Source organism: Lissotriton vulgaris, chromosome 1_1 (assembly GCF_964263255.1).
Source record: "Lissotriton vulgaris chromosome 1_1, aLisVul1.2, whole genome shotgun sequence".
Lineage (NCBI taxonomy): Eukaryota > Metazoa > Chordata > Amphibia > Caudata > Salamandridae > Lissotriton > Lissotriton vulgaris.
Genome location: NC_141685.1, coordinates 1,044,157,334 through 1,044,229,422, shown reverse-complemented (window position 1 = coordinate 1,044,229,422; position 72,089 = coordinate 1,044,157,334). Strand labels below are relative to the sequence as shown.

General features: G+C 44.4%; 1 protein-coding gene across 1 annotated transcript; it reads right to left on the bottom strand.

The window, feature by feature from the left end:
- Nucleotides 1-12,229: 12,229 nt before the first annotated feature.
- On the bottom strand, nt 12,230-62,164 carry ACP5 (acid phosphatase 5, tartrate resistant). The gene is made up of 5 exons (XM_086962545.1): nt 61,724-62,164; nt 47,914-48,186; nt 44,450-44,577; nt 16,423-16,768; nt 12,230-14,288 (listed from the first exon to the last, which is right to left on the bottom strand). Exons 2-5 carry the CDS (start codon nt 48,184-48,186, stop codon nt 14,043-14,045), a joined length of 993 nt encoding a protein of 330 aa, XP_086818671.1. The 5' UTR covers nt 61,724-62,164; the 3' UTR covers nt 12,230-14,042.
- Between the last annotated feature and the right edge of the window lie 9,925 nt (nt 62,165-72,089).

Sequence of the window (72,089 nt, the reverse complement as noted above, 5' to 3'; positions counted from 1 at the left end):
TAAGTTGCTTTGGGAACAGGTAGTTTAGTTACGACAAGAACTACAAAAAGCTCAATGAATTTATATATTGAGTCATCAATGTGATGGCGTTCACGTTGCAGGGAATTCATTGGCTGATGAAGCCGTGAAGGCAGCTGTGCAAACGGCTTCCGTAGCTGCAATCACTCGTTCAAAAAAGAAAATAGACGACGAAATAATGCAAGCTGTTAATGCTTCAAGCAAAGACAGTGGTAAGACACTACCAAAAGGCTTTCCACTCAAATACTCATACATAACTGATGCAAATAATGTTCCTTTTGCTCGAATCCCTGGAGTGAGGGATAGAGTAATTCCAAACATGGAACATAGATTAGGAATAATCTTAGCAGCACATGAAGGGCTCGCTTCTGCACACGCAGGTGTTTCAGCTACAGTATCATTATTAAAACAGAGATACTGGTGGCTGCGCATGAGGAAACAGACCAGAAACTATGTTTTGGAATGTGAAATCTGCCAAAAGATGAAAGTCTCTACAGTGAAATGTCCGGCGCAGAAGCCCCTGTTAATTTCAGATAAACCATTAGCTTGTTTACCTAGATCACTGCGGTCCCTTACAGAGGGATGGTAAATATAAATATATCATGGTTGCAGTGGATTCATGCCCAAGATTCATTTGGATGTGGCCCCTGCGCTCAGCTGACGCCCGAACGGTTATAAAAGATTTGCGAGTCTTTATCGGCACAAACGCAGTTGGCACGCTACATTCTGACCAGGGTCCTGCGTTTAGCTCAAAAGCTTACAAGGAGGACATGACCAATCTGGGCGTTGCATTGGGGTATTCTAGTCCATTCCATCCTGAGGGAAATTCGGTTGTGGAGAGAAAAAAACAGGACATAAAGCAATCGATAACAGCTAGGGTATTAGGCTTGGGTGACAGTTGGGTCCAACATCTAATAAGTGTCCAACGTAGTCTTAACAATCTGCCAAGAAGTTCTCTAGGGGGAATCACTACATATTAAATCTTTTTTGGAACTAGAATGACTGTCCAGGACCTTGATCATCACACTTCAGTGGTAGAACAAACACTTTTGATATCGAAGACCGTTTGGCTGTTTTGCAGGACTTAAATGAAATAAGAAAAAGTCAAAGCAACGTATTCCTGAAGCCAACGACCACTGAAGAGAAACCACCCATCCAAGCAAGGCCTGTCTGGATTCCAAAGACTGGGGATCTAGTCAGAGAAAAGATTGCAGACAAGAAGGAATTTGGGCCTTCCTACAGACAACCAGTACCTGTCCTAGCCATCCACGGATCAAGAACAGTATTACTGCTGGCCCTTGCTGGAAGAAAGGAGAACAGGTTCGTATCCATCGACCTGGTCAAACCACATCATGTGGCCAATCATAAGTAGTAGGCCAAGTGGACTCCAAAGATGTAGTAGACGCCCAAATCTGGCTACAATCCAAGAGGTTCAAACTGAGAGACTCATCACCTTCGAAGACTGCAGTACAGAATAAAGGACTATGCAACAAAGCCATGGAACTTGTGCCTCTTGAGACCCAAATAACAGTTCATCAAGAAACGCCTGTCTACAATGAATTAGCATCTGACTATATTAATATGAAAAGTGATCAAGTGGTTCCAGCGATTTCATTGAATTCTGAAGCAATCCCTACAATTGACAGAACTGCCTCTGGCTATTTCATTAACTTTGATACGTTTTCCGAGGATCCCAGTGAACCTGAAACAACGCCAGCTAAAAGAACTTTTAAAGAACATGCAACAGAACTTTTTCATCAACTGGAAAAGACATAACTGGTTTCACCATGGATGGAAGTATGGATTGTGTTGGGTGTACTTTTTCTTCTACTTTGGTTGACTCTGGTATTTACCTTGGGAATGCTGATCAATGGGAGATATAGTACAAAGGACACAGCAAATAAGAACATCAACTTACTCCTCAAGCCACACAAATCATTCCATTGTGAACAAAGAGACTTGTCATCAGTGGACGTCACAGCCGTTCCTATACCTGGTAGTATAGCTTGTGACAGAACTGATTATGACATCTTTGGTCCTGCAGAGCGGTTGAAGAATCCACATTAATTCAAGATTTCCTTGAGTGACTTTGTTTCATCTAGTACCTTTTCTGATGATTGGGACTTCGAGACTGTTAATAATATGATGTCAGACTTAGAAATGTCTGCAAAATTTACAAATCATGAATACTTAGAAGGTTCATCAGATTATGAACACATGTATTGTTATAATCACTATGGTCATCATTTCTTGCATAAATCTGCAAATCCTAGATATGTATTGAAATATAACCAATGGGAACATTGTCCTACGCCACCAAAGGGTAGCTCAAAAACATTTTATGACAAATGTCCATACTTTTCAGGTTTTAATGTTTCAAATCCAGAAACGTTTTACTTTAAAAATATAAATAAGATAGGTATGAAAAGTATGCTGACTAATACTAAGCACATTTATTCTGCAGCCTTTTATGCTCAGCTGCCTACTTTAGGATTTGACTTTTGGAAAGACAACATTGAGACAAAAACTGTCTGGGGCACAAAAGACTGGCAGGTACAAGGATTAGAAGCTTTCTTTAGGGCCTGCATTATCCCAGAACAAATATTGTATTTGAATGACACTGTTCAACAGACATCTTGTCTTGGATTAGCTAAGATAAAAGATTTAAACAAACCGTCCATACCTACACCGGATAGTAACAACACTACAGAAGGGGTGGTCGACGTACACACTATTTTTCTTCACAACAGAACAGATCCTGATTGGAAAAAATGGTTAATCTGGCCCACAGACACAAACATCTGTCAAGTTAGATTCCTGAATAAGACACAAGGGTTCACATTCACTAGGCCATATCCAAGATATGTCCAGAGACAACATCCAGGGATAGTAACATCATACAGTGTGGGAAGACTCTACACTAAAGGAAGTAAAACAACACTTATCTTTACTTAAAGATGGCGTTGATCTGAGGGACTTCTTAAAAGGACCTACTAAACTGCGTCATAAACGTTTTATATACGCCGGTATCTATGCCTTTTATAATGAAGCATGGAAAACTACGCAAGCAGAGACTGCAGAACGAATACGAGAAATTGATTGAATTAATTTAGAGAAATTTCTCTCTGTAGTTGACAATGGGTTAACGACTGTCATCCAGAATATATTCTTTGGACAGCATAGTATCCTCTGCCATAGACATAATGGAACAGGACTTGGTCGTGTTACAACATGGTCAGTCACAATTGCGTTCTATAATGCTTTTGGGCTGGACGTTACAAAACCTTCATTCCGGCTATGTGCCTTGGTGTCTAATCAACACAACGTCATTGTTTTCTGAACTTAACCTTACAGATAAACAAATCACACTGGCACAGAGTGGAGCAGACTATACGATGCTGAGCATTGAAAAACTGGAAAGATTACCACTAACTGTTTCTGAGAAACCAGCAACAGAATGGATAATACACGGTACAATCACTCTGCCAGTTACAATTTTCCATTTTCAGTATTGTTTAAAACATATACCAGCAGGCGTATATGAAAGGTTGGGCAAAGAATATATCAAGACATCCTGGGATTTACCTTACACACACAAATGTTGGAGTGGGTGAAAAGAAGTGTTTCTTAGTGGTACAAATTGCGGAAATGCACTAAGCGGTTCACTCCTATGTTAGGGTATTAATTTACACTGGGTCTTCGATGGTTCTTTGAACAACTTATTCTGCCACCTTCAAGGTTCTCCAGCTGCAGTGATTGCTCAAAGTTTTAGGCAGCTTTCTAATGGAAGTTACATTATGTTGAATGATCACAGCTGCTGTGGCATGTTGCCAGGAACCCGATATCTCGTAACTGTGTTAGCCAGGGTCACTTGCTGTATGCAAGTATTGTTTCCTAAAACTAAGACAGACAGGGAGTCACCATTATGGCCTTCACTGAACATCTCTTCCATACGAATCGATACTTTAAGCAGAATGAAAGCCATTCTTTTACCAAAAACTGTGCCACTGACCTCGGCCAAAGAGACATATGATCTGCAAGTTGCAAGAACTTCTGTAGAGATACATGCGCTTTGATCAACAAACTGCCCTATACATTTCTCAGAAATGTTAGGTCATATCTTAAACATGTCTAGTACCAGGGGCATTGTACATATATTCAAGACGATTTCTTCAGGACTGGTAGCACCTTTTGAAGCAGCCCTAGGCATATTTCCAAACTACGTGCACTCTGTGTTTGGCGGCCTGCCTCTCACTTTGGAACTCGTAGCAGGGATACTATTTTTGCTCCTTCTGCTCCGATATGACAAGCCAAGTCACCATCGACACCCAGATCACCTTGGAAAACACTCTCCTGGCAATGAAGTATTGTGAGCAAATGATACAAATACTGGGATTGACTCGTTTAAGAGATTTGAATACCACGTGGTTTCTATCATTCCGACCAATCTGCCAGGATTGCATCTTACCTGTTCTACGATGCCTGCTATGTAGAGAAGAATGTGTGCTAGACATCTGTCGGACACTCCCATCAGTCCTGCCAACGGAAGTTGATACTTAGCTTGAACCAGTAACAGCTCATGCACTGTGTTGTCCCCATCGGCTACCAATTCTGATGACGGCATTCGTTGAGATCTCACAAATGCAAAATGTAGATGGTGAGATACGTGAAGCAACAGGCGCACAGGTACCATCTACTTTGAATATTGCTATTGCGACTGACGCTGACGGCGATGCTTCTCATCTATGTGCGATTAATCTGCTTAAAGAGGCAGTCCAACTTTCACCTACAATAGTAGACAAATTCTTTACAAGCTTAGAAGATTTGATGTTTTCTCCAATGACACTGACTTTTGAAATTAGCACACAGTGTTCTTGAAGACTCTGAATTCGACCTTCACTTCCCAAAACAAGCTTCTAACTTTGGAACGCTATTTTTTTCTGTGATCAGACTTTTTCCAAATTTGTACTTTTTTGGGGGGGCAAAAATGAATCTGCTTAAAGTAGAACTATTCCTAGAGAACTAGAATTCTTTGAAAACTACCATGAGACACTATTTGACCTTGTCTACACTCAAACAGTTTATATATTCTGCCATAGAATGGTCTTGACTTTTTCTTCTGTATTTAAGAGCCATTTCATAAATGTATTTTCATGATTCTTTCGGATATGCGTACAGCACAAATGCTCTTTTTGTGTACAAACAATTCCAATGCATTTTTATTTATTTTCGGTAGGGTTTTAACACATCATGTTTAGATATGTTTTATGTGTTTAGAACTTAATAATGTCGTACATAATAAAGTGGAGTGGGTGTTGTGTGGCGTTTTAGGCTCCGAGTGAATTTTCACGATTCATGCCCTTATCTAGGTACAATTCACATTGCCCTAATATAGGCATAGAAATCAAGCCCTTATTTAGACAGAGCCCATGCAGACCAAATACAGGCATGGCTACTTCCACCCGTACCAAACGTCACAACGATTTTTTGGAAAATCGGCTTAAGCAGTTAGGGACCTTCCCTTGCTTGAATATTGATTTGTCCAAGAACTCATGTACTTTGCAAAGAACGACTGTTCACTAGGGGTTCTTTCCTGACGTTAATATGCCCGACTTTACGTCAAACTATGGCATTCCTAGACACCTTCAAGGTATAAATATACCTTCACTTGCTCTAGGAAGACGCGGTGGTTCGGAGCAGTTCGACTATCTACTTGCCCGACACAGCTCACTACAGCAAGTGCCGAAGGAAGCCGACCCTGCAGCTGACACACTGATCAAGAGGCTGCCTTTCTCTTGCCGAGATTCCAGCTCCAATATTTCCAAGCTCCCTTTGTGGGGTGTTGGGAAATCGAGTCCCGAGACAGAGATACCAGACCTCCTTCATTCTAAACCAAGGTATGGAGCCGATTAGAACCTAGGGAAATCTTGGATAGATTCTTGGCAAAGAAAACTAAACCTATGCTACACAATACTTACTTCTTCCCGCGTACTAGACTTAGGTTAGGTACATTGGGGTAGGCATATTTTAGAAGCACCTGTTGAGTATTTTTAGTCATTGTTTAGAAACCATACAATGCTCTTACAGTATTATTTTATATTGTTCTCGCTGTACGCATTATACTTTGCAGTCTGCATTACGATTGTAGCAGGTCACTTTTTTTGCATGAGAAAGAAGACTGTTCAATAAACCTTTTATTGAAGACACCCCTCTCTCTATTTCTCTGCAACTCTGTAGAAACGAAGCATGCACGATTGACTGAGTGAAATACTTATCTATTGTTTCTGCGACTCTAGAGATATATTTCTTATTCTTGGGAAACAAAGTTGTCATGTTTATGCGGTTGTCAGAAACAAATCCCTTCTTGTGAATTCAAGAAAGTTTCTAGTGACCTCTGAGCTAGCTGGCACTCACTATTACTTTTAGTATATTCAATAGAGACCTAGTCGACCTCAGTCCTACGTCTAATCTATAGGATATATTATTCCAATGCGCAGAGCCTGTTGGGAATATAGGAACTACACTACAACATGATCCAGGTTGAAGGGGCCAATAGAAAGTTTAGTCATTGTACCTGTTTCCATCTATATAAACAATGTTTCACATCATGACACATTAAACCATGTATATACCAACAAAAAGAGAGATAGGGAGAGTTATGGAACACTCTTATTCCCCGGTTAAGTCTGTCAAACAAGAAAAGAGTGTCCTATGGTATTGATAAGACCACAAAAAGGAGCAACGGAGACTGGCCTCACGTAGGTCAGTTAAGAAAGCCCTCACTCACCACCTGGTGGTGACATGCTTCATCATTGGGTCCCACTAAAGAGGCCGAGTGCCTCTTAAGTGTGCTTCGACGCCAGGTATACTGCGGAGCAGGTATTGTGAGTTCAGACGTGCAGTGAAAATAAATTATATAGTGGTGAAAGAATTAAAAATGTTTTCAGTGTGTCCCAAAAATATTTATTGTTTGACCACTAGGACATATATTTAAAAGTAAGTGTAGGAAAGTAGTCCACAAATAATTGTGTGGTTATTTCCAAAATTAATTATTTGTCAGTCAACATGATACTGCCTACAAAACGGTGTAAATTACCAGGCATTCGTCAGGACTAGAGAAGTGTACTGAACCCTGGCGGTATGAGCACGCTAAGGCCCACCCTGACCTAGGGACGTGAATAGTGAAAAAGTGAAAAAAGTGCGAAGAGGTTTCTCTTCCCGGTTACTCCTGGTTTAGGAGGCTTACAAAATTAGGTTTCTGCACTTATATGGTGTGTTCACTTTTATAGTTGCGTTGTCATTTGTGTTTCAGACACTGCAAGGGCAACTTTGTGGCTTTCGGTACTGTTAAGTCTGTAAGTACCCACCCGTTTTCTACGATTACTATTTGACCTAGTCAGATCCTGATTTGAGCCCTGGGCTTATATACGTGTTCATGTTATTTTATTCAGAACTACAATTGAGGCAGAAGGTAAGAACATTTTATTCTTCATGGTCGGTTAAATACATCGATTTAATAATATTAGGATTTAACGACCCACTACATCGGTTTGTTTTATAGAATTGGTGACTAGAATAAGTCGCAATGAGTATTGCAAAGAATACTTGTATGTTGTTACAGTATTACAATTGCTTCACTCAGTGGGTGCATGACACTGTGGGGCATGACCACTGAATACACGTATCAATGTGTTACATTGCTGTGGGAGAGAGTCTTTGGGTTTATTGACACTATTGGTGTGGTGATGGTTTATAGTTTTGTATATAGCTTTGAGTACTGGCTTTTGGCACCGGTTTAAATGGGGCAGACGGTCTATATTATGTTCTCAAGAGATTGTAGATATATCATTGATTATACTTATATTGTTTTAGATTCATGGTGCAACGCATGTCCTGATGATGGTCTCGTGGAATGACTATATGAGACCGAAACGTCGACGCTATTGACGCTTTTTTGTATATATTGCCATCACTGAATGAATGTCAAACAATGTATAAAGTTGTAAATTAATGTATATATGGTTGATTTGTAAATACTGCCCATATAACACCTAAACAGTGTCAAAAATGTACTGCACATGCTGAGAAAAACGCAGTACAATTTTTGTTGCCGTATATGAATGGATATGTGGAACAATATCTATACAATATAAAAAAGTATATGTTTTGAAAGAAAGAAATTGATATATAAAAAGAAAATATATTTTTTGATACAATTGTCTCCCGAGTATTGTGATTTCATGCTCACTATTGTGAAAAGTTACAAATTATAAGTAGTGTTAAATTATTCCTTCAGCAAAACTTGTATCAGCAGGAGCTGCCTGACGAGTTATGCTGGGAGCTTGTGATCCGCAGACCCCCTGCCTGTCACCTGTTCTGACAGCACCTGGAGGTGGCCAGGCTGACGGACACAAGGCTTCCTCTGGGGCCTGCCAGCACAACCGAGCACGCCTGATCCCCCCCCACACACACAGACAGTACTTGTGTGCACTGATGGACAAGCGTGGACATGTTACTGTCAGACGTCCTCTCCTGCGTTGGAGTAAATGGTTAACATTGTACGGTGCGCATAGTGGGCCATTGCTCGCCAGCCCTTGGAGTTCGGGAGATAGGATTCCTCAAAATGTTTAAATAGTCCACACAAACAACTAGGATGTCAGTAATGAGAGGGTATGTCTGGTAGAAACTGTCTCCATCCTCAGCAGGACTGGAGAAGAGGGAAACAGGCCCCCCCCCCCAACAGATGCCCCCACCCCAATGACCGCCTTATGCCCCTCCTGGCATGGGTGGGGTCTACGGGGCGAGACCTCTGACCCCTCAAAGTGCACCCACCAAGGCAGGAAGGATAGATGTGTTAAGAAGCAGAAACCGGTGGGACTAGGAGCCTCAAATTAGATCAATAATGCGCTTTTTATCGATTTACATTGATGGGGGAGGGAGCGAGGGAAAGCGGATTCAGAGAAGGGAGAGCAGGCAATGAGACAGGAGAGGGGCATGGGTAGAGGAGAGAAGCCAGGGGATGAGAGATGGGAATAAGGAGAGCGAGGAATGAGTGTGGAGGAGAGAGGGACACACACACACCACACACACACACACACACACACACAGAGTGGAACCGAGGGGAGAAGAAAGACGGAATAGCAGGAAAGACCCAGAAACAAAGAGTAGAAGGAGAGGCACAAAGAAACAATCGGAAAACTGGAAAAGAGTGGGCGATAGAGAGCAAGAATCAGAAGGAAAGAAAGAGGAAGAAACAGTGAAGAATGGCAGAGAGGGTCATGAGGCGGGGGAGGGGTCTGGGGGAGGCGGTTGTAGAGAGGCAGACAGAAGAAATCGAGTGAAAGCAGAAATATTGAGAATAAACGAGAGGGGGTGGGGGGAGAGGGATAAGAGAATGACACATGGACATGTGTGCAGTGAGATGGGGAAACAGTGCCTGTAAGGCTCCAGCAGAATGTGTATATAGATCAATAAAGCAGAACCACACTAAAGTGTATGAATCGAGATCATTTGTAAACAAGCCCGGCTTTGAAAGTGGTACGGCAGCAAAAGCACATATGTTTCAAATTAACGCAGGCGCGGCGGGGAAGGGGCAGAGGAGCGTTGAGAGAGCACTGAAAGTTGGCCACTGAAAGGAAAATGAAGCGGTCTATGAGGGAGTGGGAGAAGGGAGGGGGTAGGGGAGGAGATTCAAGCGCTATAAGGCTTAATGTGCCATTACAGAAAGCCAGATGGCAGCTGTGCGCGTAACCGCATGCTTGAGGTCAGCAAAAGCCTTTAGTAGCACTTTGAAAACCCAGTTACTAAATGTCTCACCAGAGCAACGCCTGTGCTGGCTCAGGCGAGACCTAAAAAGAATATTCGGGTTCCTACGAAGGACCAGAGGCCCATATGCGTTTCAAGCGCAAAAATCTTGAGCATGCTCTACTGTATGAACTGCAACAAATAAAGAGGTTTAAATACATATAGGTTAACATTTATCTAAGACTAGAACCATGTGGTTCAAACTCCGTGGGCCCGCAAAGCCTCTATAGCTTGCCAGTTTACTATATTGCCTTTGTTGAAGTGCCAAGTTTCTCTTCTTTGCATATAGCGCTTCCTTACATCACATCTTTGATCTATGGAACATTACCAACTGTCAGTTTTAAACAATGCTTGCAAGAGCGACCTGTCCTCACACTGATCAATTTATGTTTAGGCTTTTTATTTACCCATTGAGACTGAAACGTACTTCTGTTTAACCGGTTTCTAGAAAGATTTATACAAGCGTCTGAGTAATTTATTTTGATGTTGACCATAATTCAGCATTACCAAACAGGGTAGCAGTTTATTTTTGTTGTACATTTATTATACACAAAGCATTTTTCTTGTGTACTGTGTACACAACTGAAACTATGTCTCGATAACAGACTCTCATCCTGGATAATTGCCTGAATTGCGTGATCTTAGGCAAATCACCTCCTTTTGCTTCATTGTAATAGTTTGTAGCACCTACAAATTAGGGATTTAGATGCACTTCACAGAATATTTACACTCATATCATTTGATAGCTATACAGTTGCTACAAATATACAGTTGCTACAAATATAGGATTTTAATAACGGATTGTGTAGTGCACAGCACACTGAATTCTCCAACACTCATTGGGAAAGTTCTTAAATATTTTTCGTTTAGGTTTAGTTACTAATCTTCATAAACGTCATCCAGTGCAGTAAGCCGATATACTAAACAAAAAACACAACTGTTGCAAGCCATTTTTAATTATGAGAATTCTCATTTTAAATGTCCTTAGTAGCGTCACTCAAGTAATTCTTACAATGGCACAGTTCTAGGTTTGTCCTGCCACTAGGCCAAAACCACACCACTAGCTTATTGTCTGCTCGCCTCATAACTATTCTGGCTGCCCAACCCTAGGGCTCCACCGAGGGCTGTGAACAAGCTGTAGGATCTAAAGGCAATCTGTGGACTCAAAGAAGAGTGAGCGGAACTGTCAAGTAGGAGTAAAGAGCTGTCCCTCCCCCAGACCAGGAAGACCACTACAGGGCCCATATCTCACTGGAACATGATGAGGATGTCTCAAGCAACTGATCCGCCCAACAAACCACATACACCTTGCAACCCAGCCAACAATCAACCAAAAACTGGAAAGCGACCACAAGAGTAGTAGGGAGCTTCAGAAAACCTTCTAGGGCTGTGGAAATGGTGAGTCTTCATTGCCCCCGATATGCCCGCACTGCTATGGCCTGTGTGGTACCAGTTGTGTTTGTATATGTGGAAAGCTTACACGGTTACCACATTTGGAGTACTTTCTCTGTGGATTATAACTGTACTGGCTCACTGCATATAAAGCTCTTCCATCCCCCTGCTCTTAAAACAATCCCCTTTCACAAGCATCGAATTTAAAAAGGCATTGGCAAAGGCAAAATATTTCACCTATGGCAGAGCTATTGGCTTTGTCAATATCTTTTTTGCCATGTTGTACAGCAGTGTGGCTGGGAGGTGAGGGTGACTTTATGGCTCTCGGATGGGTCGAGGTAAAGGGAGGTGAGAGTAACTTTAGAGTTATGGGATGGGTAAAGGAAGATGAGGGTGGCTTGAGGGTTCAGGGGTTGGTAGAGATCAGGGTAGCTGAAGGTGACTTAAGGGGTGGGTAGAGGTAAAGGGAGGTGAGGGTGACTTGAGGGTTCAGGGCAGGGGTGGGCAGAGATTTAAAAAAAAGCGGCGGATGATTTGAGGGTTCATAGCAGGGGTGGGCAGAGGTAAAGAAAGGATAATGGCCACATGCCACATTATTAGTAGTTGCTTGCATTCAGCTCTTTGAAATATCAGCAAATGTAGCTTCAACTGTTGGTTTCAGGTTGTCTGGCTAGCAAAAACACAAAAAAGTAACAACCTGAGAGCATGCAGCACGAAACAAAAGAACATTAATCAAGAAATTAAACTGTCCTTGGGCCACGCTCCATGGAGGAAAAGAAGCACACAGAGACAAAGTAAAGCATGACAAGGAAGAAAATAAGATTGACAATAAAGCCAACCAATGGTAAATGTTGGGTGGACGGGCTAATTGCCCTTTTCAGAAGTAAAAAAAGAAACAATAGCTCCTCAAAGGCGACAGTACATGCACGCTGTCTCAGTGAGACATTAAAAACACACTGCTCAGCACTACTTATCAGTCAACAGTGGGGACCTCCAAATAAAGCACAAGAAACAGTTTATTTTCACATCATGTATTGATAGACAACACTAAATGTAAATAATCAAAAACAGTCATTCTTTCTCCCTGAGCACTGCAAGGGACAGCAAGACCTTGCACTATCAAGTTCTGAAGAGTTAGACCAACAAAGAAACATATTTTATAAATGTGTAAAAGAGCAAATTTAGTTAAAATCAAAATACATATAAAATTGGAGAACAAAGAAGACAGAGTGAAAACTCTGTTCAATTCAACAGGCAAAAGTGTGATGGCACGGTTAATTCTAAAAGCCAGATTAGCCATGCATTTATCTCAAAGTGTTGTCCTTTGACATGAATTCAGTCTCTGGGGCTACTGTTTTTCTGTTTTCACTCTTACTTTCTTCCAAATGCAGCTGTTTGTGTTTGATATTAAAATGCTTTTTGTTTCCATGGATTTGATCAGATAGGATAGACATTGACTACTAGGGTCATTTGGTCTCTGCAAGGACTACAGCAAGTCCCAACTCTGTATAAGCATAAATGTGTATTTTTTGTATTTTCTACATAGCGCCAGCTGTGCATAAAACTGAGTAAATACACACAATGAAGTACTGGAACCAGATGTCCTACCCGCCACTCAGAAGCTCCCTTGTAGGTCTGCAGTGGGATATGCCTTGCTGACAAACTAAAAAGCTATAAAAAAAAAAAAACATGCACACACACAAATGATGAAAAACAATACTAAAACGAGAGAAAATAAAAAACTATGGAAAGTGCATCTGTTAAAGTGAATTTAGGTTAGGACATCACAAATCCAGCACCACAGGCATTCTATGGACGTAGGGATCTCATGGCGATTCTCACAAGCATTACATAGCTTCAATAACTTTTCTAGGGAAAAATCAATAGGAAATCGCACAGTTTATAGGCGTTCAGAGAACATCATTGATCATGGGTAGAACAACAGTCTTGATTTGCCTGGATTACCTACCAACTACAAAAGCAATTAGCTATCTTGATAATTAAAAATCTACCATTTTTAAATCTATACCTTGTTTAAAAAACTTTGGGAGTGGTGATGTTGGGTCTGCTTTGATCGTAGACAAACTGCCTACACATATGGCCTCACAAGAACTGTGAACACGAAAACTGAGGGGGAAAAAAACCTTCAGAAAGATAACTCAAATATGACAATTTCCATTTCCCATTAATTAGAGGTATAGGGACATAATATCAGCTGGAAGACACTGTTGATAAAAAACACTGAATACAATGAATGGACAGTTCTTGAAATATGGGATGTCTGACACAACAAGTAGAATAAAAATATGCAAAATGTTCATAGAGAATAAATTCTGCTGTGGAGAGAAATCTCAATAAAAGCTGTCGTTTTTGGTAAATCACAAAAAAAATATCACACCTAAAAGGATGTAAGAAATGGCCTTCCAATTTCTACCCTCATATAGTTCTTCATTGCCGACATGCCCCCCTACTACCCCCAGTCAACTAATGGCTAGTAAAGACACCCCCACCCTCTTCCCAGCTCAAACAACTGATAGATGTTTTACTGGGGTGTCGAGACCAAGTGCAGTGAAACATAGGAAACAGAGGAGAGGCGGATAGTAAAAGAATAACATTGAACAGAGGAGGAAAAAAAGGAAAGTTCTCTCTTTAGAAAGCCAATAAAATATTAAAAGGCAAGAAAGAGAGGGGGATACAGAGAAATTGGCATAATTTCAAAGATAACCACTCATTTATCTTCTCAATCTAGCATGCATGGACAGCTTTCCCAAACCCCTCCCAAATGTGGGCTTCCTGTGAGCGAACTTTAAGACGTTTGTTGATGGTGCTCAGTGGAAGCTCTGCCGCCGTGGAAGCGTGGTGTGGAACAGGCTCTTGCCTCCTGCCATGATGTAGGTGACTTCCATCTGGTCAGGAAAAATCTCCACATAGACAAAGCCCCCCATGGAAGAGCCCTGGGCATAGTAAAAGCGCAGGAAGCCCTCAGGGACTTTGTTTTTATGCTTGAGGGAATGTTCCATAAAGTTGCCAGCGCCGCTCAACACGTGGCCAATACCAGCGTCATCCTGAATGTACTGTAAGAGGAAACAAGCATTGACCAAACGAAAATGGTTGACTTTCGTATATAGTACATGGACATAAAAAGTGTCTAACAGAGGAGAACATGCAGACAGAGACACGCACCTACAGGTACTCAGGCACCCATACAACTAACACTCGTACAGGTAACATAACAAGGAGTACATTTAATAAACGCACACATGAACAAAGACAAATAGCCAACTGGCTCAAACACGCACATCAACAGCACATACAGATACCAATGTACATAGACAAGCGAAGGCTCAGATATGCATGCAGAACACAGCAGCAAAAACATAGGTAGACATTCATGCATCTGTGCGGAAGTGGCTGATCAGTGGATACGAGGTGTCTGGCTTGCTGTGAAGTGTGTCATTCTGCTCTAACTGTACCAACCTTGCTGGAAGACTTAGCCAGTAAGGAAATTCTCCTACTACAGGCTTATGTTTTTAGGTGTGTCTACAGACACCTTTAGCTGAATGAAACTCTGTTATATCAGTTACTCAAAAAGTTATAATATGTAGAATCGACAGAGGGTGGGTTTGGGTCAACCCCTTCAGCCACTGGCTTTAATGTTCGTCATGCTCTGATATTAACTGGATTAGCTCTACATAAAGGCCATGGAATTATAAGGGAATCTACATTGTCCTAATATGTTGCCTTTACATTTTGTTTATGTTTTTTTTATTACAAAGTAAAGATGTGCGCACTAGTACAGCTATGCTCAATACTCCTGCACTATTGGCATGAATTTCCACAGAATGGGGATCTGAGAAACTGAGATATTCAGGCCGAGAGACCAGATGAACCAGAAAGTATACGTTAAGGAACTATTTAAAGGGAAGTATAAGGTTCAAAACTAAGGACACTTTCTGTTCTGGATTGTGGAGACAAGATCCACATATGGACATTTCAGTCTGAAGAATATTACCTCCATCACTGGACGGTGTACTTCCCACTCATGGCACTCTAGCGAGAATCAACAAAGAATCTGCTTTCGCCGACAAGAAAATTCCCTGTTGCTCTGTCCAGTGCCACAGGCAAATTGCCTCCTAAAGCATTGTTCATAAATCCACATTGTTAATGGACTTTGGCGGTTGAGTCCAACACAATATGGAAAGTGCTTCTCAAGATGGAAGGGAAAAATGCCTTTGTGGCATGACAGACTGCTCAAACCTCCAGTGTGTTTAAGTACATCTGCTTCTCTAACAAGGAGGAAGGTCCTCATGTAACCATGTTGCCTAGGGAGGCAAAGAAGAGTCCATGACACTGTAGCCGGTTCCCTTGAAGAGCTGAAAAGATGACCTACCAAAGGTTGGAGGCATCCATCCACCAGTACAGATCCTGATAAACTGACTGGAAAATCAGCCCCAGAGTCAAGTCCCTTAACATTGAAACCACTGTTTTCTAAGTTACCACTGAAGGGCACTCACCCACCTTTAGGGGTGGGCAACCAGAAGGATGCACAAGGCTATCCAGCTTAAAAGGCAAAGGATTGTTAAATAAGGATCTGAACTAAATTGAAAAATATGAGAATAACCAGAAAAATATCTGCAATCTTTTGAGCCAGTGTTGTCACCTTTCGCAGGTAGAGTCGCATTCCAAGGTGCTGGAGAGCTAATGCTGCAAATATGTTTTGCAGACACATTGGGTGCTTAGAAGGATGGTCATACAGGCGAGTTATCTGCAGGAAGATGCAGCCTTCAGAACTGCACATTTCTTTGCAATCTAAAATGTTAGCTGAAATGAGTGGACAGGTTTATCAATAATTGTGTAATATAAGGAGGCGCAAAGAAGTAAAATGGAAACTTGAGCAAAGAACTGAAAGAGCTCAAACCACTCTAGCATCCCCTATCCCAATTCATCAGAAATTACTATGGCATTTGCAATGACTGCTGCTGGGTGCACTATTGTGTAGCAGGACTCGCAGGGGATTTCTGGGCACCTCATGGTTAAAAGAAAGAAAAAATAATGTTTCTTAGGATTCCTAGAGTATAATGGCTAGAACCACAGGAATGAAGATAGAAGCACTCACATCGTTACTAGGCTGCATACGATAAACAGAGAGACAAGACATCTGTACAGAGATTCTGAGTGAAGGGCCAGCCATCAGGCCTTGTATCCTACCTGCAGATTATGGTCATGTCCGCAGAAGTAAGCTGTGGCATTGTACTTCCTCAGCAGTGGGTTGAGGTGCTTAACGAGGCAGTGGGTTGGCCCATGCTCAGCCACAGACCACACTGGGTAGTGACCTGCCACAAGAAGGTAGTCATCCTTGGACTCAGACATCTTCTCATTCAGCCACTCCAGCTGCTGGTTGGCCGCTTCCTCACTCTGTGGCTTCTCTGGTTGCTCGCTCTGGAAATCATCAGAATTGCCACACAGGGTAACTGTGTCGATCATCAGGATGCCCACGCTTACATTGGTACCAGGGATGGTAAACTTTAGGTCATAGTAGTAGTTGGGGAAGTTCCTGAAAATGGAAAGGACACCTAAATGTTAGTGCAAACAACTTTGCAGCCCTTGTGTGTTTATACACTGGCATCTTGGAAGGCACTCTAAAACCAGCATGACTAAAATGAGGTGAAAAATAGCTAGGAACAAATAATTGATAACATACATACCGGTCAGCCCATCCTATCAGTTTTACCTGCCCACTCTTTAAAAAAAAAAAATAGTTACTGCCTTTACCCCAGTACTAATTAGTCTGTGCAAGTCAAGTTTTTATTTTTTTTGGGCTCATGCAGCATCTTGCCTTATCTACTTCTTATAGGAGGTTTTTCCATCAAGTTTACTTCTTAGGATGATAGTTGGAGCCAAACCCCTGAGTCTCTGAATAGGTCGTGCCCTAAACAATGCTACACATGGTCATTCTCCGCACGCTTGGGCTGGATTCCACAGGAGTGGCTGCACCAAAATGTTCTTTTTACAATATTTTGACCCCAATGGGTATCCCTCTAGGACTACTCAACAAATGCAAGATGGTCAGGGTACACCTACCCCGCCACCTTGTACTTTTTATTTTGTTCTTATAAACTCAGGACAAGGGACGTAGTCCTCAAAATGACGAGTAACATTTTGGTTGCTGTTGAGGCCCATCAATCACATTGCTTGGCCACACCCAGATATCACTAACTTGTGAACCTTAATTTCCCAAAAACGGATTAACAGATTTACACCAGACCACAAAAAGCATGTTCCAAAGTAAAGAGCTAGCTTCCTGTGTAATTTGGCATCTGTTCATGAGTTTCTTTCTATATTGGTCTCTAAAATTTGCATGAGAAATTGCAAGGGGAGAACGAGTTAAACCCCGCCATTTTTTCTTGACTCCAGCTTGATGGAAACTTTCCAGGAAGGAGCTGAGAAGATTACATTTTTTTGGGCTGGTTTTGTGAAGATTTTTATAATGGCGCCAAAGTTATTCCGAAAACAAAAAACGCTTTTCCTATGGAAAAAATTACCTATGTGTAATTACACAATGGCAACCAACTTGCACACATTTTAATATACATCTATATATCTCGATCACCACACAAACACCACAGGTAGTATTTTAACACATACCTATACACAGATATATTTCTATATGGGGGTCCTAATTTATGAAACCAGGTCCCTGGATTTGTGAGGGAGATGGTGTACCAATGTTGGGCTACACGGTATGAATAGTGGATTAGTACAAAAGATGTGGGTCCTGTTTTTGGGTTGAGCCAGCAGGCTGTTCAAATAGTTTTTTAATCTAAAAAGTGGCTTTCAGCCAGCCTATCAATTAGCATTGGTTAGCTTCTTCGTCACTCATTTCCTTAATCCTCAATGGTCAGTGCACGTTGTTGTCACTTCCTCTTTGTGTGTATTCATCACTTTGATGCAACAAGTACTAATTAATTACTTTACTGTAGTCCTTCCACTGCTCGCACTCCGATTGAGATACTTTTGTTTGGTCCTCTCGGTGTCTGGTTCACCAGTGGTGGGGGTGGTAACCAGCCTTAAACTCAGCGTTATGGAGAAAAGCTACTTTCAAGACAAGCTGATCTGCCTATAATAGTAGAACAAGCTGGGGTGGAAGTCCATCTGAGCCTGGTGTCTTCTCAGTTGCTAGCCACAGCAAGGCCCCTCAAACTGCAACTGTTTTTTTCATCATGTAATGTAGGCTATACACAGTATGAATACAATTGCTAGAACTTTGCAAATTCCGCTTGCTGCATTTCCCTACCTAGGTTAGTTTGAGATGCCATATGGACATTTTATGAAATATGCACATTTTATGGTGTTAGGAGACTTCACCCTAGATATGGACAAACCTTCTGATCCAGAGGTGATCTTCACATAGATCATGCCCGGTCTTGGCTGCGCATAACAGGTGTCCAAACCTACCCACCTAATAGGATATACTCTAGATCAAATTGTTTCTAATATTAAGACTGTACCGTTTGACCAACTCCTACTGGCTCAGTCTCAACCAGCAAAAATCCAATCATAATCAGCCCCCATCAGAAGTAATAAGAACTAAGACTAGAGCCTTTCATAAAGTCCCACCAGCAGATCTATGCAGTGCTCTGGAAGCAGACCCCCTCCTCCATCTGGAGACCCTAAATAAGATGCTGATTTGATTTGATTTATCCATTTATAGAGCACGCGAATGCCCAAGGGCGTCCTGGCGCTGTGACAGACAGCAAGGATCTGGGACGGGCAGCCTAGCGTATCGCGGTAAAGAGCCATGTTTTCACTGCTTTTCTAAAGGAGCCCAAAGACGGACTCTTTTTTATGGCGAGTGGCAACAAGTTCCAAGCCCTAGCTGTGTGCAAAAGAAAACTTCTTCCACCCCATCTGGCCCGTCTAAATTTCGGAACCCTGATTAATTTTGATTGGCTCGATCTAAGGACTCTAGAGGGTTCATACAGTTTAGCGTGGGTTTTCAGGAACTGTGAGCCAGATCCATGTGACGCCTTATAGGCCAGGCATAAAGATTTAAATTGCACTCTTTCTGCAATTGGGAGCCAGTGGAGGGGTTTTAATTTGTGGGAAATTGGCTCATATTTAGGAATGTCGAGTACCAGCCTTGCAGCTGCATTCTGCAAACGTTGTAATTTGGAAAGAATCTGTACGTTGGCTCCGGAGTACAGGGCATTCCCGTAATCAAACCTTAACAAGGCCAAGGCCGTCACCACTGTCTTTCGTGTGTCATCTGGTAAATACGGCAGTAATTTTTTAATCATCTTCAAGATGTACCAAACTGAAGAGGCCAGTTTGCTGGCTTGGGAGTCAAAAGAAAGTTTAGCATCTAGGGTCATGCCCAGGTTTTTAACTTTTTCCTGAGGGATCTGGACAGTTGCCTAAGCTCTCGGGCCACCATGCCGGGGACCAGATGTTTGATTCACCCCCCAACACCAGAACCTCACTCTTGTCCCCATTCAGCTTCAGGCAATCATTCAGCATCCATTCGCTGACCTGTGACATGCAGAATCTGAACTTTTCTGTTGTCTCGTTCACATCCTTGCCAATAGACACCACTATCTGGGTGTCATCTGCATAGGAGACTGGGGTGAAACCACGTTTCCTTATAATTTCTGCCAATGGTGCCACGTACAGATTAAAAAGGATCGGGCTTAAGGAAGACCCCCGAGATACCCCATATGGTGAGCTGAATGATTTGGAACTTGCCTCTCCCAGCTCTACTAAGAATGTTCTATTACCTAGGTAGGATGCAAGGAGGGCACATGCCGAGCTGTGGACTCTGGCTTCTGTGAGACGAGTCAGGAGTGTCTCATGGCAGACCGTGTCGAAGGCCGCCGAAAGGTCTAATAACACCAAGGCGGCCTTCTCTCCGTCACCCAGAACACTCCTGAGTTCCTCCACAGCTGTTAGCAGTGCCGTTTCTGTCCCATTTCCCTCACGGAAACCAAATTGAGAGTTATCAAGCCAGTTACCCTCGGCCAGGAACCGCAACAGCTGTTTATTTAGAAGTTTCTCTAGGATTTTTGCTAGGAATGGTATCCTGGCTATGGGTCTGTAGTTGCCCGGCTCATCACAGTCTAAATTTGATTTTTTCAGAAGTGGCATCAGCGATATAGTTTTCCAGGTGTCTGGAAAGATCTCAGATTTCAAGATTAGTGTGAATAATTTCTCCAAAAGTGAGCTTAACAAATCCGGGAATAACTGCATGACCGTAGGCGGGCAGGGGTCCATCGGACTACCTGTACTGGTGGTGTTCGCCTCTTGCAGAATCTGCTTTAAAGTAGGTGGAGCAAATTGAAACAATGGGATCTGTGATGAGTGCTTAGCTTCTTTTATTGGATATGAGGGAGCCTGAGCGGAAACAGCTGAGAGGTGGCTCTTAAAGGAATCAAATACTGTAGATACCTTATTAACAAAGAATTCGCCCAGTAAGTTGCAGAAACCGGACGTCATTGCCTCAGTGCTAGTATTCTCAATTTTTTATAGCTTTTTTACTATGGTAAAAAGAGCTTTACTAGATTTTTTTGACTCATTAATTTCTTGCACAAAATAGTTACTTTTTTCAGTTATAATCAGTTTTTTATAGCTAGCTAAAGTTACTTTATACTCTTCTTTAAGCCTAGCGTCGTAGTTTGTTCTCCACTTTTTCTCGGCTCTTCTACAGTTTTGTTTTTGGGCTTTAAGTACTTCCGAGAACCACGGCTGCAAAGTAGTTTTCCTTTTGAAAATGACTTTTCTTAATGGGACGGAAACCTGCACTGTAGCATTTATCCATTCCGTAAATTGCTCATAGGCTACATTGCTGTCTGAGGCAAGGTCTGGGTAAGATAAATTAAGTCTATCTAGGAGAGTCTGAGAATTGGTCTTTGACCAGTCACGATATATGGCCTGCCTGAGAACTTCAACAAGCCTGCCGGTATCTTCCTTAACTTCCAGTGAAAAAGTAATCACCTTGTGGTCAGGCCATGGAATTTGAAGAGTGTCCACTTTATTTACGCCTTGACAGGATGTGAAAATCCCGTTCAGGGAATGACCAGCACAGTGTGTATCTAAAAAAAACTTTTGTTCCAAGGCAAAATTCGCCAGTGCATCCTTAAATGCGGATACCTTGGGATCTAAACTTTTCTCCAGATGTAAATTAAAGTCTCCCAATATCGTAAAGTCAGGGCCAGTCACACTCGATTCTAAAAATTGACTTAATAAATAAATCAAAGGTGTTTTGGCACTGGGCGGCCTGTAAATAAGTAGTATGTTAAACGTGTAATTGTTGGTGACCTTGATCTGAAAGATCAATGTCTTGCAGTTCGGGTTGCTGCCTTTATCCGAACTCTTGACCCTGAACCTATCTTTAGCTATAACTGCTAGTCCCCCCCTCGTTTCTCTTTTCTGTCTGCTCTGCAGATGGAGAAGCCCTGTGGAATTGTCAAGGCCAGATCATGGTCAGAGACTTCATCTGCCCAAGTTTCTGTAATAAACAGTAGATCCAAATTTTGGCTCTCAATCAATTCAGCTGTATGAGTGTTGTGTTTCACCAGCGACCTGGCGTTAACTAAACCGGCCTTAATGGTGGTGAGTTTGCAATCTACTCTGTTAGACTGAGTGTGGGGCGGGAGAGGTGCACCAATAGGTGAGAAGCTAAAGGTGCAAGTGCAAGCTGGACAGTTTTTAGTTTCCTGGTGCATCTTGATAACAGGGCAAATAGCCCTGGGTCTTAGTGAGCGGAGTTCTTGACTAGAATAGCTAATCCTACTCCGGTCTTTATATTTTTGTACAGGGGTTTTGGCCCTAGGCCCGGTCCCTGCACGAACGGGCGCAGACGGGCTTGCCTTGGGCGCGCCCACTGCGCGGCCGAGATGATGTTAACCTTTTTATGCTGACAGGGGGTGGGAGCGGCCGGCCAACTGCACCGTCAACCAGAACCTTCCCCTAAGATGGCAGCTCAACTTGCTAATAGTTCCCCTCCCAGCGCCTAATCGGCTGCAGAGGGACAGGCCAAATGAATAATGAGGAAAGGGTACGTGGGATGTGCAAAACGCGCAGTCAGAACAGTTTAAAAACACAATTTTTAAAAAACGCGCTAAATGCTGCTCCCGGCTTCCGCCTCAGGAGAAATGCGCTCTGCTGAGCGCACCGATGACAGGATTCTCAACAATATCAACGACCTAGCCCCTCTTATCGCATCACAATCCCTTAGAATTAAACAGTCGGCTCTGGGTTTAAGGAAAATCTGCGGTCCCATAAAAAACACTGTAAACGGCGTGAAAGAAAATGGTGAAAAAACTATAATATGACATACGGAGGCATACATAGATCAGCATTAAAGGAGTACTATTCTTAGGTACAGCTAGAAAAAAACAACTGTTCCTTGAAAAGAAAATTGAACACTCAGATAAAAATCCAAAGACTTTTTTTTACATTGTGAATCCAGAGGCGGTAACTAATAGTCTACATTATTCTGTCGAATGGTGCAAGCAGCTTACAGAGTATGGCCATGCAAAAAAAAAATTACAATTCAAGCAAATTTGCTGAATGCTACTCAGGCAGCAGAAAGCCTCGTCGAGTTGGATGGTTCTAACAAAAGTACTCTGGAGGAGCCCACTTGATCTATAATCCCTCATATTTCTAGGGATGAATCTCTAATGGCGATTAAGATACGTATGTAAGGGTCCCCATCTGATCCCTGCCTAGCCTACTCGCTAAGTGGTTCAGGTTATCAATCCCATTGTAAACAGAGTCCTGAATAAATCACGGTCGTCCGGTACGGTACCCACAAGATAGACACATGCCCAGACTAAAAAAACACACTTTATCTATCCTCCCTTATATTTGTATGGATGAATAAGGGCCATTAAGAGACTTAATTCAGTGGCCCCATCTGATCCCAGCCCGTCCACCCTAATCGCCAAAGTGGCTCTGGTTATCAGACCCTTTGTAAAAAGTGTCCTGAATGAATCCCTGTCATCCAGTAAGGAGCCCACTAGATAGAAACATACTAACATCTTACCTGAGTTATAAAACCGAAGGCGGACCCTAAAGTTCAAGCCAACTACAGGCCGATTTCCCTTCTTCCAGTACTTTAAAAAATCTTGGAAAAGCATGTTAACTCACATCTTGGGTTACCTTGTAAATAATAACCTCCCTCACCCTAGTCAGTCGGCCTTTAGTGTCAACTGTAGCACCAAAACAGCTCTGTTAGAAGTAATTGGTCACATCAAAGGCACGCTAGACAATGGTGGCTAGGCTGTTTTGATTTTGCTAGACCTATCAGTGGCTTTTGATACGGTCCCCACAAAAGAGTGCTGGCCCACCTTTGGGCTATTGGGATTGAAGACCTAGCCTTGAAGTGGCACCTCCTTTCAAATAATAACAGTCAAGAAGTGTGGATTCCTCTGTGCTCATCCTCAATCCGTGCACAGGCTGTAGTAGTCCCTCAGGGGTCGGCACGGAGTCCTACATTATTCAATGCTTACAATACACCGCTAGCCGTGTTGGCAGAGGCTCTGGGGGCAAAAGTAATATCATATACAAATGACACTCAGCTGCTTTTTACCTGTGAAAAAGCGAAGGAATTTGTTCGAAAGGCTATTAAGTCCAGTCTTTCCTAGATGTTCAATTGGCTATCATCTAAACAACTAAAATGCAACCCCAATAAAATAGAGATTATGTTTTTTGGCAACTCCTCGCCTGAGTTGTGGGGCACTTGGTGGCCACAAGACACCCCCCCCCCCCCCCCCAACCAGGCGCCCGCTCCCAGGTACACAACAAAGTGCAGTAATAAAACATGGGAATTCAAATGTACACCAAATTCAGACACTGGAGGGCTCCTGTTTTGGGATCCTACCCTCTCTGAAAAGAAAGCTTTCCTTTTCGGTCAGTAGAAACTAGGAAAACTGAGGTCCAAGCCCTGATCACCCTCCAGGCTTGACTATGGAAATGCTCTCTCTATTTAGGCCCCCAAGGAATATCTTTTAAGGCGTTTAAAGGTAGTCCAGAATGTGGCAGTCAGAAGAATTCTCACTCTTGGTCCAAGAGCACATACATCTCCACACTTTAGGGTGCTTCATTGGCTTCCCATCAAAAAGAGGATTCTTTTTAAGACATTGGCCCTGGCACATAAAGCCCTCCATAAGAAGGGAGTTGTGTACCTGAGTAAGAGGATAAGTGTGGATGCCCCCCAAGAGATCTGCGATATGCACACTGCTATTTAGCCAGTATTCCTAAAATTCGCCGGGCCAGAACCGAGGGAAGATGTTTCCTAGTTCAACGGCATGGACTAAACTCCCTAGGGAACTCCTGTTTTCAGGAAGAAGATAAAAACCTGGCTGTTCTAACAAACTGAATAAGACAAACTCTTTTTTGCGGTTGGCATGCTTTCCAATTTTCAGCACCGGGACAATCCGAGGAGTATGCGTGCGCTATACAAATGCCTTTTCGTTTATTCATTCAACCATACATATAGAACAGTCTACTTGTGCCATCTGCTGGATACCAGTTATATTAGCAAAGGCCTGAGAATCAAATACTTTATCGCGTGATCGGATTGAACTCAGAAAACTGATGCCGGAAAAGAATGCAGATCAAATAGGCGATTGCCCATGAAATCTCACATACGCCATGGCAAGTAGGCAAGCACGCACAAGGGGCATTCTTGTGGACTGACTGCAAACACGTCCAGTGTTTGCAACATTACTAGTAACATTCCAGTTGAAGGATGTAGTGTTAACCAATTCACAGACAAGGATTTCGGAGACCCACATAAAATTACATTTTGCCGTTTAGAGGCTCCAACTCTCCTAGCCATTTGTTGCAATCACGTGGGTTCTTTTGTTGGGGCAGCAAGCTGCACTTGCCTTAGTCTTGCACCACCCCGAGAGTTGAATTCATTTAGCAAGATCTTTGATGGATGGGGTCGATTTTGTTTTAATTCATTCATATACCACTTCTGCAAGTCCTCAATACAAAGTTGGAAATGTTGTTTAAACTATTTTAAACAACTATTCATTGGTTAATTGTTAAAATATTTACAAGTTACACAAACTTTACTTTGTAATACTGGTTTAATATATACATTATGGAAAAGCAGTGCTACAAAGGTGTTTCATTAATGCAAATATTCCCAGGTAGTCTTCATTCTTGTAAAGTAGTAGGAAGCATTATATTGTGGACGATTAGCACAACTCAGACTCTTGCATCTACAAAATGACATGGCCTGCTTTTTCTTATTTAGCCACACTGTAGAGCATTGGGGATGTTGTATAGCATGGCTGAAAAACCATTGACAAGGCCATTAAGTCTCGAAGGCTAGACCTACTGGCTTTGCCAATGCTTATTGTATCATGTTCCTCCTACAGCTGTAAGCTGCTATGGTATCATTGAGTGAAACTTTTTACTTATGATCATGTAGGACAGAATCAGCTCTTTGCCAGTCTTAGGAAGGTCATGTGGTTTTCACTAACGCAGATCTCTGCTGGTAGAGCGCTCCACAGTTTGGCTGCTTGTACTGAGAAAGACGTGACACCAAAGTTACTTTTCCTTGTATGGTTGGAATATAAAAGGAGGTATTAGTCTGAAGCATAGATTTCCTGAGTTGGAAGTATTCGCCGATTGTCTGTGTGAGTCGCTAGATTTGTTCCAGGTCCGTAGAAGCATTGCAACTCGTGTTTATTTTATTTTTGTTTCTTCAGTTATGCAGTCATTCAAGGGGCTCTTCTTTTGCAGCGTTTTGTATGAACTTAAACTACCTCCTTGTGCATGGTCCCATATTTTCACCCTATCTGTTTTTGAAGGCTGCAACACTCTGAACTTTACCTCTGCTGAGCAGTAGTAAAGCACCTGTGCTCCCAGTTTTAAACAGAATCGAATTGGCATAACTAACTGGCATATTTAACTTACCTATAAGTCGATAGTATATGGTACAAGGTGCACACAGAGCATATTATTTAGATTTCACTAGTGGACTGCATCATCTATTGTGCTGTTCACTACTGTAGCAGTGAAAAAATGGCTTCAGACGTACCATGGTAATCTGCCTTTAGCAGTGTAAATATAAAAACGAAATTTGACTGTCAAAAGAAACCTTTTTGACAAGTAAAAAAATATTTTCGAAATATTAAGAAGTTACTCCCTATCTAGGCTATGTAACCCACAAGGCAGGGCAAATTGTATTTAAAAGTAGGACATGTACAAGATTAATGTTAACACGTCCTTACAGTGGCTAGCATTCAAAATATATTTTCACATTGGCAGACCTGGCTGTCTGATGTAGAAAACCACTGTAAAGATTAAAATACGAATACTGCCCCATTATCCTAAATTTGGTTCAAGAAAAGGGAAGAGAGGGTATGATTCCCCAGACCCGTGTCATGTGACTATAGCAGTTATACACAAACTTGGCAAGCCCAGTAACCTCTGTGAGTCCTCTCACTCATTAATACTGAAAAAAAATCCTGGATAAAATCTAAGCGACTCGGCTCGCCAAAATAATGGATTCCCTAGTACATAACAATCATGTAGGGTTTATGCTGGGGACAGCGACCAGACAATCCCAGGAGACTACATAATTGGTTGTATGAAATGCGGCATTTGCAGGAGTCACTCGCCATAAAGTCATTAGATGTCCAAAGGGCGTTTGATTTGACTGACTAGTCGACTTTAAGTCAGACACTAAAAGCATTTGGGTTGGTCCGAATTTTTTTAATTGGTTGATGCAATTATAGAAGGTCTTGACTGCCGCTGTAAAAGTAAACTGAGTGGTATCAAACATTCCCACCGGGGCGTGGCAGCAGATATGGTTGCCCACTCTCCCGCTTCCTCTTTGCCCTCTTCATAGTATCTGTAGCATAATGGATTAGACTTCTGGCGCACATCACAGAATTTTCTGACATGATAAGGGAATCAGAAAAGATTTCAGTTTACGTGGATAAAATCTTTCTTTACCTCACAAATCCTGAGATGTTCGTTCCAGCGACCCTTTACATTTTCTGGTCTTTTGAGAACTTCAGGATAGAGGAATAACAGAAGTATATTGGTGCTATACGCAATGGGCACATACTGCATTTTACTGTGTTGAGCAGGGGCTTCAGATATCCTAGGATTGAGGTATCAGAAATGATGACCAAATTTCTTGACAGAAACGTAGAAGTGGACATTTGAGAATTCCAGCCTGACACAAAGATGGACGAGAAACTCTCCCTGTCCGGGATAGAGAGCAGCAATATTTAAAACGATCACACTCCTGCCGTTGATGAATAACTTACAAAATATCCTTTACATCATACTAGGCTCCTACTTTGATAGGAGTGATAAGACGTTAGCACACTGCGATAGGATGGAGAGACCCCTAGCACCCCTAGCCTTAGCGAGGGCAATAAACAATGGAGGGATCTCAGACATCAGGGAGTACTGGTAGGCTTTTCAGTTACAGATCGTCCATAACTGGGGATTTGCACTGAACGTAGATCCGGCTGTAAGAAAGTGGCTGTGTATATATATATATATATATATATATACACACACAGGACGAAAGTAAGGTACAGTGTGTATAGAGTCCACAATCTCCAGAGGTATAACAGAGGTTAAAGTCAGATCTGAACTTACTCTCTAAAGTGGTAGTGTGGTCGAGCAGTAAGGCAGTATCAGAGGAGAGTGTAAAGCATTTGTTGTACACACTCCGTCAGCAAAAGGTTTCACACACTCAAGAACTGAACTCCAGGCCAATTGTTTTTCTATCAAAAGATATAGTTGTTTTATTTTTAGAACCAACAGGTATAAAAATAAACTTTTCTCAATATGAGTGACTTCAGGTAGTTACTTTGCAGAATGGCAATAAACTTTGTAAGCACAAAAGTTACAGTGGTTGCAATAGGCAACACAAGTCTAAGCACAATTTAACATGAAGCTCAATGGGTTTTTCTACATAAATGCAGTTGATTACTTTAAGGATTACTTTTCTAACCACAGGACTGGATCCTGGATTCAGTCCCGGGACCTAAGCTGTAAACAGTTAAGTAAAAGCGTTTTGGTTACAGTTGTGATTTTTAAAGAATATAAATGTATTTTCAAAGTTGACACTTCGAAATTTTTCAGTGAAAAACTTGCCATGTTATCCTATGGAAGGAAATTCAAGTCACAGGTAAAGTAGGTTCTCGTTATTTTTGTAATCCAGTACTGGACTCCTAGGTTCAGCACTGGGATCTCTACTTAAGACAGGTAAGTAATTACGGTTTAGTAGTTTGTACGATTTTTAAGGAATATTTGTAGTTTGCAAAAATAGACAAGAAATTTCACAGAAAAGCAGTCAATGGTTTCCTATGGAAGAAATTTAAGTTACTAGTAAATACAGTTATGATTACTTTTGCGGTTCAGTACTGGGCTAAAAAGTACAGTACTGGCTTCTCTCCTGATCACAGGTAAGTAATTCGGTATTCGTTATTCGGCTGATTTTAGATGAATATTTTAAAGCTTCAAAACTCCACACTTGGAAGAAATTTCAAGTGAAACCAGTCAATGTTAGCCTATGGGAAAAAAGTGAGTTATCAGCTTTTAGGTAAGTACTTGACTGGCAGAGTTGAGGATCTGGGCATAGACTCAGGGATCCCCCAAGGTCTGGTAGGTTCAGTTGGTACACCCTCAGCGGCACAGGGGCAGCCGTGTGCAGAGGTAGTTCGGCCCAATGTTATACAATGAGAGGCAGGTGCCTTCGATTGGTGGCTGCTGGCTAGCAGGCCACGCGGCTGTGGGAGCTGGGCTCCTGGTCACTTGCTCAGGGCAAATGGGGAAGTAGTATTGGACAAAGGTTGCACTGCCAGAGGCACTCGGGCAGCTGGGTGCAGGGTGCTTTTAAACCGTCGAGCGCTCAATGTTATTCAATGGAGATCTTGGAAAGGGAACAAAGGCTGCAGGCTCGGGGACGGAGGATCTTCTGAAGCGACAAACACTTCGAGGGGTAAGTTGGGATTTGGAGGATAGGTAGGCACCCAGGAGTTGGGCAAAGGTTGCTGTGGGGCGCCGGGTGCAGTGCTGTCTTTTGAGATCGGGAAATCTTACCCCCTGCTGGTCGCGGTCGGAGGGATCCTTTGTCCTGAGGCTGCAGGCGTCGTCAGGATCGTCGAGGAGGGTCCTTGGGCACTGGATTCCAGGGCAGCATCGCCAGGGGGACGTCCTCAGGGTCTTGGTTCACTCCAGCACAGGCCAGGCTTGGTGGGTACAGAGTGTGCAGGGTTGGTAGTTCCGGGCTGATGCCAGGGCATGTTACTTGCTTTGAGCAGTACCACTGGTCGTGGGAGACCCAGGTAGTCAGAGTCACAAGGCAGTCAGGTCCTCTGGGGTTTTTGAGGTTACTGACCACTTGAGACGCCGGATTTAGCAGGGCTGGGGCCAAAATCAGTTGGTGTCTTCCTCTTTTTAGCAGCTGCACAGCAGGTCTTCTTGTTCCTGGTTCTTCTTTCTTGTTTCGGAATCTGGATCTGAGGAAGGAAGGTTCAGGGTGCCCCTAAATACTAAATTTAGGGGTGTTACAGGTAGGGCAAGGGCAGGGACCAATGGGTCCCTGTCCTGGGGTGGGTACACACCCTAGCCTGCTCCTCCCCTGTGTGTGTGGGGTGGGGGGGAGGAGCCTAGCTGTGATTGGGCAGGGCTCCCCATCTTCAAGATGGCCGAAGCCCGGGGTCGTGCTTCGCCTCGCCTCTCCCACCTGAGGGGTGGAGTTGGCACAGGCTGGCACACCCCTCTTACTGACTTAGGGTTTCCTGCCAGTCTTCCCGCCAGAGTGGGGGTCAGAACTAGGGGGGGGGGGGGGGGGCAGTTGCTGAGTACAGCAAGTGGTCTGGAGAAGCTCACAAAGGCGGAATGCCTTTGAAGCTTCCCAGCCAGGCCCAGGAGAATGGGGGCTCTCCACCCTGGGGTCCAGACACATGTCTGCTGTGTGGCAGCCTAGGCAGCCTCTCAGACAAGACGTGGAGGTTAGGTTCCAGAGGGCATCTCAAAGAGGCCCTCTGTAGTGCATTTTACATTAAATCAGTGTGGGTGTGATGTGCTGAGAAGTTTGGTATCAAACTTGTCAGTCTTCAGTGTAGCCATTATGGTGCTGTGGAGTTCGTAATGACAACCTCCCAGCACCATATACTCTTAATGGCATCACTGCACTTACAGTGCCCAGGAATAGCCCTGGGTACTGTAGGGACACAGGGCTTATGCACATGTGCCCACACCCCTGGCATAGGGCACCCAGCTAGGGGGGTGGCTGATGTATGCCAGGGCAGTGGGTTTGTGGGTATGGCACACAGGGATGTGTGCCATGTCGACTCCTTGTTTGGATCTGCACCAGCACACTCAGCCTGCAAAGGCAGTGTGTGTGTGTCAGGGTACAGGGCCCCTAAGGGTGGCACAATAAGTGCTGCAACCCTTAGGAGGTCTTCTCTGGTCACAATGCCCTGGGTACCTAGGGTACCATTAACTAGGGGCTGACATGGGGCCAGAGAAGCCAATTGGGGTTAGGCTCTAGTACCGTGTTTAGGGAAGGAACACAGGCCCTGGGTACCTGATTGGCAGGGACCCAGGGCACATCTAGGAAAAGTACATCAGGTAAAAAAGTGGGGGGGGTTGCTGCAACAGAAACTCACTTTCTTACACCGGCTAGATTGGAGAGACTGAAAATGGAAACACACACATACATCCATTACATATACGGAAAAACAAAGATAAGCTAACTGCTAGAGCCCACACAGGTTGGCCTGGACTCCTGGGATAAGGTTACAAGATATCTGGAGAGGGAAGGCAAAGTAACAAAGCTGATTTCCCTATGGAAAGGGCACATGTTGAAAGATGTAAGGCAGCTGACTATTTTCCGACAGTGGAGCTCAATAGGCATTCTACGATAGGGAAGGTGATAGATCCGGAGGGAAAATAAAACTCTTCAAAGACTTAGAGAGAAATATGGCCAGCATCCCAACTAGAGATATATAAATACTTTGAATTACAGCATGTACTGTGGGAGGAAGAGATCGACTGAAAAGAGGTACCACACTGCAGCCCACTTGAGGGCAGACTATCAGGCGGAGAAAGGGGGGAGAGATTAGTACCAAGATGGTTTCACACATACACAGGACCGTAATTAATAGTAAGCAAGATACCATTAAAAGAGTCTGAAACCCTTGGGAATAAGATCTGGGAGCCATGGAGAATGTGGACTGGGATGCCGCACTGATGCACCTTTGGGTGGTGGCGATAAAAGCCAAGCTGAGGCTAATGCAGTTGATTATCTACATAGGTCATACTACAGTAGAAGCAGACTGTTTAAAATTGGGAGGGTCTAGATTCTCACCTGTGTCAGATGCAATGTGAGAGAGGTCACGTTTCTACATAAGGTCTAGGAGTAGCCCATTAGAAGTAATTATTGAATCGACAATATGAGGAACTTGAAGTGATATTGGAAACAGACATACCACACACACCTAATGTGTTATATTAGGCATACCATGCAGTGCGGACCTTCTCTAGGCCAGGTTACTGTTTTGCGGACTGTACCTAATAGTGAACAAAAAATATATTGTAGGAAGCTGGGTTGCTGTTGCAGTAACACCCCGCCCACACACACACCTTTTGCCAGACTACTGATGCCCTTTGACTTGATGTGCCCTGGGTCCCTGCCAATCAGGTTCCCAGGGTCTGTGTTCTTTCCAAAAAACGGTACCTTGTACCCCCAATTAGCACCTCTCTGGCCATGTCAGTCCCTTGTAAAAGGTACCCTGGGTACCAAGGGCACTGTTGCCAGGGAAGGCCTCGAAGGGCTGCAGCACTTATTGTGCCACCCTTAGAGGCCCTGTACCTTTACACACACACACACACACACACACCCACACTGCCATTGCATGCTGCGGGTTTTGGGTCAGAACACAGTGAAGGGTTGACATGGCACACATGTGCCATGCCTACAACCCACTGTCCTGACATAGGTCAGCCACTCCTCTAGCTGGGTGCACTATACCAGTGGTGAGGGTACAGGTGCATAAGCCCTGTACCCTACAGTGTCTAAGCCAATTCTTAGCCAAGAACAACAAGAGAGAAAGGGTTTAGATGTACACTCTCACACCCCTTTTCTTACTATTTTTAAACAACAGAAGAGTGACAACACAATAAAGGACAACTTCGTGGAAAAACAAAGTGTATAGAAAAAAGAGAGAGTGGAAAACTCCAAGGGGAGGGACAAAACAAAAGAAATTTTTAAGAACCCTCACTCACCAACCTAGTGGTGACATGCTTCATCACTGGGTTCCCACTGAAAAGACCTAATGTCTTTCCAGTGTGCTTCAACGCCTGTTTACAGCGGAGCTGGTTTTGTGTGTGTTGAGGGTGTTATTAGAGAAGCCAAATTAAGCTAAGTGAGTGCAAAGGAATAGAAAAAATTAAAAAGTGCAAGCACGTGACTTTCAAATATTTTATTACTTGTCCGGTCTGCACTGGTTAAAAACAAGGGTGAATGGACCATAGGTGTGGCCTTAATTATGGTAGACCCCTAGTCCATATAGGTGAATTTGGTCGACATGTTTCTGCTTTTAACGAGCCCGAGTCGCTCAGCTTTCTTCAGGACCTTAATAGTGTGATCCTCCGGTGGTGTACACGCCCTAAGGTGCACCCTGCCGTGAGGAAAAAGTGTAAAAAATATTGGAAATATTCTCTTCTTCCAAAAAAGTATATTTATACTTGGGGCTGTAAAGCCGCATATAACTCACGTAGCAATTTTGCTGGAGTCATGTACCTGTGGGGAAGGAAAATTTCAGTAATTAGAGAGAGATATATATGAAATGAAATGAAATGAAAAAATGAAAAACGATTTTTTAACGCGCAACTAAGCCCAGATGGGCGTCAAGGCGCCTAACCAAATAATACCGGACAACAGAGACTGATCCTAATTACGGATAAGCCCTGACAAAACACCAGGTCTTGAGCGCCTTTTTAAAGGAAGACAGAGAAGGTTGCATCTTAATCTCAAGAGGTAACAAGTTCCATAGTTTGGGAGCAGCAATGGAAAAAGCTCTGTTTCCCCAACGAACCCTTTTGGTACGTGGGACAACCAACAGATTCATCTCAGAAGATCTTAAAGATCTACCAGGCTGATACCGGGTCAGCAGGGCACCAAGGGGGTCAGAAGAGCCCTCTGCCAAAGCTCGATAGACAAGACAGAGGATCTTAAACGAGATCCTGAGATGAATGGGCAACCGATGAAGGCTCTTTCTGGCCATCGTAGCAGATGAAGCTTTGGGAAGTGCTAAGACAAAGCGAGCAGCCGCATTTTGAACTACCTGTAATCGCTGAATGAGCCCCTTGTTGGAGTCTACATAGAGCGCATTACAGTAGTCCAACCTTGAACCTATCAATGCTACTGCCACCTGTTTGCGTGCTGAGGGAGAGAGATAGTGAAGGATCCTCCTGAGAATCTTTAACACTCCAGCAGGTGGCCACCGTACGGTTGACCTGCAGAGTCATGGATAAGGAGGTGTCAAAGATTACCCCAAGATTTCTTGCTGACTGGGAAGGGGATGGACAAGTTCCCAGTGAGGCCGGCCACCACTCATCCGACCAGATATCCTGGTCCTTGCCAAAGACCAGGATCTCAGTTTTGTCACCATTTAACTTCAGGGAGTTCTGAAGCATCCAATCAGAGACTGTCTGCATACAGATCCTGAAGTTGGTGGCGGATGATGATACTGAGTGGGCCAGTGACACCATAATCTGGGTGTCATTGACTGTGTTCACTTGCTTGTAGATTGTTTTTATGAACTATCCACTTTTTTAGTGGTTTTTAAATTATTCTTTTAGATTGTAACCCGTTCGGGAGGTAATAAATTTTATTGTTTGTATTCTGACATATCTTCTTACTTGGTGTTATTATCTTGCTTCATTCATTTTGTCTACTTGTCTACCCAGCACTGCCCTGCTTAAGCTTTATTTCATTTGATTTTTGAGAGTCTATAGGTTTATAGACTTCCTAAGTATTTAATTCTCTGTGTTCATAAGGTAGGATACCGTACCTAAAAACGTTTAAGACAGGGTGTTTTCCCTTTTAGTATCGGCGTATGACACCAGTTCCATCCCCTGAGATTTTACTAGCCTTGCAAGGGGGGCGACATAAATGTTAAATAGGGTCGGACTGAGAGCCGACCCTTGTGGCACCCCACACTGCAAGGACATAGCATACCAAATAGATACGTTATTGTAAATGGAAAAAAACTGTTATGTCCCATCACCCTAAGCAAAAAGAAACACCCATCCAGTGGAATACTCATGATAAGTGGTATATAGCTTAGGTAGCATTATAATAGCAGGTAAAGGGTATCATTCCAAGCTCTACCAACATGTAAGCGTTACTGTGTCCCAAGTATTATGCGACAGCATTTTTGCAATTCTGAAATTGCATAAAAGGGACTGAATGTGGGATGTCTTCATGGCTCATGAGACAACAACAAAGCCCAACAATTCACTATTTGACGGTGAATAAAATAGAAGTACAAATGCCTGCAATTCGTCAAACTACACTAACCACATCTTACGCTAAAAAACGGAGTAATCATGCACTCCGTGGTTTATAGGGTTACAAACCACATTAACAGTACAACAAAGTAGGACAAAGGGTCTCGCTTTAAACTCACAGGAGGTATGTCGATATGGAACCTCATGGGCACATAACGCGGTGTGGGGTAATCTTCACGCTGCAATCTGTGCAGACGGAAAGAAAAACAAACCGGAATGTATTGGTTGTCAGCCCCCTAAAATGCGTGTAGGAATACAAAACGCGTAGGGTCAAGGGAACGTTTTCTGAATATGAACGTCCTACCAGGAATACCTGGTTACTTACTTTGCTGCAAGCGGGTCCCCTCTTTGCACCTAATCAGGCACCACCGCGGCCCGGACTGAACGCCGAGATGTCGGTGTTCTTGTTATTTGTTCTTCCTGGTTGTACCACGTGACTACAGAGGTCACGTGGTATTACCAACCAGGGTACCGGATTCTTAAAGGAGACGTGTACAATTCCCAGTGTGAGCCGTCTCAGATGTATTTTTAGCAAGTTAATTCGGAAGCATTTAAGAATGGGGAAGTTAATTATAAACCGAGCCAATGTCAGAATCTCGGATTTCGTTATCTACCACTTGCAGTAAAGTTTGGCCTGGGACAGCTGATTCCAGCCTTATATATTCTTATTTATGATGGGCTATCAGTGAATGGAGACCCAGTATCAACTTTCAGAAGGTGTTGAATGTAGCGTGACCGGTCTCTCAGACAAAACATTTTCACCCATATATGGGTTGATATTATGTATTGTTGGACAATTAAATCCGAACTGATCTAGCCTTTGGAGCACAGTGTATGTTCCATAGTCACTATTGCTAAATTAGGATGTGTTAAAATACATTAGGATGCAGATATACTAGGCTTTATTCTGAGTGTACTTTAACAAAGCCCTGGGATCTTCATGTATTTTTCAGGATCCTTAATAATCTGTAAAGCTGTATTATGATTTTGAAGTCCTTCTATGTACAGATCTTATTATTGTTCTGTATAGGAATTACGATGATGAATTCCAAAACTCATGTTTCTTATTGGTGTTACTTGAGGGGCCCATACAGTAGTCTTTTGGTGGGGTACTCATCGTCGTAAGACCAGTCCCCAGGGAATGTCATCATTGAGGCCTGAGCGGTGAGTAGATAAATCGATGGATCCACCATTGCTCCTTTTCAAAAAGGATCTTCTCATCACCCAAGACCTGTTCCAAGACAGTCCACCGCATGTCGTTCGGTGTGTGATACTTTTCTATGAAATGGGCAGTCAGCTTGGTGGTGCTCCGTTTGCATCGAATATTACTGCGATGTTCACAGATTCTGAGTTTCACACGTCTTGTGGTCATACCAACATAATTTAGGCCGCATGTGCAGGTGATTAAATATACGACATTGCTGGTATTGCAGTTGGTATGGCTTCGTTGTTCCCATTGCTTGCCTGGTTCCAAGTTCAAATATTTAGTATGGGTGGTTAAATGGCAGATGCTACAATCGCCACATGGAAAATGCCCCTTCACAGGTGGCAATCTCCAAGAGGAAAGTATGGTAGGTTCCTGTTTGTTCTGTATCTTCTTGGGACGAGTATGGACTAAAGAGTCCTTTAAACTGGTGGCTCTTTTGTAGGAAAAGAGGGGTTTTTCCCAGTTAAGTTGGTTACTCATCACAATCCTCCAATTCTTTTGGATGCTGCGACTCACTACATTGGAGAAGCTGTTATACGTGGTTACACACGTTAGAGGGATTTCCTCGTTGTTCTTTGGGTATGTCTCCAGTAGTGCATCCCTGTTCTGATTAGTCGCCCTCTTCCGACTTTTTTGCAGTATTTTCCTCGGGTAACCTCTGTTTAGTAACTTTCCCGTCAGGTCGTCAGCTTGTTTTTTGTAGGTGTTCAACTCACTGCAATTGCGCCTCAGGCGAAGATACTGCCCGTAGGGGAGATTCTCCCTTAAAGGGCGAGGGTGAAAGCTGCTGAACAACAAGAGGTTATTCTTAGATGTTGGCTTATAGTACGTTTGGGTCTTGAGGAGATGTTCATTCTTGTTGATCGTAATGTCTAAGAAAGTGACACTTTCTCTGGCATACTCAGTTGTAAACCTCAAATGTTGATCACAAGTATTCAGCCAAATGAGGAAGGGTTGTAAAGAGGCTTCATCTCCTTGCCAAAGCATCAGAATATCATCGATGTAGCGTTGCCATAGAACGATGTTATTGGAAAAAGGATTGGTGGGCGTCAGGATGTGTTTTTTCTCAAAACTGTATACGTACAGTCCCGCCACCGAAGGGGCAAAAGTGCTGCCCATAGATGTCCCGGTTGTTTGCAGGTAAATTTGTTTTTCATATTCAAAATAATTCCTTTTTAAGGCAAGGGTGGCGCAGTCCACCACAAATCCTCTTGGGACTGTGAAGTTCCAGGGGGCCTGATCAAGAGCATCTGCCAGTACCTTGATGGTGTCATCCTGTGGTATACAGGTATAAAGGCTCTCGATGTCCATGGTGACTAGGAGTATGGGTTCATCGGGTAACTCAACAGTCTTAAGTAAGGCTAGAAGGCTTTTGGTATCTTTGATGTAAGTCTCAGTGGATTGGATCAGAGGCTTTAAGAAGAAATCGCAATATACAGAACAATAATAAGATCTGTACATAGAAGGACTTCAAAATCATAATACAGCTTTACAGATTATTAAGGATCCTGAAAAATACATGAAGATCCCAGGGCTCTGTTAATGTACACTCAGAATAAAGCCTAGTATATCTGCATCCTAATGTATTTTAACACATCCTAATTTAGCAATAGTGACTATGGAACATACACTGTGCTCCAAAGGCTAGATCAGTTCGGATTTAATTGTCCAACAATACATAATATCAACCCATATATGGGTGAAAATGTTTTGTCTGAGAGACCGGTCACGCTACATTCAACACCTTCTGAAAGTTGATACTGGGTCTCCATTCACTGATAGCCCATCATAAATAAGAATATATAACGCTGGAATCAGCTGTCCCAGGCCAAACTTTACTGCAAGTGGTAGATAACGAAATCCGAGATTCTGACATTGGCTCGGTTTATAATTAACTTCCCCATTCTTAAATGCTTCCGAATTAACTTGCTAAAAATACATCTGAGACGGCTCACACTGGGAATTGTACACATCTCCTTTAAGAATCCGGTACCCTGGTTGGTAATACCACGTGACCTCTGTAGTCACGTGGTACAACCAGGAAGAACAAATAACAAGAACACCGACATCTCGGCGTTCAGTCCGGGCCGCGGTGGTGCCTGATTAGGTGCAAAGAGGGGAGCCGCTTGCAGCAAAGTAAGTAACCAGGTATTCCTGGTAGGACGTTCATATTCAGAAAACGTTCCCTTGACCCTACGCGTTTTGTATTCCTACACGCATTTTAGGGGGCTGACAACCAATACATTCCGGTTTGTTTTTCTTTCCGTCTGCACAGATTGCAGCGTGAAGATTACCCCACACCGCGTTATGTGCCCATGAGGTTCCATATCGACATACCTCCTGTGAGTTTAAAGCGAGACCCTTTGTCCTACTTTGTTGTACTGTTAATGTGGTTTGTAACCCTATAAACCACGGAGTGCATGATTACTCCGTTTTTTAGCGTAAGATGTGGTTAGTGTAGTTTGACGAATTGCAGGCATTTGTACTTCTATTTTATTCACCGTCAAATAGTGAATTGTTGGGCTTTGTTGTTGTCTCATGAGCCATGAAGACATCCCACATTCAGTCCCTTTTATGCAATTTCAGAATTGCAAAAATGCTGTTGCATAATACTTGGGACACAGTAACGCTTACATGTTGGTAGAGCTTGGAATGATACCCTTTACCTGCTATTATAATGCTACCTAAGCTATATAACACTTATCATGAGTATTCCACTGGATGGGTGTTTCTTTTTGCTTAGGGTGATGGGACATAACAGTTTTTTTCCATTTACAATAACGTATCTATTTGGGGATATATATCTCTCTCTAATTACGGAAATTTTCCTTCCCCACAGGTACATGACTCCAGCAAAATTGCTACGTGAGTTATATGCGCTTTACAGCCCCAAGTATAAATATACTTTTTTGGAAGAAGAGAATATTTCCAATATTTTTTACACTTTTTCCTCAAGGCAGGGTGCACCTTAGGGCGTGTACACCACCGGAGGATCACACTATTAAGGTCCTGAAGAAAGCTGAGCGACTCGGGCTCGTTAAAAGCAGAAACATGTCGACCAAATTCACCTATATGGACTAGGGGTCTACCATAATTAAGGCCACACCTATGGTCCATTCACCCTTGTTTTTAACCAGTGCAGACCGGACAAGTAATAAAATATTTGAAAGTCACGTGCTTGCACTTTTTAATTTTTTCTATTCCTTTGCACTCACTTAGCTTAATTTGGCTTCTCTAATAACACCCTCAACACACACAAAACCAGCTCCGCTGTAAACAGGCGTTGAAGCACACTGGAAAGACATTAGGTCTTTTCAGTGGGAACCCAGTGATGAAGCATGTCACCACTAGGTTGGTGAGTGAGGGTTCTTAAAAATTTCTTTTGTGTTGTCCCTCCCCTTGGAGTTTTCCACTCTCTCTTTTTTCTGTAAGCCAATTCTTAGACATTGTAAGTGCAGTTCTGCCATTAAGAGTTTATGGTGCGGGGAGTTTGTCATTACAAACTCCACAGCACCATAATGGCTTTACTGAAAACTGGGAAGTTTGGTATCAAACTTCTCAGCACTTTAAACCCACTCTGATGCCAGTGTGGGATGATTTAAAGAAAAATGCACTCACAGGGCATTTTTGAGATGCCCCCTGAAAAACGACCAGCCTCCGATGGGTTCCCTGACAGGTACACACCAGTCTGCCACCACAAGACATGTTTCTGGACCCCTGTGGTGGGAGCCATCGCTCCCTGAGCCCAGAAACAAAGTCTTTTCTGGGCAGAGGTGTTCACACCTCCCACAGGCCAGGAAGAGCCATCCGTAGCAGGGTAGCTTCGAAGGCCTGGATGCCTTTGTATTGCGACCCCCAGCCTCTCCTGTTATCAGGAGCAGGCCTCCCCTTCCAGTCTCCCCTCCTTTTCGGAGGGAAGACAGGCAGGATAAATTAGCCAGCCCAGAAGGTGTGCCCACCTTTGCCTACCCCACCTCTCAGGTGGGGGAGGCGAGGTAAGTCCAGTGCCACCCATCTTGCAGATAGCAGGCACTCCCCAATTCGGATAAGGGATTGTGCTCACTCCCCCATGTGAGGTGAGCACACCAAAGGTGTAGTCACTGTAAGGTCAGAAGCCCATTGGCTACTGACCTCGAAACCCCTAAAACGCCCCCTAAATACAGTATTTAGGGGGCAGCCCTGAACCAAGAAGGCAGATTCCTGCAACCTACGAAGAAGAACGCCGAAAGAAGACACCCAGCAGAGGAGACTGCAGGCAACTGACTTGTCCCCAGCCCTACTGGCCCGTCTGCAGTATCCAGAGATCCTGTGCCAAAAGTTGCCTTGTCCTGCAGCCAGCGAACTCCAGAACCCTGGGAGGACTGACTGCCTTCAACAAAGACAGGATCTCCTGTGAACATCAGCTCTGTTGAAGAGAAACTCCCAAGACAGACTCTGAGCCTGCTGAGAACAAAGAAACCAGACGCCGGGAACCACCACTGCACCCGTCACCTGCGGCCTGAGTTCGAGTGGCCAAAGGATCCCAGCGAGGTCCCCCAGAGCTCCAAAGTCCGAATCCACCGTAGGTTGACGCCTCCAGGACTCCCCCACGTCACCTGCAGCCTCTGCATCGAGACTCTCTGCCCCACCCCCAACGCAAGTGGACTAGTGAGGTGAAATTCGACCTCAAAAGACACCTGAGGTGCACCTACGTCCCAGAGCCCTTCAACTTACCTGCTCAGCTGTTGGTTCCTCCCAGAAGTCTTCCTGGACTGAACCTGCAGCTAAAGACCGAACCCGAAAATCCCCATTGAAAACAATCTGGCACCAGACGCCAAAACAGCACCCTGCACCCAGCCGCCCCTAGTACTCAAAATGGTTGATGATTATTGCAGGAGTCGAAGGGAGACGACGAGTGTCAATTCTTGCTTGAGGGATCATGCAACAAGGAAATGCGAAAGAATGTTGTGAACTAATTGCATCACTGTGAACCTTCTTTACCTTAAGTTTAAAAATAAAACAAATAAGGTTACAAAATAATTCTAATACTGTATCACAGGAATAGGACCAGCTAGAAAAGAATTCACTTTTTTTAACAGTTAGTAAAAATCCAATTTAACGGGAAAGTCTGCTTTTTAATAATTATGGAAAAATTACTTTTAGACATGTACCATTTCCCTTTCTGAAGTACCAGGAGACCAATTTGCAATGGCTCTCTAACGGCTCCCAGCCAGTAATTATGCCTTAATAGGTGTGAAATGTCTCAGGTGCTGACCTGAATGGGTGGAAAGGACTTCTCTGAACCCCACTGAATTTGCAGGATGGGGGATGTGGGCATCCTTTTTAACACTACAGTGTCAAATCCTACTGGATTCTCAAATCCTGCCCGACAGGTCAGCTGGGTTTACATATAACCCTAGTGGCACGCTTGAAAGGGGAAAGAACAGGATGCAAAGACAACTTCCGTGGCTCTGCTATCAGGTTGCTGGAGGACTCTGCTTTTGTCCAACCAAACTTCTGTCTCTGGGTTTATTGTGGGTACAGTGGCCGTCTCAAACTGGAGTTTAGTGTGAGATGTCAGAGGACGGTAGGATTACTGTAGTATACTTCCTACATACTACCAGTCCTCAAAGCCCAAGTTTACTGTTGAAAAAGACTTTCACCATCATGAAAATGCCCAAAGTGGGTATGGTTGGATGTGGGAACTTTTACTCAAATGGTTAGGGAACGCCCAGGAGTTATCTCCTCACTCCCCACTAGTTAGTGCCAGGCATAAATGTGGCATCTCCAGCCACCCACTTCAAAACACGTTCAAGACCTGAGGAAGATCTTAAGAGGACTGGAAATACTGTCTGATCTGGGGGACCCAAAGTACAGGTCCCCAGAAAAGAGGGGTGGACTCCAAGGGTCATAAAGCTGACCTCCTGTTCAAGCTACAAGAATACAACAGGATACAAAAGACCTTATGTTCGAAGTACCCAGCTGACTAGTGGCACCTGGACTGAATATGCTGTTGGCCTCTGCCTGACACTCAGTGAGTCTATAAGTGCCTCCACTAAGGTCCTGGGGGGCTTTAGATGTGTGCTCTTGAGGTGAATTGGGACTTAAAGACTAAGTCAGAAGGTAAGATCTATGATCAGGCTGAACCTGGTTGATTTACTCTATCGCTGTCAGCCACAATTTGTGCCCAAGTCCTGGTCTGCTGCGACCATCGACTATCATTGACGTTATATACAATTTAGCACAATTTCTACTTGAAACTTTAAAGGCTCATATCTGCTGTTGCCCGCATTAAATTTTTGTCATGTTGGTGTACATTTGTTGATTACATTTTAGTCTATTTGTAGAATTCTGTTCGAGATTTTTATTGCTTTGTACGTTTACTTTATTACTGTTTTGGTACGGCTCTAATATTTTACATATTTTCCTGAATTAAGCCTGCATGCTCTATGCCAAAGCTATCAGGGGGTGGAGCTCAGGTTAATTTAGTGACTTGAGGGGTCACCCGGATGAGGGTTTCAACTATTCCTTTTTTTTCCTAAAACTAAATATTAGTGTATGTGAACATGGTTATACAGAACAGTAACATGAAGTTGTGCAGTGATACAGTCCAAATAACAAGTGCTGTAAATAAGCACAGTATATAGATATTTAGAAGATGCCAACATACAACTTATTGTAACATCTGTTGTCATAGAAACTTGTAGTAAAACCTATTAAACATAGCCATTGATATCCTCCAATATCAGTATATCTGAATTAACCTCAGTGTCCCACAGTGCTCCGATTAAGGCAGAAGGGAAATCATCAGAGTGTGAAGAAATCAGGTGGTTGTTCCATAATGCGCAGTGTAACTGCATGAACAGAGCGAGAATAAGTAGTGAATAAAGGAAAAGGATATGCTTGTCAGTGGTAACTCATGGTGGGTGAGTATCGTCTTTGGTACACTCTTTGAACCCCTCCAATAAAAGTATCCCATGTCTGCACAATAATGTATAGTTGTCTTTATTCCTTGAGGTGGGTAGTTACTTTTCCCAAATAATAATCCAGTTTCTTACAGTTTGATGTTTGCCATGGGATTAGGATATCAAACACTGAATGGAGAAATCCTTAAAGTTTCTCTATTGAGTTTACTGAGTCTAGATCAGTGTAAGGGGTAAGTTGTGTTTCTAGCTCCTAAATGTTCAACGTGCTCCATGGTCCGTATGTAGTTGTGGGTGCACCAAGTATGGCAGAGGTTTGTTTGGTAATCTTGTGTTGGAAGACAACTGTGTGATGTTTTGACCATGAGATTTGGGTAATCCTGCGAAAGGAGACATATTTTGGGTTGCGGAAGTGAACATGTAAGATGCGTCTTGCTAAGTGGCAAGGGTTAGGGAAGGGTTGCTGTAGGTTATGGGTGTCCAAGCCTGCTAGTATGGTCCTTGGATGAAGCAATTTCACTCTGTCAAACTAGATGCGGAGTATTTATTAAATAGGTGCAAAACTGTGTCTAGAAAGGTATCTAGAAATGTTCCAACTCTGGGTGGTAGACTGTAGAGAATGAGCAAGTTGCACTACAAAGTGGGGCCAAGGTTGCATTGGTCAATGCAGCTTCCACGTAAAGTGAAATTCTAACACTTTGCAGTGGCATGAACACAAATGTCTAATAGATTTATCAGTTAGTAGATCTTAAGATAGAGAGTGGAAGAGGGAAAGAGTACCTTTCAGCCACGATTCGCCCAACCCAGAGCAATGGCAACAGCAAACAAAGGTACTTGTCAAAGGAGGCCACGCTATTTGCACAATAATGTGGTTATACTGATCTCAGATTGCCCTTGGAACCAGTAGGATTAAATGTTCTCCTTGCTTATAAATGATTTAGCCCTGTACTTTGTTATCACAAGAAAAAAAGATTACAAAATGTAAACAAGAAATCCAAAACAAAGTAAGAGTGGGATTATGTAAAAGGCTTGTAGTAGAGATATATATATATATATATATATATATATATATATACCAAGTTTGCTAAAGGCGATGATAAGTCCTGCACATTTTAAAACCAAGTTCCAGAAACGCATGTATGGGCAGGTGTTTCTGCAACTCAATGTCAGACTGTTACTGCACTGTATTCCATCTTAATTTTTTCTTTTTAAGTAGAGCTTGCAAAAGGAGCCTTGCAGTCAGCATGAGTTATATATAATGTGTAAAATATTTTTTTCTTTTAAACTTAAGAAAGCAGTCACCTAATTTGTGACCTGCCCATGTCAACAAAAGCCTGCACCTATTGTTGGCTGGATCGGACTGCCTTTAACCCCTTCGATGCTCATGACGGAACGGTTCCGCCATGAGCATCGGTTGAGCTGTGCTCATGACGGAACCGTTCCGTCATGAGCCCGTTGGCTCAGTAGGACCTTCAGCACAGTGCGAAAATTCGCGCGCGCTGAAGGTGTTAAAGACCACCCCACTCAAGATCCCTCTGCCATGGAGGCATTTGTCACTACTCACCAGCGCTTGGAGACGTTCGTGTAGGCAATCTGTGCAGACACATTGCCGTTGTGGTCGTGATTTCCAGCAATGAGGTACCAAGGCACGTCTTTCAGCGAGTCAGCACGGAAGACCAGCTCAAATGTGTTCTGGGGACAAAAAAAGTACACGCTGCTCTCACTGTACAGTCAAAATAGATCAAGGAGGACTGTTCTCACAATTTCCAGATTTTACAGCACTTCCACTTTTAGCGGCTCCTCCGCTAAGGCGGAGGAGCGTTGCCTCACTGCTTTATACAGTGTAAAAATTGACAAATTAAATGATAACCAGCATTATCATCATGTCAATTTTTTTTCCTTGTGCTAGGCGGGCTGGACTGCCAGAGCAGGGGGCGGGAGGAGGAGTGGTTGATTGCCCCACTCTAAAGTGCACATAACTTTTTGGCCATCCCTCACTGTCCGACCAGGAGAGTCATGCGCACTTTACATGTTCTGCACCCAGGCTGCATTACAGTGTGCGTGCAAAACATGCCCAGTCCCCCATTCCTCTTCTGAGCACTGAACCACGGTGGTCAGACCAATCATGATTGGCTAGGGGAGTCTGGAGCCTTGGTGCTTCCTTGTTCTGAGGAGCGAGTGGCAGCTGCGAGCGGACAGAGGCACGGCCAGCCTGAAGGCAAGTGTTTTAAAAAAGTGTTATTTATTATTTTACTTTACAACTCCCCCATCCTCCTCCCCCCGCCCGACATCCACAGTAAATAGAGGCCGCCACTGCAAAACCAAATAGAATTGAAGTTAAAATCACCCAACATCAAGAAATCGATTGGAAAGTTTTTAAGTGTGTAAGTGTACACCTTAATATTAGTACTCGATCATTTCTATGAGCAGATAATTAGAGCAGAGAAGGAAACAGGCACTGGTAGAGGAGGGACTTTTTCAAGTATCGCCCAGCATGGGCAAGTGGGTAAGATGTTTTTAATCAGTTGCCTGGTTCTAGAGCAGACAAATAAGCTAAAAGGTAGCCAGTGAAGCAGATGTGTATCCAATATACCCCCATCTATGATCCTGCCGGTGATAGGCAGTCTATCAAGGATTAAAACCAATAGCCGAAGTTCTGTGTCATGCACACACACATCACCGTCCCCCAGCCACTTCAGCTCTACTCAGGAATCTACAGCTGTGTTTTACCTAGCCTTGTAAATATGACTCCTGGTTAAGTACATCTCTCTTCGTCTAGCGACCACTGAGCTTTTTTGCCAAAATGCGAACTAGTAAACGACTAAATGCATGCAGACTCTGCAGCAAAGAGCCATCTTCCTCCGCGTTCTCAGGTGTCACATTCTGGACCCCTTAAAATCCAACCACCGATCAGTGAGCGTTAGCAAAAACAAAATATAGGATTCTCCGACTTGTTTTCTTTGAGATTTCTTGCTGATTTATTTTATACCTTTCCTAACTTCTGCACTCCAATGTTTTCATTTCAGAAATGTACATTTTTAATTTACTTTTAGCTACCGGGATGCTGGAATTTAATGATGGATTTCTTTATTTATTTAAATGTATAAAGTTTAATATATCGCGAACTTGATCGCAAAGAGAGGAAATACCAAATCATTTTTTCCAAAGTACTTGACCCAGAATTCAGAAGGAAACTCTCAGACCCCGCAAAGAGAAATGTGAAACACAACAGTGGTGATTGCGAGTCAGTAACACCCTGCTTCACAACGCAAGACTTTGGCACCGTGAGAAGCAAAAATATTTACTCTGTAAAATCAATGATGACACAGGTTAAAATCTGTCAGTTTTCACAACTGAATTTAGATGTTCTTGGAAAGCTTTATCTGTTGTGTGGATACTGTAGACTGCTTCTCAGACCGGACAATATTGGTCATTTCTTGACTACAAGATCTTAAGATCTTCTCTGCCTCATGATCGCTGATGGGTGCAAGTACTGATAGATGCCCCAGTTACTAATTTACTGCATATTCTGACTGTGTTACGTGTTGAGTACGGGCAGAGTTCTAGTTTTAGATGATATTGTAAGATGATGTGTAATAGTCACTGTGTGTAGAACTAAAGTGAGCATGTTGAAACCCAACCGTATGCATGTCTGTGTGGTTTTAGGTTTAAAGAACTTTGTCTAATGGGTTCTGTAAGAGGCCTTGTTATTTTTTAGTGCTGTTGTGACCTAGGCGGCCATTTAAGGTAGATGAGAGCTGTGAAGGGTGACAGTTTTGAGAGTGCTGTTGTACTACACAGTGGAGAATTTCAATGAAATAATGTGATAATGTTGACAAACAAAAATGGAGTAAATTACAGTCTTTATTTTAAGACTGTTTTGAATATTAGAAAAGGCAAAGAAACTCACCACATGCGGGCCCAACCAACTAGGGAGGGGGTTCCCTACCCCTCCCTTGCCCCCAAATGGCAATATTCTGGACTTTGTCTCCATCTCAAAATATATATCCACTCAGCCCCAAGAGCAGAACATCCGCAGTGCACCCAGCTCTAAGCACATGCAACCCTAAGTGTACCCACCTGCAAAGACACCCAAGTGAACCCAACATCACGGACGGCAAAGCATAAATGTAGCAAAACCCTGGGGCACCCAAACCCCAGTACATCTGATCCAAAGGTTAGCCATCAAACCATCACTCAACCTCAAGTGTACCCACCCCCAAGTGCATCCAACTACAATTACATTCAACCTCAAATTTACATAACCCAAAGTACACACAACTAATACTACATGTAATCCTAAGGGCATGCAACCCCAAGTGCACACAACTGAAAGTACACCAAACCGGAAGTGCTCCAAACCCCATTTCCACCCAATCCTAAGTGACTTCAACCTCAAATACAGCCAAACCGGGCTCCTCAATGCCTGGTCTCACCCAACCCTAAAAGTGCACCCCACCCCAAGTGAACTCAACAACAATGCTGGAGCTTTAAATGGCAGAGGCATGCTTCCATGTTAAAACCAAAGTACTAACTTAAGTGGTCGTACAACTTCCCAGGAGCACTAAATAACTACAACAGTTCTAGTTTTCCATGAGTACCCACATTCAGAAAATGTACCTTCGAAGAATTTGCATCAGGTATGAAATACTGCATGCAGAAATATTGCGCAAATGTGAACATTTAATTTTCTCCACAAGGGTTCAGTGTATAGTATATAACTGGTTTGCGTAGCTTGGCATGAAGGTAGTGTATCTTTGACCATGAGAGATCTATGTAATCTGTTATATGTATGGGTAAAGAGTTTTCCGCTCCTTATTTGTGGGTCGGCAGCTGGGTTGCCCATTACATGACCAGAATAAAGTGTTATCAATGTCTCACAAGCTAGGAGGTAATGGCGGCGTAATGTTGTGTGCTTGAGGGTACGTTTGCTTGTGCTTTGCGTTTCTATACACATTATGTTGTCATTTTATAGTACACCCATCTCTACCTCTGCCCTAGACTAAGAGCCATGGAGTAGCTACGCACCTGAAAGCGCTTGTCGTCGACGTCCTGCACTCCGCTGTAGTAGAAATTATCACCCAGGCCGAGAATGAAGTCTGCCCCCAAGGTGGCCACCGCCTTCCCCATCTCGCGGGCGGTCAGCATCTCACGGGCAGAGTGGTAGGGGGCGACAGGGAGTCCGCCCCAATCCCCCAGCGCCAAGAATCGTAGGGACGGTTTCCCACCAGACGCTGGGAATGGTAAGGTCCCTGGCAGGGCTGCCAGCAGCACGACCAACAGGCACACACCTCTCTCCATCTGTGGCGGGGGAGACAGCAAAGAGAAAATAGTCGTTATACTGCTAATGCAACGTGCACCCACACAATGGAATGAAGAGTTATAGCGATGACTCAGTTTTGAGCTCTTCTGTGTTCACTACTGCCTCTTAAACAGACTATTTTAATACATACACAAACCGGCTGGAGTGTCTTCAAAACGACACGAAAAGGATCTGTGGCACGCACAGATGCTTTCAGGCTCATTGATTTCTTATGACTGACAACAAGGAGCTCAGAGGGAAAATAAGGTCATAGGTCGCCCTCCACTCAATATATACTTCCACACAAATGACCTAGACCACAGAGGCACCTATGAATTACTTATTTTTATGCTGTACCCTACGTTGCAAGACTTTTGCCACTAGCTCCTCTATTTTAATTTACTGAGGTAGGAGGTACATCCATATAGTGCCATATTTAAAAATGCCCAATCCCTTTATGTAGAACAACAGATTTGGGACAACGAATAACACACACCTATGTGCCACACTCAGACCAACAGAAAAAAGTGTGTGTGAGCAAGATGGCGCCTCACGGGCGCACCACCGACGGGAACCTGACAGGTACTCACCAGGATTGCCCTGATCTCATCATTGGCACCATCAAGCTCAAAAGAAGAAATGTGTCCAGTAACAAAACAAAAATGTGTTTGTGAAGATGTGCAGTGTAAATAAACCACAGACAACACACATAGTGTCAAAACAACATATAAACCACAAACAACTCGGATATTTTTTTTATTCTGTCTCTTTCGTGTTGGTTGTGGGCACTACAAAAGTGTATTTAGGTACTACTTATCCAACCATACTCTACTTGCCGACATGTTTCATTGCCAATCACATTTAGGCAGTTTCTTCAGGGCGTCACACATTTTTAAGCCACTGCATTGGACATACGTCGTCTTCACAACCTCAATCGACCAACTTTGCTCATACCAGTCGAGAGGACGGAACCCTCGTGGGTTTCTGAATGACTCCAAATGTGAGTCACTTCTCCTTCCCTTCGAAAATGTTTACGATAGGGAAGATGACAAGCGGAGTTTACTCAGCCAGTGTCATTGATTTCTTAGCCAAGATGGCTCATGTTTTTCCCCCGTGGTCGAGTACTCCTAGGCAAAAGTTTTGTGAGCATGGGCATTAAAAAGTCAGTAAAAACTTTTAGAAATTTTGTGAAAGGGCCTCCTCCCACTCCGGTCTACAAGCCATGTTTGAAGTTTATTTTTTTAAGTGAAAAGAACTCCTTTATTGGCAAATATGTCGGAATAAACAATAGTACGAAGGCATGGCGGGTCACGTGGCGAGGCAAGAACCAGGTCACGTGGCCAGATAGCAAGTCACAGGACTGGATAGATACCATGTCAACAAGAATGAGGCGAAAGGTGAGTGCTAAAACTAGCACTCCTTTCGACGCATGGGTGTGGGTAATTCCGCACTAATTGCAATACTGCTCTTGGGACAATATTGTAAACAAGTTATTTCGAAATGTGATTTCACCATGTATTGCCAAATTTACTTCTGAAGAGTGATATGCTGGACTGCATGTCGTCAAGACAGCCATGATATCACCCCTGCTGTTGCACGGAAGGATTGAAAGAAGCAGTTTCAAGGGAGACCTGTGAAAGAATAATAGGCGCCTCCTTTTGTTCCGAACAATGGTCTTTTTTTAAATACCAGGTCATGTACTCAAACGGCGCTCCGCGGGAGCCTGTTAACCCAGGCGCCGGCGGGGATACAAGCTGCCAGAAACGTCTGGGTTGTCCAGCTTGCACCTTCCAGCATTTATATAGGAAGCTGCGTTATCTTTTAAGCAAGCCCTGTACTGTGCAACAAGATAACGGCGGTGTACAGCTTCCGGGCTGTCTCAGACCGCAATGGAGTTTGCGTGGGCGCAGATAGTCTAAATTGTGCTCGTTTGTGTTTCAGATGTACATGTCCTCGTAAATTTGCCTTTTTACCCTGGTCCTACCCTCTTGATCACACCATCACCACTCTAGTTTTACTCTAATTCTCCTTACTCACTGTCCTACTTAATCCTCTCCCCTCTCTCCCCCCCCCCCCCCCCCCCCCTCACAGGCCAAAAACACATTCACACCATTCATCCCCATCCACCCCTCCCCATTTACCTCTCCCCACACCACTAATCCCTCTAGACTTAATTTTTCTGTTTAAATGTGTTTTTATTATAGTTTATAACTGTTTCGGAACAACTGATATGCCCGTTATACATCATCATATTGCATAATACTACTGTATAAATCAATGCATTTATGGCGTGTTACATCATGGCCTTTGACGCTAGTTATCAAGTCCAGTATGCAGTTAACTGGAGTAATGTATTGGCATTCGGAGCTTAACTACAATCAACAAAACAAAGATATTACATAAATCCCTCTAGCCTTCATTGTCCTGATGCGTGGCTGTAACTCCAATCCTGCCTCCAACCTGGTTTACCACTATGCCCCTTTGTTGGAACCGGCAGTGTCTGGTTGACTGAAGAGATGCCCCCAGCCAGGCAGAACTACCTCTCCTGTCAAGGGCAGGTGATATAGGTCACTGTACATACCGTGCTCACCCTTGGGTAGCTTGGCTCTGAGCAGACAGGCTCACTACTGAGGCAATGTATAAAGCAAAGGCACAGCAACAACCCCTCATGATAAATACACTTAGCGGCACAAACAAGACTTCACTGAGGATGTTGTTCATATTTAACACACATATTCAATTATAACATGAAATAATACACTTATGGTCATAAAACAAATTCGGAAATATTACTAGCAGGACTAGGCCCACTTGTACGGTGATGATATCAATATTATGCACAGTGTGGACAATTCCTAATCTAACCCTCCCCCACCAATTGAGAGAGAGCACCCTTATGCAGTACACAATGTCAAAATTATACACATACATGAAAACAAAACACTTTTTAGCAGCACCGCGTGTCGGAGCCACGCAGGAAAACCCAATGTCAAAAGGTATTGTGCTTTTGGCAACAAGCAGTGTATAATGCGGCACCATCAGCCAGGGTTGTGAATCACAGGCGGTCAACACACGATCATTCCGAACTCACTCCACACCACTACGCAGTGCGAAAGGTAACAGCTAGTCTGTACAGCATGCTTTTACCACACATACGTACTTAGCAACCTAATGCAGTGCCACTGGTACTCAGCAGGTCAATGGTTCACCCTCTGCCGACTCTGTGGCCCAAGCCTTCTTCCACCCTCTAGTTCACCCAGATTGTCTTATACCCCCAGCTGGAAGATACCCAACCCCACCCCCCTGGACACTGGCCAGCACGTGGCCAAAGTCACACTGTCTGGGTCCTCGGGAAGCAGGTGGGAATGTGTAATAGTTTAAATTAGGAGGTAGATGTAAACAAGAGAGAGGTTAGCAGCCACTCTGGATGTTCACCCACAGGTCTCAAAACACAAAGGAGTCATGCAGTCTCTTGATCCGCTTCTGAACTGTCTCTGAAGCGTTTCTTCAACCCAGTCAACCTCACTAGCTACCACATGGTGTCAAGACGTCTTTGGGAGGGGCCAGGTGTGGAGAGGGCAGTAGATACACCACAATGAAGGCCAATAAGGTAACAACCGATGAATGGGAAGTAACACAGGAGAGCCTCTTGATAGGATGTGGCACCCCAATCGGTATACGATGATCCAGGTTGTGCCCAGGCAATCCGGGCACAGCACTTGGTGCACATTGCGATGAGTCAAACAAGATGAATTGCAAATTCTGCACTTCCCGGGAATGGAGGCACAATGACCGGTGCACGTTGAGATGGAATGCAACAGACAGCGATGAGATGCAATTCCATTACTCCCTGGAAAGTAGGCCCCACGTCCTGTGCAAGATGATACAGCTGCACCAAATGAGTCTGGTCACACACACAGGCACAAGTTCAGCAGAGACACAGAAGGTAGAATGAGGCACTACTCTGGGTACACCTCCATCTCCGAGGGTTGCACCCAGTGAATCGGACACCGCACGCAATGAGAATGCAGTCGGCGTATTGTATGAGAGAGATGCAGCACGATCAGCGAAACAGGCTACTTGGAGTCCTGCAACTGGTGAATCCGCTCACCATCACCTAGATGCTTATAAGTTTCAAGGTCCCCGCAATACAGGAACCACCCATCTTCGATGCGGGCACAATTTCTGAGGCTCTGCACTAGAAAATCCGGTCTCCAGGCAAGTCTTAGTTCCACGCTTGCACCACGCTACCAGTTGATTCAGTAGCAGAGGTGGGCACTTGAGAGAGTACCGTTCTCCAGATGTCACAGGTAGATGGTGTACAACCCTTGCAGAAGATATTTGATGACCCTGGAATTTGAGAGAACTGGAGGCACACTTCAGGGCACCACACTTCAGCAGGCCCTCGGCCCAGGCCAGCCCTATTAGGACAGTTATCTTTCATGTGCACAACAGAATCTCCGACAATGTGCACAGCGCAGTCCAGGTTCTCTAGTCCCACGTCCCTACAAGCGTATCTCACACTTTGCTGAAGGATGGTACCCGTAGTTATAATGAAATGAGTCCTTAATGTTTAGGGTAGTTTAGGAATTGTCCTTTGAACCACAGATGTCTCCCATAATGTGTAGGCCTGTCTGCCTTGGGGCTGTGGAATACAGATCTTAAGGTTTAGTGGGCCATGTTCCTAACCACAGACCCCAAGGCTCTTGGAGCATAGAAATGTCCATATTCCATAAGTGGCATTTCTAAGCGAGTCATGCTAACACCCATTTTACCAATGGAAAGGATTTGGTACTGCAAGTCCTTTGATATGAAACATCATGAAGCTGCTCCACTGCAATCCACTACGCCAGTCCAAACTGGTGTCAACCACTTCATCATGTTAATCTATGGGAAGAGCAGGACTCATAGGTAGTGAAAACACGCATAGGTATTCCTCACAAACTGGGCACATGCATGCTACTGCGCACAACGACCTGCGATGGCAGGCGGGACACCGTTTCCAGCACCCGTGGTGCAGATTTTCCTGCCGAGTCTGGACACAGGTTTAATACATGTGTCTGTACACATGCACGAGCCTGCATTGGCAGGCGGCACACACAATCATGGGCACCATATGTGCATGTACTCAGCGGCCTACAATGGCATACTGCCCAGGAGTTTACTCACGATAGCTACCAGTGCACACCCACCAGTCTGCAATGACTGATCGCCCTGTGTTTCAGAACATGGAATCAGTGCCACTTCCCAACATGGATAGGAAGGGCGTGCCTGCTTTCACGCTGCAAGGAGAGGCCAGCTATATGGCTTACATGGGCCCTAGCACCTTTGGTACAGAGGCAGGCGCAGCACTCTGCTCTGACCCGCTGGGCATGGATTGACACCCTTTTGGGCGCAAGTGCGCACTCCCGGCCAGCGACGGCAGGCCAGGCACCTTGCACAGGCCTGCACCAGCAAACCTAACCCTGGGGTTAGAACATCGGGGATGCGGTATACGTTTATCAGCCTGTGATTGCAGGCCAGGCACCTGTCAAAAATGCCATAGGTGCTATACCGCATCCTCCACCCTGCTACTGCAGGCGGGACACATATCCAAAACAACACCAGGGCCTGTGTAAGCTTTGCTCTAGATTGGCAGCCCAGGCTATGTTCTGGAACAGTGTGTCAGCGCCTGTACCTAATCTATGTAGGAAGGTGCGCACACACTTCCACGCAGTCTTGACAGTGAGGATGTGCGCAGGGCCCTGAGGAGCTCCAGAGAATTGGCAACACCCCCAGAGTATCTATGAGTAGAGCGGATATCTAAGGCGGGGGAAGATTCATTTTGGTTGTTCCTCACTACCTGGGCATGGTACACCCATATGCGCCCGCCAGCCTTCAGCCTACCACCACCCCCGGTGCCCTTCTAGGCTCCCCCGTGGGGGTGCCCTCATGGTATGGGACAACCCACTCGGGGTTGAGTGAGGTGCAAGTGATGCCAACCTAGCAGGGCACAATAGCACCCCACAGGTCTGTTATGGCAGACTTGAGATAGGGTTGATGGCTATCCAGTGGGTGGCACACTCAGTGCTATGTCCCACTACTAGCCAGTGCCATACCCGCCCCAGGTATGTTGTGTACCGGTTTACATGGCGCACAGAGGTATGGCACACAGAACCTATTGTATAAGCACTCTCAGCATAGTGCGGGTGAGGCAGGTGCACCTTCCCTCTGCTGTACAATGAGAAGGAGGCCAGTTTGCTATGGCTATGAAGAAAGAGTCAGCAAAGAAAGGGGGAGAAAAAAAAAGAGAAAGTTTTGTGGCAATTTTCCTATAGGAGTCCATGTCCAACACCCTTTATCACCCACCCACTACTCTTTGGCCCGCACACCCCTACCACGATCAGATCTGTACGGTAGCAAGCCTGGGAGAGACAAGCTCGCTGGCCACAAACTCCCAGTGTTTATAAGGCTAATGGTGGGTCGGTCCAGCAGTTAGGGTCTTATTGGATTTTATATCTGCATTAGCGTGGATTGTGAGGGTATCCATGTTATGTCACCTGGGTAGTATGATAAAACTGGATTCTGTAATGGAATGAAAGAGTCAATGGGGTAATCGGTCCAGTACTTAGCAGTTGGTGGCGTTGAAGGGTACTGTGCTGTGATGAATAAACCTTCTTCCTAAAATCATCAATTGGTCTCAGCGTAAACTTTACAAGTGGCAACAAGCTGGAGGAACACTGTATACCCCTTACAAAGCACAGGAGCGGTGTTGTCTCCTACAGAACCCATGGATTTAATATATTTCTCTCAGTGATTTGAAATACAAGGATTGACGAGGACCTTATATGCTGGTCGTCATTTAAGAAAAAATGATTTGGGCAGTAAGAGTAAGGTGTCATACCTTGCATGTGGAAGCGTATGTAAAGAGGGAAGATTGGAACATGTACTAGCGTGGGTAGGAATGTGTAGATGTCAGTGGGGTGGTTTTGTATATTTCTCCTCATGGTGTAGCGGAAAGTGCAGAGGAGGAGGTTAAGAGCTCTCCAAAAGGTGTTGAGAGTTTTAGAGGTGTTAATTTGGAGCCGATGTCGGATTCTGGATCGCCATGGACGATTATCTCAACAGATCTGGATTACCGGTAGCAGCACGGCTCATGCCTGGGAGAGAAAGGTGATTTTGGGCTAGATCCAGGGTGTATCAGTAGCATGTCTGGGTAGGGATAAGGACTGTGTGTCTTGTGTGATTCAAGCCAAAGAGGGGCTGCCTAGTTGTACTAGGACTCCCTATGCCTGTATAGTTCATGCTTGCAAGGGACAGGCAATGTGGGACCTGGATTCATGCCTGGGAGGGAGCAGGCAGGCATATGGCTGAAAACCCTTGGTTTTATGGTAGAGTCTAGCTGCCAAGGCCCTCGGTTCACTGTGCCTGTGTGGTTTATGTAGCTGTATGGGTTTGTCCATCCCGGTGTCATATGGTAGCACACCATGGGGAGTTGGCTGTCGGGCCCTCGAATCACTGACACTGTATGGTTCATCTGTTACAGAGTCTGGCAGATCAGTCCAGGCTTCAGTATGGCTTGCGCCATGTTCGGCTCCCTAACCAATTCTGCCTCAATGCCAAGGCTATATTATCACGTCATGTTATATATATATATATATATATATATACACACACACACACACACACACACACAACATGCACCCTGTCTGAAGCAGCGACCTGACATTATGGCAAAGCAGACACTGTGGCCCGGAAAGTGATAGGTCAAGTTGGCCTACGCTCCAAATATGGGAGAGTGAAATACTGCAGAGGGAAAGGGGCAAACAGAAACAGGGAGAACTAATCAGTGAGAGAATAAGCAAGGAGAGATTGGACGACAAAGAGGGGAATAAGACCCAGAGCATTGAAGAGACCAGAAAGGGAATACCAAAGAAAGAGGGAATGGGAGATAAGGAATATGGTGAGAAAGATGGTAAAAGTAACAGTCTGCGAAAACTAAAAAAAAAAAAAAAGGTTGGAATGGAATGAAATATAGGTAGATAAATCAGGAGAGGAAATGACATCGAAGGCGACGAAATCTGAAAAATATATAGGAATGGGAAGAAACAGAAGGAGGAAAGACACCCAAGAGGGCTTGGAATGTTTTTTTTAATGATTAATCTTTTGGGTGAATATTGCCAGACAACCCTAGGGCTAGAAGAGTTCAATACACACATGCAGCAACCTCGAAAGCAAGACACACACTCAGACAAAGTAATGGACAATACAATAATGTACTGTAATGGAGTGCTTTAAGCGCATCCCTGCAATCACGGTGGTGGCCATGTACTGCAATGTAAGCAAGATTCACACAGCACATGCTAGCCCTGTTGAACAAGCAAACTACCCGGGAACAAATTTCAATGGATGGGCCTCGACTGGTCAGTCTACAACAGAACATCATTTCTGCCGACCACAACTGACATGAAGCAATGCGCGGGCAGAGAATAAAAGAAAAGGACTGTCAAGCTCTGAAGCATTGTATTTATGAGCACCCTGCTACATCATCACATTCCTAAAGCAATCCACTGATATTAACCAACGACGACGGGAAAATCCGTAATAGGCCGATTTATTCAGCCACAGTCAGTGCTTAATTTGAGCCCGTTTGTAAAAATACAAACAGAACTTCATTTTAAAGGCCTTGAAAATCTAAAAAAGATCTAACTGCTCCATATCTGATTAGCCTCTTTCACAAAACGAAACCATACTTCTCTAAAGAGAACATCCGAGACACAGGCCAAGCTGTAGTCACTTCACACACAGATGTAAGCAATGCACTTTTGACCCGTCTCCCTGCCCCCATCATGGTGCTGCAGAAAGCTCTTGCACATACCACATCCCTTCTGCACACTAACCAGTGAAAATGTGAACAGATCAGCCAGCCTTAATCAACTCCTGTGGCTCTCTCCTAGTTCACATCGTGGTTGAGATGCTCTGTGTGATGCCAGAGGGGGTTGGTCCATTAGGGCTATGGGACTCGGCCCTGCCCAATTTGCAGCTCTGTTATCAATGTTATGACTATACACGGAGCAGTAACACACAAATAAGCTGATTTAAGATGCATGCCACGCTGCCTAAGCCTCACTCACAGTGAGGGTCAGGCACTTCCTGAAGATCCACTGTAGGGATGCCCATCCCCAGTGATGTAAATACACCAGGCTTATTGTTGTACAGTCCTTTATTTCTACTACAGCCGGTATTGTTGTGATCTAAGGCAATGTACATTGTGAGAGCTCTACCAAGCAACATCCACACCTCTTGCAGTGGACTATCATCAGACTCGCCTTGCACGACAGCAAATCCCAAGTCTCTCAAAGGGATACAGATGTTCTCCTCATATGGTCCTAGCCTGTGCGAGGAGCTGTCCCGGTACCTCAGACTAACTCCTTCTCTAGCACATCAGGAACAACTTACAAATCTCATCACATATTAATCTTCCTGCCTCCCAATTACCAAGCTCCCTTCCTCTTGCCCGGATCCACCTGTACATATGCGAAATTCACCTGAACCATTAAAATGTCCACACATGAGCCTTCTAACTCTGTGTGCGGGTCACTATGTAAAGTGCTCTACTGGCTTCCAAGCTACATCGATACAGCTAATAATAAAAATCAATTAAATAAGTGTGCGTGTAAGACCTCTGCCAAGACTGTGCATCTGACTTAAGGTTATTCACGAGCTCTATTACTTGTGAAAAACACATCCAGCCGACCTTTCCATGTGCAGAACCCTAGTACGTTCAGAGCCTCTCCTGGATCTATGTGTCCGAACAGAGGTCAAAACTGTGCTGTAATCTTGATACTAACATTGCTCGAAATTGAAATAACCTAACAAAATGCCTTTCAGCAACAGCACATGCACCGTCTCAGTAGAAACCTAAAACAAGTATTTGCAATGCAAAAGGTCTCGCATTTACAAGAGTTTGATCTATTGGCATTGTAAATGACATTGCCTTTTATTTATGTGTTGATTTTAAAAACAAATAAAAGGCATTGGCGTGTAACTATGTCGCACTGAGTGGTATGTGGAGTGTACTTATGTTGCATTGAATAGAGTAATTGTAAGTCTGATTATGTGGTACTGAGTGGTATTATGTGGAGTGCATTTATGCTGTATTTAGTAGAGTGTAATGATGCGGCGTGTAATTATGTGCCACTGAGTTGTATTATGTGGAGTGTATGTTGCATTCAGTAGAGTGTAATTGTGTGGCGTGTAATTATGTGGCACTGAGTGGTATTATGAAGTGTATTTATGTTTCATTAAGTAGTGTAATTATTTGGATGTAATTATGTGGTACTGAGTGGTATGTGGAGTGTATTTATGTTGCATTGAGTAGAGTGTAATTATGTGGAGTATCTTTAGAGTGAAACAGCTCCATGGAGGGTGTCCAGGCACTAGAAGATAGACAATAGGGCATGATAGATGCGCCGCAGAAAACAAGGTGCCCAGGGCTGAGAGAATAGCCAGATCTTTAACTTTTTATGGAAGGCTCTGAACGTAGCTCGAAAGGACCCAGAAAAGAAAACGACCCGCTACCCTGCTTTTCACTCCTAGCATATGGTACAGCCATAAGTGATGCATTTTATGGGGTTAAGGTAACTGCTGCAGAGATTTGTGTACCCAGCATTTTTTCAGGAATTAAACTTAATGTAGGGAGATCTGGGTTCTCTAGCCACAGTTTTGTCTCATCATAGATGTAATATGCCTGCCGCAAAGCACAACTTATAACACGCAGGTCACAGATTTGCATTTTATATAGGTAGCTCAGTGGGTTACTACTTTTGTGACAGATTATTTTGTTACTTGCAGTTCCTAAATTACAACCTTTCTAGTATAGTTCTTTTAGCTATCAACTGGCCCCAAGGAGCAACATGCAAACTGAATGTCATAGGTTGAGAACTTAATTGTTTTCCTCAATCTCTTGCTATTTTAATGTTGCTTTAAAAAAGTTCGTTCAGGTAGCACTAAAGTCTTATTAGTACTGACAACTCCAACCATTTTGTTACGTTTTTTATCGTATGTATATAATGTGACTCTAACACTTTGTAACCTTCATTGTCTTATGCAACTTTTCCTGTATAATTGTCTGTAGAATGTGTGCGTGATGTGAAGCACCCAGACACCCTATATGGATAGGAATAGCGCTATAAAAGAAAAACGAAATTAATAAGTGTTCTTTAAATCATTAATAATGTCATTATGCATAGGGACAGACGCACTTGACATTCTTACATCATATTCATCTCTTACATACAGGGGCTGAACCAAGTCAAAAACTAGCCACCTAGTCATGATTTCCCTTAAGCAACTGTGTAGTGATTACAATCCGAGTGCCTAGATTTCCCTATGGTTCACTGGCATCTAGGTGCGGGACACAACAACACACGATACCCTGAGCCCAAGCAGGGTGGCTCCTTTCCCAGGGATCTCCATGCGATTGAGAGGCTGTACTGTGCTGTACTACTTATGTACAGGAAACAGGTCCTCTTCTGAGGCTCAAATTCGGATCTTGGATTGTGCATTAGGTTACGATGGTCACATATAGCCAATCATAAGCTCCCGGTGTGACCAGTTACTCTCACAGGGTATTATGTCTGACTTGAGTGTTCTCCCGAGCCAGGTGCTCTCTCCAGAGAACCATTTACTATCACATATCGACACCATGCTGCCCTACTGGCAACCCCCGAACCAACCGGGTGTGAGCTGAGACTACCAGGCTGCAGTCTCTGATTGGAGGTTGATACTGTAATTCAGTATTGGTGTAAAATACACCAGAGTCAGGTGTGAGCAGAACGTCTTGCGGCCATCTTTGCCTGATCAGAAGTCAGCACTGAGCTGGAATAGAATATTGCTCACATCAGAGCCAGACATAAGCAGGTGCTCTCTGGCAGCTGTGTCTGAGGCTGGCACCATTGTAAGGTATGTGTATTAGACAAAGTAGAACCTGGTAAAGTAGAGCCTGGTTAAGCAGTTCCTTCATCATGCTCCTTGGCTGGTCTGACATTATCTGCTGGATAAACTGAAGATTTCAGCACAAAAAAACATGTTTCTAGATCAAAAGTTAGTACAAATGTGGCACCCTGTGGTGCAATGCAGTGGAGGGCCCTTCGAAAAGGTTGACTGGTCTCTTTTCTGTTGCTTATTTCTGTATTTGGGTGTCAAAGTGGTGCTAATGAGTTGAAACCTGTGGCCAGAAAGTCTTAACATTTGTAAAAATACCAAAATAAGGACGCAATACTAACCCAAAATGTGCCACATTACACCACATAATTTGCAGTTGCTGCATAATTTAGTCAACTCTGCTGAAAAATGTAGTCCTCTGCTGCTTAATTCCTGTGGCTTTGGTTAAAAGCTGTTAATTACTCTCACTAGGACAGAGGGGTACCAAGATATACTATTGTTATGCAAGGGTCAGCATTTTACCAGGTGTGGGAATCATTCCGTGGATATCAACAAATTTGGCAAAAAGCACCTGCGTTAGGAGGGGCAGAATTTTACCAGCGGAGTGCAATTGGCTTCATCCCATTGATGCCCACAATTTGTCTGGAATTAGCACTATCATGTGAGAGCGAGAATTTTACTTGAGGTGGATATAATGAGCTACTGTCCATGAGTTGCCAAGAATTACTAACTGTGTGCCAGATCCAGCATCAGTAACGGGATTCACCCCCATGAATTTGTCCAGTATTATCACCATAATGCGAGGGCCAGCAGGTTTCCATGGTGGCAGTGCGGCAAGCAGGAATGGACCCTAGTGAGCAGCTGAGTTAGAGGTCAAACATACTGTCTCACAGAGGGGGCAAAATCAGGTGTGCCTCTGGGCAGAAGACACCGTCCTGGCCACTGGGAGAACCCTCAACTCCATCAGCATCTTTCCCTCTAAGCATGTATGCTTCAGCCTGCAGCGACATAGAGGCAAAATCTAAAAGGACTATAATGCAGTCTCAAAAGCATGGTGTTAGCCGGTTCTCTGGGATTCTGCGTCTGATCTGATGTCCGTTCGTGCTGAATAAGGAAATACCTCCTGAGCCCAGGTGTGAGGAGGAGGTCCTGCACAGATCGGAGGTCTTCCAGTGGCGTTTCTTGAAGGGAATTTTAGGGGAGACGCAATGGGGCACAGATACAACTGTTGTGGCCACCTACAAAGGGTGGTGTGTGTGTGTGTATATATATATATATATATATATATATATACACATATATACATACACACACACATATAAGTATATAGATATATACGTACAAAAAGTCACATTTAAACATTTTAAGCCAATATGACAATTCATACTTAAAAATATACGCACACATTTGCTTACCATGTTTAAATGTGACTGTGTACGCGTGCACATATATTGATACATGTATGTTTAACATGCGCATATATAGAAAAGTCTAATTTAAACATGTTACGCCGATATACCACACCCCCCCTTTGCACGAGCAGGTCCCACCTCGAAGCGCAGCACGCGTGACGGGATGAGGCAGCATTCCTAGCATTCATACTCCCATTACCTGAGCCTCGCCGCGTACACGTCCTCTTCCCGCAGACGCCGAGCGCGGTCTGAGCTTGCACGCTGCCCCGGGACTGCCCTTTTGGAGGCAGGTTCACGTGAGAGCTCAGCCGCCCATGGTGACAAGGAAGTGACACCGAGTGAGTCCTCCCCTGCACGAGGTCACGTGACTGGCCAGAGACCTCCCAGAGGGCACCTCAAAGCAGGAAGTGCAGACCCTAGGGTATTCGGTGTTGTAAGAAGCACCTCAAATTCAAGACGTGCCAAACACAAGGTGTATAGCGCTTCGGAGCACAGGAGGCAGTTACCATCTGAGAGCATGTTACTGACCGCAGACCCCACCCCCTCTTGAAATACAGCGAGCACTTCAAAGAGGATAACACGAGGCCTTAACTATTTGAGTTGACTCCAGCACCTCTGGATAGGAAGCAAAGGAGGTAGTACCACGAAGAGCGAATAAGCAACAACTTATTTATATTAAAAACAAATGAAGAGCGAATAAGCCACAACTTATCTAGAATACATTTTGTTTAAAAAAAAAAGCTTAACGCCCCTCACGATTTATCACAAGGGGCAAAGTCCACAGAGGAGCACGTCACCCAACGTCAGTGGCGCGCTCAGTTAAGAACCTCCATTACCGGCGGGTTTGGGCCCTCAGCTCTGCATCCTTGCTCCTGCAGTTTCACTCGTAGCGCTGAGAGCGTGGACCACAAACATCACATCATGATAAGAGCTGTTGGCTAAAAAGTAAGGACTGTCTGAATATAGGGCAACTTGGCACCTATGGCCGCTCAGGGAGCACTGGGCAACAATATTGAGGGAAAGGTGTTCTGCATATATGGGTGTTGGGGCAGGGTGCAAGGCAAGGAAGAAGCATTGGCGAAGCCAACACGTCTTGCCTAAAAGAATTAGGAATTAGAACACAGAGGGGGAAGAAGTACACGATGGAGCCAGCAGAAAAAGACGAACTCCATTAGTGTGTTTAAAAACAAAGGGAAAAGTAGTGTCTAGAAAATGAGGAGAGGAAGGAAACAAGTAATGTGTCCATGCTCTATGGGAGGAACAAACACAATGAGGAAAAAGGCCTACGACAGCTGACCAATAAGAAACAAGTCAATGAGAGTGACAATAACAAACCCAACCAATGGTAAGCAATTGATGGCCTCTAAGCTCAATGTTAAAAAACAAAAGGTCTTGAAGAGAGCACATGCTCTGTCTAGGCGTGACATAAAAATAGACTGAGTTGTATAAATGAAGGCTGTGGAGTGACATCCTTCATCACTGATTGCACCAGGAGGGCCTGGAACAGTTCTATAGAAGCATGATGTGCATCCTTCGAGGTAGCAGGCCAGACCTGCCAAGGAGTATCACAAACTCGCTCACCCTTAGAGGTCTGCAGAAGGCTATGACTCCCCTGTCACCTCCGCCTCATCCACTCAGAACTCTGCTTCAGGAAATCCTTGAAAACCTGAATCTTTGGAGCCTCTGATTGCCTATGCCTGTGACCTATCTAACACTGCTGCACTAGGTGGCAGCCTCCGTCAGAGCAATATGTATGATTCTGCATAGCGCCAAGATACCCCTGTGGAGTGATAGCTGCACTTTACAACAAATAATGTATGTATATATATATATATATATATATATATATATATATATATACACACACACACACACATGATGGGCTAGCTCAAAAGGGAATAAGAGGGGCTTGCAGAGCCACTTTTTCACCAGCGATGACTCCAATCCTAAGCTTACATTTAACAAAAAAAGTGCATTCTGAGAATTGTAGTGCGAGTTTGTCCCATTAAACTAAAGTTCTAGATTGCAATTGTTAGTCGAAATAAAGACTGGACACAGTGTCAGCGTATTCAGGAATGCTACCCCTCCTCCCATCCAAACATAGAGTGTCAGAAAAACCAACAGACTGCCATTACCTGACAAAATACTTGAACAAGCTTTGATACAGACCATGGGTTTGGCTCCGGCTACTAGCCTTTTGGCTCTATTAAAGCTTATTTTGTAATTTTAAAAAAATGTTAACTTTAGGGTATCGGAAGTCACCCGGCCCCAACCATTTAAAACAAATATTGCCTAAAACGAGTAAGCAGCATTGACAAAGCCAGTAGGTCTCACCCTTGAAACTTATTGGCTTGTGAATGTGTGCCAATGTAGTACAGCATAGGTTAAAAAAACTGTTTTCTGATGCTGTGCAACATTTCAGGGAGGGGGGCGTAGAGAGAGAGGGGAGCGTAGAGAGAGACAGGGGCGTAGAGAGAGAGGGGGCATAGAGAGAGAGGGGGCATAGAGAGAGAGGGGGCATAGAGAGAGAGAGGGGGCATAGAGAGAGAGGGGGCATAGAGAGAGAGGGGGCATAGAGAGAGAGGGGGCATAGAGAGAGAGGGGGCATAGAGAGAGAGGGGGCATAGAGAGAGAGGGGGCATAGAGAGAGAGGGGGCATAGAGAGAGAGGGGGCATAGAGAGAGAGGGGGCATAGAGAGAGAGGGGGCATAGAGAGAGAGGGGGCATAGAGAGAGAGGGGGCATAGAGAGAGAGGGGGCATAGAGAGAGAGGGGGCATAGAGAGAGAGGGGGCATAGAGAGAGAGGGGGCATAGAGAGAGAGGGGGCATAGAGAGAGAGGGGGCATAGAGAGAGAGGGGACATAGAGAGAGAGGGGGCATAGGGAGAGAGGGGGCATAGGGAGAGAGGGGGCATAGGGAGAGAGGGGGCATAGGGAGAGAGGGGGCATAGGGAGAGAGGGGGCATAGGGAGAGAGGGGGCATAGGGAGAGAGGGGGCATAGGGAGAGAGGGGGCATAAGGTGAGAGGGGGCATAGGGAGGGGGGCAGAGAGAGGGGGGCATAGCGAAGGGGGCATAGCAAAGGGGGCATAGCAAAGGGGGCATAGCAAAGGGGGCATAGCAAGAGGGGGGCATAGCAAGAGGGGGGCATAGCAAGAGGGGGGCATAGCAAGAGGGGGGCATAGCAAGAGGGGGGCATAGCAAGAGGGGGGCATAGCAAGAGGGGGCATAGCAAGAGGGGGGCATAGCGAGGGCGGGGCGCAGAGAGAGAGGGGTGCAGAGAGGGGTGCAGAGAGAGGGAGGGGTGCAGAGAGAGAAAGGGGTGCAGAGAGAGAAAGGGGTGCAGAGAGAGAAAGGGGTGCAGAGAGAGAAAGGGGTGCAGAGAGAGAAAGGGGTGCAGAGAGAGAAAGGGGTGCAGAGAGAGAAAGGGGTGCAGAGAGAGAAAGGGGTGCAGAGAGAGAGAAAGGGGTGCAGAGAGAGAGAAAGGGGTGCAGAGAGAGAGAAAGGAGTGCAGAGAGAGAGAAAGGGGTGCAGAGAGAGAGAGGGGTGCAGAGAGAGGGGTGCAGAGAGTTTGTTTATCCTACTCTCTGCTGCTGTTCCTTCTGTTATCAAATTACAACAATCCATTACTCATTGAAATGATTTATTCATCATAATGACCTTTTGCAGGAAGTGTTTTAATGAGTCTAAATTTCCGGAGTATAATATACGATTTCACACAACTGTTCTGCGTTAAGCAATTCTACATTGTGCTAATAAGTATTCAATTCATAAAAAAATATAGTTACATCTTGAATCTGCTACCATTAAATTAATAAAAGAAAAAAATGATACTTTTGTTGAATGATTACAATATTGTTTTGCTTACACAACTCAGCGTTTGAAAAAGAGCTTGGAACGTTGAATTAAAAAGTGCGCCAGCTGGCTACTTAAGTACCTGTTAGTTGCTTGATATGCAACAGTTTCAATATTTCAGAGTCTTTTCGAGGCATGTGCATCTTAGACCTAAAACGTATTTGCCCACATCGATTGAACTTCACAGCAAAACGCGCCATCGCTCTTACGTGTCAATTATAATGAAGTTGAAAGCCTTCTGTATTTTCACACTTTCGTCATTTAAGTGTTTGATGAAGAACAGCTGGCACCACTAATAACACAACGAATGCATGCCTACGGTAGAGCTGCTGACCCTGGAACTGGGTTCAACTCTCAGCATTCAAACCAGGCGCAGGACATAGCTGAAGCAGGGGGCTGAGTAAAACAAAGCATGGAAAAGGACGTGGTGGATCAAAAGCATCTGGGGTGTTGCTTGTTTTTATTATCCCTAGTATTTTCTTTAGCTGTTAAGGAGGTCCTTTATCTAAGATGACTTATTCATTACACTTCCTTAATTCAATCAATCAAGAAATTTGTATAGCGCGCTACTCACCCGGAGGGTCTCAAGGCGCTTGGGGGGGGGGGGTCCGCTACTGCTCGAACAGCCAGGTCTTGAGTGGTTTCCTGAAGGAAAGGTGGTCTTGGGTAAGGCGGAGGTGGATGGGGAGGGAGTTCCAGGTCTTGGCTGCCAGGTAGGAAAAGGATCTTCCTCCCATGGTGGCTCTTTGGATGCGTGGCTGGTCGATCGAAGTTGGCGGGTGGGAGTGTAGAAGGTCAGGCGGTTGTTGAGGTACCTGGGGCCTAGGTCGTGGAGGGCTTTGTGTGCGTGGGTGAGGAGGCGGAACGTGATTCTTTTGCTGACGGGGAGCCAGTGCAGGTCTTTCAGGTGTCCGGAGATGTGGCTGTGGATGTCCAGGATGAGTCGTGCAGAGGCGTTCTGGATGCGTTGGAGTCTTTTCTGCTGTTTGGCTGTGGTTCCGGTGTAGAGGGTGTTTCCGTAGTCCAGTCGGCTGGTGACAAGTGCCTGGATGACCGTCTTCCTGGTTTCGGTGGGGATCCAACGGAAGATCTTTCGGAGCATGCATAGGATGTTGAAACATGAAGACGAGACGGCGTTGACTTGTCTGGTCATCGACAGGGAGGAGTCCAGGATGAAGCCTAGGTTGCGTGCGTGGTCCGTTGGTTTGGGTGCGCTGCCTAGAGCCGGGGGCCACCAGGAGTTGTCCCAGGCAGATGGTCCAAGGATGAGGACTTCCGTCTTGTCTGAGTTCAGTTTCAAACGGCTGTTGTTCATCCACTCGGCTGCTTCTTTCATCCCTTCGTGCAGGTTGGTTCTGGCGGTGGCGGGGTCGTTTGTGAGGGAGAGGATCAGCTGGGTGTCGTCGGCGTAGGAGATGATGTTGAGGTTGTGTTGGCGTGAGATGGCTGCGAGCGGGCTCATGTACATCTTGAAGAGGGTGGGGCTGAGTGAGGATCCTTGTGGTACGCCGCAGATGACTTTGGTGGCCTCTGATCTCTAATTCACCAAGAAAACGCGAGAATATATCTTCACATTACCATACATTGAAAACGTCTTAAAGTATGTACTTGCAACAAAGTGTAAACCGATCAGTGGCCTGTTCGCTCACACTACAGATTTTACGTTTATTCTCCTTGCCTGCGACTAGAAGATGTCTGTTATAAGAAGGTGCTAGAGGAACTGTGTGGATGGGGTTTATAGGGAGGGTGATGGAGTGTGAAACAAACCTATAAAGAATATAATGTCTCCTGCCATACACAGAGTACATCACAAGGTAGCTCTATGGTCGCAGAACTCATGACTTACAGAATCTTCACATAGAAGGCAGCAAGTGTTTTATTCTCATATATCTCCCCTGCCTCTTTATTTACTCGCATACCTTCAAGAGGAGGGTGTGGTGACCCACCCAGCAATGACCAGTGGCCTCTTTCATGCTTCTGACTTGGAAAAGGCACTCCTTCAGTGCCGTCTGCTGCCACTGAGGGTTCGAGTCGGTAGAGGTTAATTCTGTGACTAAAGATGGCTCAGTGGACATGCATTAATTGATGTCCTTTTTAAGGAAGAATCGAAAGCCCCTAGCCGAGTGCTTCTGTCCTGCCTAGGGATGCATTACTTATCTCACCAAAGACAGTGTTTGATAAATCCTTGCAGTAAGATGCTGGACAACAAGCTCTGGCATTGCGTGGAGGGGGCGGGGGAGTGGATTCCTTTGAAGTGTTAACCAGCATGAGTGCGGAGAGAGGCTCACAGGCTGACCAATGATGTGCGATGTGCATGCGCCCGCACACATGCACTGTAGGCAATCCACCTAGAAAAGACTTGGGAGCATTTTTTTAAAACCCCTACTTAATATCTTGCCAAGCATTGCTAACGCAATGGCTTAGACGAGACCTAAAAAGGGACTTGGTAAACAAAAGAAAAAAAGACGGGGAGGAGAAAAAAGGCACATGGGGAGAATGTAACAGAGGGAGGAAAAGCACATGAGCTAGAGCAATACGGGGAGTGGGGAGAAATGCGAGAGAATACAAGGGAGAGAAATACAGAGCGCATGGGGATGGGACTTTGGTGAGGGGGAAGCACACATGGGCAAGAGCTAGAACACACCTGCACTCAGAGCGCTTAAACAAAAAGAACAAGCATTTACAATGCAATGGTTTTGCCTTTGACAATGTTAGAGCTATTGGCATTGTAAATGTTAAAATTTTCATCTCTGTTTTTTTTGAGTAAACAGATAAATAAATGGTGTTGTTGTTTAGTACTAAATAGCTTTATTTTTCGAAATTGTGAGACTTGCCATCCCAGAACAGACAGCACAGTATTAGTTTGTACTGCAAGACCAGGGTTTGCCATGGAAGTAGGTGACAGCCATTTTCCCAGAAGAGGACCCAAAGCCAATTTTTACTGTCCTTTTATAGCACAACGTTGTAGTATTCTGTTAAGAATTATATTGGCTTCAGAGCGAAGGAGATCTTACACACAAAGTATGGATACAGAACAGAAAGGCTGGGTAAGGTACCCCGCTCTCTCTATATACAACGCAGGAATAGCCATATTATGCCCCAAAGATTGGGATAATGACTTGCTGATCAGAGCTATGAGGAGGCTAAAATGGACAACAACGAGGGTCAGGGGTGGGTATGACCAGCAAAAACGCATGCCATAATTCAGTCTCCCCGCATTGTACTAGGTAAAACAAAAAGAAAAACACACACGCTTCAGCCATTTTGTAACTATTTCCCATCTCCAAACTGAGAAAAATATTGTTAAACTATTCTCCTATCCACAGCAGATGACAGAATGTACCAACCAGGCAATGGAAAATTTGAAACCAACTCTAGTCTGGGAATCATCTGCCACGAATATCAGCTGAAGAGAGTCACACCTGGTCTAGCACTGTATTTGCGACCTGCAGCTCACAGACCACAGAGAGGAGAGTCAGAGGCCACACATCTAGCAGAGGATTAATTCGAAATGGGTAGAGTAGATTAATCCTCATTGCAGCAAAACACAATTATGTATAAGAAGTTAGACAGCAAGATAGTGTCAGAAACTAGCAAACACAATCTGAGAGTCACACTTGAGATCGTATCATCACCCCAGTTGTTTCTGAATCCCTACTTTCACCGACTCTCATTCTAGAGGGGCCAGTTATAATGCCCCTGCTATCTAGAACACTATTTTCCCTTACCACAAATTAGTATCATATTATGGAAAAGTGGAGTCCAGGGTGCACCTACATGGTGTACATGCATGTTAATGTTAATGTGGGTGTACTTGTAAAGCGCACTGTGACTCCATGGAGTATCCTGGCGCTGAAGACCGCTGGGGAACCCGTCCTGGCTTTCCCTGTGAGATGGTCCCTTTCTGGGTATCTCCAAGGTGAAACCAGGCATCCCCGGCATCTGTGGGGGGCCGTTGTAGAGATGAGGCAAGCTTAATGCCCAAAGTTTCCGAGTGTGATCCCTGGTTAGAGTAGGCACAGAGGCGAGAATTATCGAGTCCGTTGACCCTGGTCCACAACCCATGTATAAAAAGTTGAACTGCAGGTCCTGTGTTACAAACTGAAGCTATCTGTGCACTAGGAATTCTGGCAATTAGTCCTCTCCTTGAATGAATGTATATGCTTCAGAGTGAATGAGAACAAAAGTGAGTGAGAGAAGTGTCAGGGAACGCCCTTATAGGAAATCCTTCATCTTTCATCCACCAGCCCCTCAAAGTCATTTTGTTTACCTGTGCAGAAATTAACACAGTTTGAGCAGCCATTACTTATCGAGGCAATTAATAGATGTTCCAAGAAACCCACACTGTAAATGTAAAACTCAATCATGAAGAATACATTTCCCATTCGAGTCACGGATTCAACAAAATGCAAGTAAAATTGTCGATTTTGTGCTTTCACAGTAAAATATATCCAAAAATATGTGTAATTTAAGGAAATCAATATCGTAAAAAAACCCATGTGCGACAAGTCAAAATCATATTGTCTGGATTCTGACATAACCTTAAAAATGTCTTCTTACTGTAGTACAATGAAAACGATAAATCCTTGACATAATGACCAATGAAGGCTCATACTAAATGCAAAAGAGAAAATGGAGGTAGAGTGACATCAAGGTATTTGTAGGTTACTTAATGTGGTCAAGCAGAGATGGTACGACTGTGACCGTACTCCATGTTCCTCAGTTGACAATTAGGCAGTGGATTGCATAAATACTCCAGTTTACTTAGTGACATTTTAAAAAGTCATCGCGCAACAGTAAATATGCTCGAGAAATGCACAATAAACACAGCACAATTAGAATCCTGAAATATCAAAAATCTGCTATAATCAGAAATACTCAATAATGAGAGCGCAGCATTCTCAAACGTCTACCATCATCAGAAAGCTGACCTAAGCATACACATTCAATGATTATCTGGGTCTGGTGGCTCAGTGAACTAATGCGTCCACTGCATGGGCCTGTGTTCGACCTAATCGTCATAGGTTCAAATCCAGGCGGGTCTGTGTCAGAAATGTGAACTGATTGTTTTGCTTTTAATATAATAACAGTTTTAATGAAAAAGGACATAATGCACTTTTTGATAAAACTACAGTGGGCTTATAGTAATGTACCTCTCTTGTGTAGCAGCTTGACTACCGAATTTTATTTTTAGTACTGATATGGCATGCCACTGCATGGTGAAGCGTGAAAAATTAGCCAAGGTTTCAAATATATGAAACATGCTTATATACGGATGTTGCGTAGGCTTTAATTAATTATTGCACTGATTAATCTCCAGCAGGTGCATTAGTCCCCTAAGCTATTGTACTAGTTTTATTCCCGGTGATCAATGGGTGCACAGATATCTTGGCGGTTTGTGATTTAAGTCCCTGGCTTTTTAGCTTGCTGTCGGTTTACTAAGGGTCAGAGTGTACAAATAGTGCACCTGCACTCTCAGATAGGCGGGTGTCCACAGACTCCCTGCTGCGCCTGACCCGCAGTCCCTCCTGACTGGGGGCCTCTGTGATTCCACCCCTTTTCAGACCACAAAGTTGTCGGTTCCCGGAGCATCATTTTTCCCATTTCCAGCACCGACGAGGAGAGGCAAACAACAATCAAAGAAAATGTAACTTAAGGGGAGAAAGGCGGGAGGGGGAAATATTAAAAGAAACTTTCAGGAGCATATGGAACGTGAGGAATAAGAAAGGAAGAAAGCAAATTAAGACCATGAAAGAGAAGCAAGCATGGAGGGTGGGAAAAGAAAGTAAGAGAAGGAGAAAATAAGCATAAAAAAACAGAAAAGAGGGAGAAAGAAGTAACATGCAGACAAGGACAGAGGAGAAAGAGGGGGAGGTAAAGTGACAGAAAGTAACCACTGAAGCAGGCAGCCGGAGGAAGCGGCCTAACCTTGGGATGTTTGGACAACAGCGAGAAGACAAAAGCGCTCAGTGCGGGGACCATCATGTCCCAAACTAAGTGTCAAACCGCTCCGGGCGGGCGGGGGCGCTGGGCAGGCCGGGCGCAGAGGGGCCTGGAGCCCCGCGCCTCAAGAGAGGGCATCAGAGGAGCAGCCAGAGGCTGGCACTGCGCGCAGGGCCTCCATGGAGTGGCGTGAGAAGAGCGAGCCCCGCACCGGCAAGCTGGACACCGGCATCACCTACGCAGAGCTCAACTTCCTGCGGGCCTCGCGGCTGAACGTGGGGAGCATGAGCACCGAGATCCCCGCCGTGCCGGCCAAGCCTACGATGTGAGTAGCCGCGGCGTGTGAGGGGACGGGGGGGGGGGGCAGGCCTGCGGCACCGGGCCTACAGGCATCGGTGGGCACTGCCGTCTGCAGGGGTAGGGGTCACAGTGCAGATGGGAAAGTTCAAAGTGCCTGCAGAGAACGAAGCGAAAAGTGCCTGTGGGGAGAGAAGTCAAAAGTGCCTGCAATGAGACGCTGGTTGCAAACGCTACAAGAGGCAACACGGCGAAAGGGGGAGGAGAGGCGAAGAGGAGACCACGTGTGCCGTCAATGCCGGACCAGATTCGGGGGCGTTCCCGGCTTTTGGCTGACGTAGCGTGACGTAGCCAAAAGCCAAAAATTCTTGGGAACGCCCCCGAATCTGGTCCGAGATTGACGGACAGAGCCTTCTCCCAATGGCTAGCCTCCATTTATGGAGCTAGCCAATGGGAGAGTGGGGACGGTCCA

Excerpts from the sequence above, each read along its gene's own strand:
- ACP5 (XM_086962545.1), bottom strand. The coding sequence starts at position 48,186 with ATGGAGAGAGGTGTGTGCCTGTTGGTCGTGCTGCTGGCAGCCCTGCCA. Across the intron at positions 44,578-47,913 it reads TCGACGACAAGCGCTTTCAG|AACACATTTGAGCTGGTCTT; the intron begins GTGCGTAGCTAC and ends TTTTGTCCCCAG. Across the intron at positions 14,289-16,422 it reads GACATGACCATAATCTGCAG|TACATTCAGGATGACGCTGG; the intron begins GTAGGATACAAG and ends TTCCTCTTACAG.